Source organism: Amblyomma maculatum, chromosome 11, assembly GCF_055883805.1.
Source record: "Amblyomma maculatum isolate TAMU_Amacu chromosome 11, ASM5588380v1, whole genome shotgun sequence".
In the NCBI taxonomy this organism is placed as follows: Eukaryota; Metazoa; Arthropoda; class Arachnida; order Ixodida; family Ixodidae; genus Amblyomma; species Amblyomma maculatum.
Window position 1 is genome coordinate 57,424,202 of NC_139354.1, and position 71,616 is coordinate 57,495,817.

General features: G+C 45.8%; 1 protein-coding gene across 1 annotated transcript; it reads left to right on the forward strand.

The window, feature by feature from the left end:
* Positions 1 to 42,676: 42,676 nt before the first annotated feature.
* On the forward strand, positions 42,677 to 51,100 carry LOC146173847 (uncharacterized). Its single transcript, XM_084583805.1, has 6 exons — positions 42,677 to 42,806; positions 44,495 to 44,743; positions 46,139 to 46,982; positions 47,401 to 47,469; positions 48,163 to 48,252; positions 50,945 to 51,100. Exons 1-6 carry the CDS (start codon positions 42,802 to 42,804, stop codon positions 51,071 to 51,073), a joined length of 1,386 nt encoding a protein of 461 aa, XP_084439931.1. The 5' UTR covers positions 42,677 to 42,801; the 3' UTR covers positions 51,074 to 51,100.
* Positions 51,101 to 71,616: the final 20,516 nt, after the last annotated feature.

The window sequence follows — 71,616 nt, forward strand, 5'->3', positions numbered from 1 at the left end:
CAAGGGATTTACAAAGGCAGCCAAAGTAGCCTCATTCGCTTCGCTGCTCCTGCTGGTGCTGTTGTTGTTGTTGTTCAGAGTCGTTCACTTTCGGCTTCGAACAAGGAAGGGCACGCGCGAAAAATGGTTTCCGAAGAGAAAGGGGCTGGCGGCGAGATCTCCCGCGCCATCTCGGCCGCAAATCACACCGAAGTTACATAACAGGTCACTTCCTCGTATGTGCGTGCGCAGTGCCAGCAGACACCTCCATCACTTCCGGTCTCGAGAACTTGAAAACGCCCCCCCCCCCCCCCCCCCCCACCCCGGTGGGGCCGGCAGGTTTGCTCCGGCTGAGGAACCGTATAGACGAGGTGTAAAGGGTGGGTGCTTGCGCGAGGCTTCGAAGGGCTGCATCGAGGAAGTGCTTTGGCCGTCGCCGACACAGCGGCGGCACTAACGAATCAATGTTTTCTTCCGCGTCTGATACGAGAGGCCCTCGACACAGCTGCCGCCCCTCCAGCTGGCTATAAGCCAGCAAACGTGCATGTTTATGAACTACAACAAAACAAGCCTGCGAATGTGGCTGAACGAAAGAGGCCAACGTCTCCCACTGACGTTATTATAATAGATAGTGTTATAAAGGAGGCTATGATAGTGTTTGTCGCGTTGAACTTCGTATGCAGAGTGGTTTGACCAAACAACAACAGTAACTATCGATGCAGCCATCAACGGAACATGTGCGTGGGAAAACAAGTTCCACCACGCTCGCACTTTTGTTCCCAGTCGGTAAAAACTACAGAAAATTTTCTGTTGTTACGACAGAATTTCTGTGCGGTTCTTGACGGCAAACCTGTTGTGACAATATAACGTTCTGTAGTAATGTCAGAAATTTCTGTACTTTCAAAAGGAAAGTGATACAGAACTACAGGCAATAGAAATATACTACAGAAAAACTACAGAAGAGTACTACAGAACTACAGAATTTTTGTCGTATTTTAGACAAGTTTCTGTAGTTTTTTTTTCGACTGGGCTAACGTTTCGCTCTAGCAAATAACTTGTTTGATGTGGAGTACGGTTTAGCCCTCATGTTTTCTAAATAGCCATTCGCGTGTTCAATAATTATACACGGTTCCGAGTAGCTCTTGAGTTGATCAAAACTTGATACGCTGTCTGCAGCTCGAGGAAACGACGACCGCTATAGCCACATAGTGCAGTTATGTACGTACTCGGGTGGTCAAAGGTTAAACGCCAAGTGCCCATCCCGAAACAGGCTGAAGAAATGGCCAGACGTGCACATTGGGCCATTCAAAAAGTTATGCTCAGCTACGATGTACCAGTATACCTAGAAACAAGCGGCTAAGAATGGATAAGTGAGGGTGCATTCAGCGTAACCTTACGTCACCTGATGGCACGCTTATCACTATGACATCTAACATTTCCCGTAGAATTCACCACGACGCAGTTTTCAAATGAAAACAAGAAATAATCGAGCGACACATTTGTTCCTTTTTACGCGCCACGGCGGCAAGAAATGCGTGTTATTCGCGGCATCGCAGCGCTCCAATGCTTTATTTTATTGTCGTCGTGCTTTCGCCTTGCCGGCAATCAAAACACGTCGTATTATAACGTGATTCAATTAAGCATCACCCCGGAATGTCTTTATTATTGCTACCTAGAGCAATGACAAGAAATTCGAACAGCGACGCGCGGGCCCGAAGCCTTGTTAACGTTTTTCTTTTTCCCTTTATCGCTCCTGTACAGTGGTGCCAAGACACTAATGAGAGGACTGATTATCCACAAAATAAATTTTCCTCCAGAGCCCGTGCCTCGCTGCTGTGAATCTCACCGCATTCGAGCGTTGCTACTAGGCTATTTAATGACGCCATCTTGTCACCTCCAGATGGGGAGGTAGACGGTGGAGAAGAATCGGTAGTTATTATTGATAGTAATCGGTGCGAAATAAATTCCCACGAATCAAAACGGTGCCTTCCGGAAAAAAAAAAAAAGAGGAGTGCGTGTACATTCATAAGGGGGAGGAAGGGAAGAAGTATAGAAACAGAAATTATTGCATGAAGTATATATGACCTTGATATGAAGTATATATATGACCTTGATGTCATTTGGAACGTTGGCATCATCCAAAAGCAGACCCCTTGGCCTGATCAATTTGAACAAAAGGTCTAGCTTAAAAAATCGTATAACATTTTTAACGACGGTGTCATGGGCTCGAAATGTTCGCAGGCAGTATCAATTGTGGTCCCTCAAACTCCAGCAAGTATCAGGAAACCCCCGTATGTCACAGGCTTCTAATTCTTGGAACCAGGTTTTCTTTCCATATCCGCAATCTACGTACGTTGGTACCGCGAGTAGTGAGTCTCGGCCTAATCAGAATATACCCATTGCTTTGCGGCATAATGAAGGGGCAGGCAAAGTAGCAGTTTGCCTTGTATACCAAGGAATGATTGTGCCTTGGTACGAATTATATGGACGCATAACTGTGGGGGCAGATATATTTGAAGAAAAAGGCACACAATAATGCCTAACAATCCTTTCTAAAGAAGGCTTAAAAGGTAAGTGCAGCTTAGCACTTAGCGCGTCTTTTTGTACATATTTTTGCGACATGTGGTCATGATGAGCTGAAAGCTGACATGCAATGTTACAACCTAGTCCACAAAGCAGACTCTTCAACCGCATACTTGCTCACGATTTATGAAATTCCTTAAAATTATTTGCACAAATATCTAAACGAAGAATATAATTGGCCTGCGTACTACATCATTGTAGAAAACTTATTTCGCAGATTATATTTGCACAATTAGAACTTCTTTTACCTCAGAGGCATAAAATACGAGTCATGCCGAATGTAATGTTCCCATTTCACTCTTGTCAGAAATATTTTTTTTAAATGGCGTACTATTGTAATATTTACTTAATAGTAACATTGGTCGTTATCACGTTAACAATTGGGCATAATACTTCATAATATTATATTTACTTCACTATGAAAAATTCAAGAAATATCAGTCATCACGCCACGAGGCACAAAGCAATTTGCCAAGAGAGCGCATGAATTGACGCTTACTATAATTACTGAGTGACACTAATTTTTTTTATTCTTGTGGAACAAATTAAATCTCTCAGCTTCTGATGTAGCCTATATATCAAAAAACCTAATTTAAGCTTACCCATAAATTGAGCACATACATTTTTCAACAGGGAGTAGTTTATTGATGCAATTTTCTCGCATACCTTAAAACTCTACTACAGCAACCAATACCTGCATGGCTGCCCTCGTTAAGCTGGTAGTATTTCTAAATTACCGTTTTTCCTATCAGAAACAGTTCCGATTGTTTTTCTATGGCAGTCAACTACTCGACACAAATGAAAAATAACTTTAAAAGAAAAAATCTCCCTTTGAATCGAAATAATTATTGATCATTCCCCTCGATATTTCCCTGACCGTGTATTATAATACTCTTCAGTTGCCTTAGAATTGAAATTGATGCGCAAGAAATCAGTATTTGCTCATACTGGCAGGAAATGCTGCAAAATAAGTTCAACTTTCTTGCCTTTACTCTGTCAATTTCTTTTCTCACTTCCCTTGACCTGCACTTCCTGTTGTACACAAATTGAACCTGCTGTTGTTTCCGTGCTTTATTTGAAGCCACTGTGATAAAGACCAAAACTTATTTAGTTTATTATTTGAACTAAAAACAGAAAAAAAAAAGTTTGTCTGCAAAAGACGCCGCTGGTCTTCATCTGCACGGTCGAAGTGTATATAGGGTATAGACCTTCTGTCAACTCCTTGTCGATACTTTTAGCCCGGGCTCCTCCTTTTGCAAGAAATGAAACCAACTTCAACTTGAGAAAAATATGAAAGTAAACAACAATTGAAGGAGCAATTGAATTATAAATTAAGAACGCAAAAACCACAGGCAGCAAAGTAGCCAGACCGGCCTGGCAAAGCTTTCCTTGACTCAGTATCACCGTGATAACGATTATAAACGCCTTTTAACGGCTGTTGTAAACCAGCAGGCCTAATAAGCGCGAAATCAGGCAAATGAAGATATTTACTCACCGTTGGGTTTAATTTCCGAAGCTGATGGGCACACCAGTTAAGTGACAACACTACGATGTCTACTGCATCCAAATCCTGTGTCATGGCAGGTCGAACTCACGAAGAACGCGCACCTCACAGTCGGTCACCAACACTCGCTCCCTCGGCACCACCTGCGGCACATACAGACCTGTGAGAGTCCAGAAAAGATGAACCGAAGAGACGTAGTGCTGAATAGAAGTTAGGCTCGCTTAGATGCCACCAGATATGTAGCCAGAGTCCTTCCTCGGAGCACTAGTTTAACGCCGCAGCTTATCTGTGTGAAAACCACGGTATCCAAGAACGATGTAAAATGAACTCCTCGAAGCTGCTGAAACTCGCGTACTCTAGACAAGAATGCTGAGATATCTGCGAGATCGAATTGCTCTTTGAGAGGTCCTAACAACGGCTTCGTTTGTACGATATTCTGGGGTGGGGAAGAACACCGTGATCTACGGGATGCGGAAGAAGTCAGGAAACACTGGGTTGATCTTTCACTGCCATGCGGTAACCTTCACCTTCGCAGGTTCTTTCATTTAAAAAAAGTAAAAAGAAGAGCTTAACTCTCTTTTTCTCCCAATTCTTCACCGACGCGGAAGAGTCGCTGCCAAAGACGTCACACGCGTTGGCGGGCTCAGCGACTGAATGAAAAATGGGGCCCACAGCTCTCAGTCATTGCTCCGGTGGACGAGCAGGTTCCTCCTCGCCCCCGCAGCTACCGGGTCTCGACGGCCGCAGCATCAAGCTCGTCTCACCCAAGATCCACGTCGTCGCTCATGCCTCACGCTAGAAGCGATGCGCACGACTGTCTAGACGCAGCGTCGCCACATCAAGGCGACAAACGCTGGAGACACAGGGCGCGTACGTTCATGAGGCGGCCATTGTCCTCACAGACTCCACGAGCGTCGAGACATCCGGAAGCTAAGCAGCACGGCCGCGTCGTTGTCCCTGGTTGTCTCTGTTGTTGTAGTGTCCCAGAAGTGCGCAGGCCTGGGCCACGTCATGCACGGCCTGGACCTCGTCACGCTACGGTCGTGCACATGAGTCGGTCTTCAAAGCATTCCTCGCTCATACGTATCTCCTACAAAGCGTAGCACCTCGCCACACTGTTGCTGGAAGTGACCGTACTTACGACCAGGGAAAGAAGCGCCGCTGCAGAACATCTTCGAACGCAAGAAAGAGGCACAGAATTTAACGAGCTCCACGCCGAAGTTCTTCTTAATCGTAGTCGACGAGGTAAATCTCAAATCAACATAATAAGCAAAGGGAAGCGTGAGACAAACGCTGTACTTAATGTAAGATGTCCGCCATTATAACTAATCCTAAGCAAAAAAAAAAGCATCAGTGCGATGAAGAAAATTTGGAATAGAGTAATGGATAACTGTACAGAAAGTGATCGCTGCTAATATTCATCTTTTGTAGCAATCTCGCTGGCGCTTCAGATGTCGACTTACATGAAAGCGTTTCTGTCCTGGACATTCAGTCCCAATAACGACAAAACTGTTCCTGTGGGAACGAAGAAACACTTCCGTCTCCTCTACAGCGCCGGGACCACAGGACAGCAGTGATCGAACGTTAGCAAATATTTACCCCCTTCCTGCATGGACTCCCTTCCGTGGTATCAGCAAAGCCAGCATCTCACGCCATCAACACGCTCTCATCGAAACAGCCGCTGCGGTTAGACGCCTTGTGAAAGTACGTAGCAATAACTAAGAGACGCCAGCAGTACAAATGCATCACTTCGCGAGTTAAAATCACCGTAAAAATGGAAATAATTTTGATGGTTTCCAGAAAGTCTTAAACTGGCATACATCAATATTCAAAACACTCATGAGAATATCTTGCAACACTGAAATGCACTAGCGTAGCGCAAAACCCGGGCGCGGGTGAAAGTGAGGTATAACAACTTACTGCGGCTTTGACGACGTCGCGAGAGTGGACGTTGCTGCCGTTTCTGTCGCGATGCGTAAGTGCCGTTCAAGCGCAAGAATCGTTTAACTTTCCACGCTGAGAGAAAGAAAATAAGGATCGCTGGTGGGGACAGCTTATTTTTGTTTACCTCTTCGAGGCACAACTCGAACTCGTTTTCTCGCGGGCTGTTTCTCTCTGCGTGCGGGAAAGAATCGTTGTCGCTCTCTTGTCCCTCCAACGAAACTCGGAACGGAAGAGGAGGAGGGTGCCCAGAGAAGCCCCGCGGGTGCACCACAACATTGCGGCAGCCTGGGCTTAATAAAAGAACCGGGGCGTTTCCTGCCTTTTCCAACAGATGCGTACAGCGCGCTCAACGAGTGAGTGCCGCGTTTGGAATAGATGCGTGCGACCTCGCCATAACCCGGTTCGCATCCGCCAGAAGCTGCGCCCTCTCTTCCAAACAACCCAACAACGGAGGAGAGGAGAGGGCGTGTAATGTGGGCCTTGGAGAGGGTTCGCCTCGCTTACCTTTGTCTCGCGGTGTAGTCGGGTCACCTATTGGGCAAAGCGCCGGTCGAACTGAGCTGCCTGATGTAAAAGGCCGACCCCCCCCCCCCCGCCCCCCCCCCCCTTAATCCATTGTGACGACTGGCGTGCCCGTGCTCTTGAACATGTTGGTTCAATATTCGTGTTCAGAAATTTGAATCAATATTAACGCGATAATGTTAAAGTTCCAGTTTCTTTAATAAATCGGATGTGGAAGGGGTCCCCCATATATGAGCGAAAAATCACGAGCCTGCTTCGGGCCTGTGGCAATTGACAGGTGGCACGCCTGCACCCTGATTGGTCAGAGGGTTGTGTGACGTCACAAGCCCATGTGACATGTATAAGTCAGCAGAAGCAGCCAGCTCGGGTAGCCGCTCTGAGATGGGGGGGGGGGGGGGGGGGGGAGCTAAAAATCAAACCCTCCTGGACCCTATGAGACATGCTACTCCTAGGCAAGCAGGTGCACTCGTTTGACTCAAATTAACGAAGCTGTATATCTATCTCAGGGAGTCTTTTATATAATGTTTTATGTTACGATTGTATGGTAATGAGTGCGTGTAAGATATTAGTAGCACAAATCAAGGGATTATAGTGATTATATGAGTAGCAATGTGTATGTACACGCTAAAAAGGTTAAGCAAAAGGAAGCCGAAGACACGACCATTAACGTTCTCCCGTCATACCTTTAAAGGTGGATATTAAGTGTCGCACGAATGGGTTGCATGACTAGCAGCTAGATTCCTAAAGCAGACAGTTGCATAGTTAGCTGCATTCCATTACATCAGGGTGGTTAAACACGTACCCCGTTGTTAACTTATAGCATGTCGGTGCAGATCCGATTAGTGAATAATTACTTTCCTCTCTGCCTAAATTACTCTCCTGTTTCTCCACTACTCCACTAACTTCATCCTACTTGAATGCTCCGTTTGGGAGCTGATCATGCTATGACAGTTCAAAAGTTTCGCAGCAACTCCGATCTCTTTTCAGACTTCCTGTACTGGGGCCGGAAGGCCTTAAACGAAGCAAGAATACTCTACTTTGTTTAGGAACATTTGCCTTTAGCAACAGCTAAAATCGCATGTGGCACCACATTTTTGATGTCAATATTTTCATCTGATACATTCATAATCACTTTATTCGGCGTTTCTTCCAGCAGGTGAGCATATGGAGATGCAGCCTTATCAGCAGCCCACTTTGCTACAAGCGTCCACCTCAAACTTTGCTTCCCCTAAACCATAAGCGAGTTTACAGTAGCGCTGAAAGGCTTTTTTGAAAGTTCACTACTGACATGAAAGTAGCCTTACCGTCACCTTCTACACCTATGGCAGTGCTTGACTTGAACACATCGACCTTACCGCATTTTTTTCAACCGGTGCACTGGAAGAGGTGTGGTCGACACCACCGCCACTTTCGGGGCTATACTGCTCGGTCACGATATCAACCACTTGTCCGCCTTTCTTATATCGACTTTTTTTTATTGCGATAGCAATACTGCGCCAAGTTTCGAGCCGTCGCATAGCCCACGGCCGGTCGCCACGGTTGACCTTCAAGTGACCTTGACAAGTAAAGTGTGGGTGTCCACGATTACGTGGTGTCCACCCAAAGTATACTGCGCTTTCCTTTCCCCAAAAATTCGAAGAATAAGAACGATCGGTCACCCGCAGGTAATGCTTTCGCTCCACATTCGGTTCAAGCAGCATTGAACCCTTCTCATTTATATGTGGGCTGGTAGCTTACGCTCTCGCGCCATAATCTTAAAGGATGAGTATAAGTATAATTTGTTCCCAATAATGTAGCACCTTACACTGATAGGGCGTGATTGAGGAATAATATAATAGGCAAAAGATACGGTTAACCACAGTTAAACCACAACTAATTTTTCCCCAGAGCATGAAGCAATTATTCACGTGCGATAAGCTTCCACGTACGGTTATCCTGGAAAGTGGTTATCTTTCACTGTTCATTACGGTTGCTGCCGCTGCTCCAAGCTATCCTCCCCTGTAAGGTGCAAGGTAACAAAAGGAAAGTAATTGATTTCAATTGATTTCACTTCATGTTGTTTAGCGCTGAAGCACCACTGCTGATAGGGTTGAAAAAGAAAAACAAGATGGTAACAATGATGGTACCAGGCCAGCACACACCGCAAGAGCATTTTTCCGGAGTCTTCGTAAGAAGGTTTTCCTGTGGCGTGAATATAGAAGCAAGGAATCCTTCATGCAAGAAACTTTCTGCCAAAAAAGCGATATGGGAACGCCAGGACACATGGTAGCATGCACAGGATTCGACTGGTGAAGAAGCCTAACTGGAAGTCACCTTTGGGAAATCGGCTCAAGGAATGTGTTCACACAAGTGATTTCAGTCATTGTGAGTACGATGGCAGACCTGTGCCTATCCACACGGTGTGCTTGAAATTCGAGACGGTATAATTACGTGATGGACGCATTGGATAAGTACGATAGATGTTACACAAAAAAAAATGCCTGCACTTGAGACCCTTAGGCCGATATTTGCTTTTAGTGACGTGCGCTGTGCTTTGTGAATTTATGACTGTTACATTATCTCCCAGTAAACAATGCAGCCGGCACGAACTCATAGCGCACAACTTTCGGCTCCCTCTTTTGCCTTACCCGTACATAGAATACCACCACGCAGTTTCCAGAAAGAGGTGCGTAGTTTTCATTTTTAAATATATAAAGACAGTGTTACCATACACTTGCAACCACGTGAGCGAAGGACTTCAGCATTTATTCTTGGGAACGATAGGACCCAATAAAAACAAGACACAGGGCTCATTTTACTTTTCTTACCAAGTAAGAATGCCTCTTTTGGGCTAACAAAAATTCTCAAAGATGGTGTCTTTCTAATCTTGACCAGGATCCTGGCGCCAGATGGTAGGGCCCCTTTACCGCACCTGAAAAGACTACGTATAAACCAAAACTAATGCATATCTGAACACTATTATTCAACCAGCCAAGCAGTGACTACAACCAACTTTCCGAAAAGTATTTGTGAAGGCTCCTCTACTGGCGTACAACTAAATACAGTTTTCTGGGCATTTAAGAGATCTTACATGCAGTTAATGTGAAACAATTTTGTTTGTGCATTGCCCCTTTTGAGGATTGAAGTGGCATTGACACGTTATTAGTTTTAACTGGTGTTGATGAAATTAATGCCAATTATAGTATTGGTAAACTATGTTCACTGCCATAATGAATATTGGAGATTAGCTTTAGTTTCTGTTAATTAGTGATATTTTCAGTGCTACTTTTTATACCTGGAAAGTACGATTAGTGTTAACTGGAATTATAAATTGGCCTTATTAGCATTTTTATCGGGATTTCCTGTGCATTTATTTTGGTACCACCGATTTCATCTTTGCTGATCGTGTCTTCACAGCTGACGTCTTAGGACGCCACCCCGTTTTTAGCAACGCCGTATTTCTACGTCAATGAGTTACGTATCGAAAGCATTCACATAAAAAAAAATAATGCTCCTTGTTGAGGTTCCATAGCACTGGCTCGCATATGCGCTGTGCAGCGTAACACGACCGGCCGTCTCAATCAGTTAACGTCACCAAATATAACGGCTGCTAGTTTCGAAGTTTCAGCGCGTCACATATTCATGAAAAGTCAAAACACCGGAGGAAAAAAAAAAGCTCCTATTTATGAAATAAGAAATTGGCTCGGAAAGAGGACGTAATAACCCACATAAGCAATAGAAAATAACGCTGTTCCGGCTGACTGTCTAACTGGCTGAAGTGCACGTACTATAAAAAAAAAAAAAAAAAAAACGGTCGCTAGCCAATTGGCACGCCTCTTAGGACGAGATGTATGAATCCAAAGGGCACGAGGTAGCGCATTGACGGTGGACGAGTATGGGGAACTGTGTGTATAGGGTTGGCGCTGCTGACACAAGGCAGGGTTAATTTAGGAGGTCTAGGAGGGACATTCGCCCCAAAATAGGCATAATTATGATGATGATGATGATGATGATGATGATGATGATGATGACAACGATAACCACGACCACAATGAAGATGAAGGTGGTGGTGGTGATGATGATGATGATGATGACGACGACGACGACGACGACGATAGAGTTAGCGACGGAATATGCTGTCGACGACAACAATATATGTCTATAATAGTGTGCAGTATAGTTTCGTTGTAGCTTTTATGCCGCTGCTTCGTGTCCAGGCGGAGGTTGCCACCGAGACGGTCTACTGCGTACAATTATTAATCAGCATTGCACTTTCCGCACTGAGGTTCGCAATGACACCGTAGCCCCATTTCCGTGGCCTCTGAAGTCTGTACGATGCTGTTTAAGCAGAAGGAAGAAGCGGTCTGGCTGAATGGCAAGCGGTCCTGCGCAAGCGACACCATGACCGTGAGAATACGGATGCGGATGTGTACGTACATTTCCTACACGCATATAGGAAGTATAGCGTGATTAGAACGAGGATGTTCCTGCGCGTAACACGCCCTGTGTGTATCGGCGGGAAATTAATTACTTTTCCCGCTGAAGAACAATGCTCCGCTGAAGCGGCAGTGCGCGTCCGTGTCACGTCGGTCGGCTTCTATCGTCTCGCACCCTTGCCTTTACACGGGAGATCGAGCGGACTTCTATTGCAGCGAAGAAAAGCAGGAAGCTGCCTAAAGCGCATAACCGTATTGTTTACTGGGTCGGAATTAATACATATATCTTGTAGATAATGGCGGAATCGGCGTACATTTGAGACGGAACCGTAAAACAGAAAACCACAGCGAATGCTCAAGTGGAAGACCGAAGTCAGTCGGGGAAACCGAGGATAGATTCTTTTGTTTCATTTCGAGCGCAGTAACCCATTTCTTGCCTCGCTGAGACTTCCAACAAGTCATTTTTGGAAAGGTAAAGAACACGTCGGTTCAGTGAAGTCTCGTTAGCTCAGTGCAGGCTTCCTTCCTCTTATTGTTTTTATTTATGTCCCAATTTACTTTTCCTCACCACGTTTTAAAGGAGTATTCTCTGAAACCGGAGCTACTGTATCAAATTGTGTATCCCACACGCAGTGTGCAATCTGCATGCGATGCACCGTACTCGAATTATTTTAATCACTTCTTCCTGTTTCTTTTCTTAATAGAAATAGTCTTCTGGAGGCCAGCAGCGCCATATTGAGGCCATGCTGCAACTGGACATAAATATGAATGTTTCCTGTACGGGCCCACAATTTCCGTTGCTAGGTGATATTTCGGGGGTTTGGCGTCAGTGTAAAGTTGATCACTTGCAACTATTGTCAAACTTCCAGTTTGTTCCGAGCCGAACTTGCTCCAAAAATTATGGGGGACACTTAAGCTCCGCCTTTTAGAACATCACCCGACAGGGTAGGCTAGCAGCCCACATATAATGTCCCGCTTTAACCAAGCCACATGAACGTGTCTGTGTGGCCTAGGGGTAACATGAATGCAAGAGTCCTGGCAGGCTGATTCCGATATCACCCTCCATATGAAAGGAGAGACCCGAGTTGGTACCTCCTACCGAACTTAACGTCAGGCAACCCTACTTCCGGTTGGTGCACGGCCATGTCAGCTGCCAGCTACCGCCTGCCAGCGCCATGATCGTACTCACAACGTCAACGCCGGAGTTCGGTGAACGGGACATTTAACGCTATCGCGTTATAACTGTTAGAGTGACATTAACAGCTATTTATTTTTGAGGTCATTTTGTGTGTGTGTGGGGGGGGGGGGAGGGGGCGGGAGGGGGGGTTCTACTGTGGTGTAAATTTTGTTAGGTGTCTCTTGTTTATTCCATTTTCTGTTTTATTTGTCTGTATTTCCGTACATATACATCACTGCAGACGTTATTGTTAGTAAACTACATCAAGTGTATATCTTCTTCGCGGTGTTGTCAATAAACGCCACGAATTTATTTAGGAAGAAATTAAAATTCCTTAGACGCTCTAACCGCGCATCACAAAGAAGCAGCGGGATGGTTATCGCACTTCAAACAATAGTGCTCCATTTCCGGCCTGCATCATTCATGAGGTCAAAGCACCAATGGACAGATTTTAGCGACTAAAGTAGTGAAAGGCGAAAGCCTGAGTGCCGCATTCTGCTACCCAACCGACGCTAATTCGCAACTAATTAATTAGTCATTAGGTAATTAATTAGACATTAGGTCGTTAAATATTATTTATTTAATCGTAATTAGTTAATGAATGAATGACTTCATTTGTCATTCATTAGTAATTGATCGATTGATTATTAGTAATTGGTCATTGATTGACATATGGCCATATAAGGCGCGCATTAGCGCATACTGTGGTGGTGCTCTGTGATTGGTCGAGACCTCTATGACGTTATCCCGCCTCGGCTAATCAGAGCCGCTATAAAAGCGGGACACATTTTGTCCACGACAGCATGAGCCATTAAAGACTTTCGCCTTAATATTTTATTATATTAGCCTCGTAGGCAACGCCATTATGCCTAATGACGCTGACGGGGCTCACATTGATTCCACTAGAGTGTGCAAAATGGCTGCTTCATTCGATTCCAGAGAACTCAGCAGATCCGTCGCTCACGGCATTTATCATTATTCGCAAAGGAAACACTGCTGTGTTTCAGTCTCTCATGTTCCCCGTCTTCATCGGTTCTCCAAGTTCCTTGTTTGCCCATATAGTGTTCTTGATTGTTCTCTGAATTTCTACTCGCTGCGACTCTCCGTGAGTGGCAAAAGTGTCACCACATATTGCAATTTTCAACCCTGATCTACAAAGTGCCAGGAATTGCAAGGATTTGCCATGTGACCAGGATGGAAGAATTTAACTCTTGCGTGGTCCGGATAACAGCGAATTAAATGCTGATTAGTGTTGTTGTATACTGCAGTGTATTCTATTGCGGACCAAAAAACTAAACAAAAAGCAGGGTCAAGCCCAAAATACGACGTACAGTTCTGGTGCTTGCTTCACAAGTTTCTTATAATAATATTTCTGCATTTTCGTGTAGAATTGTCGCATTTCTCTGTGGTATGTTTCTATGCTTCTGTGACTACGAAATGGAAAGCAGAATAGTACAGAAAACCATTTTCTTACTACAGACTTTTCCCATGTTACTGAAAGTTTCTGGCAATAAAATACCAGAAACTTCTGATATGACAACCGCCATTTTTTTTTCAGTATTTTTCGACAGGCTGCACTGTACCGTATTGTTGTTTCTCGCACAATGTGTCTTCTCATAACGTGGCTCGGAAAATACGTGGAGGACTTAGGCTGGACAGGTATCCTTTTTGAACGCGTGCTTCATTTCGGCGGAATTGGGCATGAAAAATAACCTCTAGTGTTCGAAAATCAACTTAACACGCCTACTGGTTCCAGAACGCTGTGCCCACACCGTACTCTTACGCTAATAAAACACAGCCCGAAAGAGCCACCACTGCTGCTGCTGTTCAAGTTGTTCATTGCTGAACGCAGCCCCATCTTCGCCTATTGCGCCCTTGAGTTCAAAACAGCGTTGGAAATTTAGCGACAGAAGCTCGAGCTCTCCTTGAAAGAAAGAAAGAAAGAAAGAAAGAAAGAAAGAAGGAAAGAAAGAAAGAAAGAAAGAAAGAAAGAAAGAAAGAAAGAAAGAAAGAAAGAAAGAAAGAAAGAAAGAAAGAAAGAAAGAAAGAAAGAAAGAAAGAAAGAAAGAAAGAAAGAAAGAAAAAGTTCACCACATGTATCATGGTTGCCAGCTAAGAGCCCAAGCCAGTGCAAGCGCAGTACGACGCAAGTCAAGAGGACTCGCGCAACGCGCTCAATGTATGTGCCTCGGTGCAAATGGCGCGTCATTTCACAGAGCAAGCCGGAAAATAAAAAAAGTCAAATAATGTAACTACTATTTTCATTACAGCAAGTAAAGTATTTATTTATTTACAATACCTTACATGCCTCCAGAGGCATTGTGTAAGTGGGGTGCAGAACATGAAATACGTACGTATAACAGTGACTAAAAAAAAAGCGAAATCCGTAACAACGAACAGCGTTAAATAGAAAAATATATTAAGTAATCATTACAAACATAACGACCAAGCAAACAAAACAAGGCGAGATAAAACAAAATAATTAAAATAGGAAAACATACCGAAAAATTGTCCCGGCAGAAAATCACGTGTATACTTACAGATACCTATTGAAATAGTAACAAATAGCAACCGCATATGATACGGGAAGGAGAAGCAGAAGTACTGTCATGTCGGCTTCAACCCTGAACATTTCATTACTCTCTGTAGTTGCAGCTAGTACATCGCTGCCTCGTTTTTATTATCAAGCGTCTTCGTGTGTCAGCGACCGCGATTGAAGTGGGGTATCAAAAAAGCGTGCTGCTCGCTTCCGCGCCGGCTATTCAGTGAGGCGGCCGCCGCTTTTAGCTCTCACGCCAGCCGACGAGGGAGAGGGGGAGGGGGGGGGGGGGGGGGGTGCTTGCCCGAGACTGCGGCGACCTTCCCAACCGACCAGCTTGTTACGCAACAGTCAGCGCGCTTGTGGCGAAGAGAGAATGGAGGGAGATCGAGGGAAGACGGGGACCGTGATAGGATCGCCGAGACGCCGTGCTCTTCCGACTAAGAAATGTACTACTTGCTTGCTGGCTGGGACATTAAGCGGGAACCGGGACAACGAGTGCACGCGGCAGTGAAAGATGTAGAGAAATTGACGTTAGCCATTAGCAGTCTCCCATGCATCGCCTAGGTGACCTCGAAATTGTTTGCAGTTGCGGTTCTTTTTGTAAGTTAAAAGACCCTTTGAAACGTTGATAGTGCAGTGATAGAGCACCCGCCGACTTTTCTAGTTCAATTTTAAAGCAAAAGACAACGCTTAAGGCAGAGAATGCAAACCTATATGGTGCTGTCACGCTCGTCTGAACCCTCGAGGTCTCCCGAGGTGCATTCATTGTTGGACGCTGAATGAAGCCAGCTTGTGCGTGCCTTGAGTAGAGCTTAGCTCTGCATTCTTTATGAAAAAGTAACTGTTCGACCTCTTCTTCTTTTACTTCCGACCAGCAAGAATGCAGACTTGCAATGATGAAGCCGGGCCAAGACACCATCATCTGCGGCTGAGTAATGTGCTGCGATTAAACTCTTTTTACTGTGTCTTCTGCACATATTAGCAAAATTTATTTTCAGATTTAATCTTTCTATTCATTTTCTTTTCTTCCTTTTATTCATTTCTTTAGTAGTACTAAGAACCTAGTGGCAATCAAATCATTAAAAGCTGAGAAGCATTCTAAATTTTCCCCGGTTAGGCAGCTCTGAGGCACTCAATCAGCCAGAGGACACATAGAACTTCTTTCTCCTATGGCTTCATTTGTATTCAGGTGTTCCGTCCATGCGCAAGCGTGACCGGTTAGCGGCGACCCGAGTCTATTTTCTACATGCGTCGCGAGACGTCTTCCCCTTCCTAGTGTGTACTTGCACGCGCGTGCCCTGTCTGTCGGCGTCTCGTTTCGTGAATGCCCAAACTGCGGCCCCAAGGTTTATTTCGGGAACAGGGTTACAGTCTCCCTGGAGTGAGTGCTGCGCCCTAATAAATACGGCCGAGGCTATAGCGGATACGTCGATGTGCGCGACCCGATTACGCAACAGCTCCAATTTTGTCCCCTCTATCTTAGTTCTCCCTCTTTCTCTTTGTAATTTTTTTTTGTATGTTTTTCCAGTCACTTCGGATTGTGTGAACTCGTTTTACGCCGCAATCTAGCTCTGAGTTTGACTCGCTCTTTGCAGACATGAGAGAGATTGTGAGAATAATTTTTCTTTTTTTGCCGTGGATAAAGCGCCGACAGGAGCTAAAACTCCATCTGCGCCACCATCGTAATTACTTCTATATATGCCTTCACGAAACAACGTACAAAAAGAAAACGAACCGTTGCTTCAGTAGGGTTCCAATCAATTTAAATATAAAATCTTGGCATTTCTAACCACAGTCATCCTAAAAACGTTGCGGAAAAGCTGTATTGTGGCCATGTTCAGTTTCACGGCAGAACAAAAATGCCAATATACCGGTAAATATCAGTTAATCTGGACAAATAGCTGCGCATTCTGTCGATAATGTAAAGTGTTATTGTGAACATGGCGTCAGTGTTGTGGCTGCCAGTATGGTCAGCAAATGGCACTGACGAGGTATGCATGCGAGTGTGTTCCGTAGCGTTCACATATAAATATTACAGTAAGTTACGCGCGTCGGAACACAATGCGACATAAACAGGAGTGCTGCGCGCGTACTAAATTGCTTCTTCCGGCTGCTAGTAATTTATCACTCAATTAAGCAAACGAGGTAGCGGAAATCAGAAGCACGCTTCCGGCGAAATGCGCGCGCGTTTCATTTCCGCCCGTTTCCCACGCGACACTGCAGCTGAGTTTTGTTCCGGATAACAGAGGAAGCGTACTTCCGGGAGCCGGGATGATAGCAGTGCTGCTCGCACCGGAAGCACCCGGAGGGTAGGTGCGCCACTTAGAGACCGGGAAGGACACACAGTCGGCCGGCATTTATGTAACAGTGGTTGACCCAGCACTTGGCGGCGACGAGGAAGTGAACGCGCTTGGCACGTAAACGCTCACATCCGGAAACAGTTTGCCCTTGAGAAACAAAGGCGTGCCCGGGGGTACGCTTTCGATTAAAGAGGGAGCACGTGCCTATTTGTCGAGGCACCATTCCTATCCAGCGTCGTTTGGCAAATTGTATAGATCGTGTGGCGTGAGGGCTGCCATTTTCTGGGCACTCGGAAGCGAAGATTTGCGAGTGAAAACAAATTATTGCAGACTTAGCAAGGCCTGGATACTTTTACACGGCGGAAAAAGAGTTTAGTATGGTTTGGTGCACAGGTCTTGACGTCACAAAGCAACTCGGGCCATTGAAGACAACGTAGTAGAGAGAGGTCTTCGCAAAGAAATTGACAGTGCACCCGATATGCCGATGCATTACACAAAATACAGACGCATAGGATATAATGCTGCAAAGAGGGCTAGTTGTTGTTCCTGCTTATGTGATGGTGCGCTGTATTAAACAAAATGGCTTACACCAAAGGACAGGAAGACGATAAACCCCGTTTTTTGGGGGGACATGCCTTTGTTTCTCAAGAGCAAATCGTTTCCTGATGCCAGCGTCCACGTTCCCTGCATCGTCTTATCGTCCTTTGTGTAAGTCATTGTGCTTAATACAGCGCTCCAGCGCAAAGGACGTTGGATTTAAAACGAAAAAGGAAATAACTAAGGTAATGTTCTAATTCAGCATGGTTGTACCTCATATAAACACAAATTTACTTATTTTTATTTCGTTGTTTTATTCACAGTACCCCTAAGGGCCCTCGTGCGAGGGTATTACATAGAAGGGTGATATAAGCAGATGAATGAAAAATACGGCACAATCTCTCTCGAAAAAAAAGTGAAATGTCATGAAATATCACTATTGTTGCACACAAATTAAAGGACAAGGAATGCAAATGAAATACACAAAACAATTTGCAACAGGCCTGACAGATGAAAAAAAAATAGTAAAATGCGAATTACACAAGAAATACAAAAGCTGTTTGTGTTTTCTTTTAACAATTCTTGAAAAGACTGTAAGTTAGTCTCAGTAGCAATGCGTGACGGTAGGTCATTCCAATCTACTATTGTGCAAGGGATGAATGATTTTGCATAAAGAGATGACCGGCACGCTATACGCTTTACTGTGTTATCGGGGTCACGGCGAGGGAAGACTACAGGGGGTGGCAAAAAGAAATCATCATAAAGGATGGAACGATGATACAGTTTGGGAAATAAGGTTAAGCGAGCGAAATAACGTCAACGTGATAGTGGTTACAATTCGGCTCAATTTTTAAATGCTGCGGCACTGGTGAAGCGTGAATAATCTGAAAAGATGAAGCGAACAGCATGGTTTTGTAGGTATTCAATGTTGTTCATGACGTAACTTTCCTGAGGATCCCATATCGCAGTAGCGTATTCAATTTCAGGGCGGATTAGTGTGATATAAGCAAGTTTTTTTAGGTGAGAAGGTACATGCTTGAGGTTGCGCTTAAGAAGACCGAGAGCCTATATATATATATATATATAACCCAGTCCGTGTTTCTGGTTTTGAAGGTTTTGATCGGGCAAAGAGGTTTCGTGTTCATACCGCTGCTATCACAGGCGCAGAGAGACAGAATTTACAAATAGACGGCCAGGCGCCGACGGCTGCAGACGAGTCGGTTTAAAATTAGCTATGCGGGAAGCAGGAAGACCTGCCCCGCAGCCTATTCGAAGGGATGTTATTCGGAAAAGGCAAATAAAACCTCCTGCATTGCTGGCACGGCTCAGCGAAGGCGACACCACTTAGAAGGGTGCTGGCAGAGGTCGTGCAAATTTGCGGTCTCGGTCACTGAGACCGCGGCGCCTGCGTTTCAGAGAAGGTGGGGAGCAAACACGGGTGCGCATGCCGAGGGTTCAGTGTCCTGAGAAAACAGGAGAGGGGAGGGCAATACTAAACCAGGATTATGGTTTTGCGATGTGTCCTATAAACCAGGGTGTAGGCACCTGTACAAAAAAAAATGATGGCGGCTGAACTCCTCTGACCCTGGATATGCGTAGCGAAAGCTACCAAATGGATGGTTCAATAAGTCCGACTCGATGTTCTCGTCGTCGATGCGCTGACTGCAAACAGTACTCTGGGATCGACGACCCGGAGCGTCTTCTTGGCGTCTTTGGAATATTCTCCTTCTTTCTTGGTAAATGGTACATGCCCGCGAAGAGGGATTGGCCAAGGTTCAATGTGGACAGCCAAGTGTACTGCAGATGCTGGATTAGTGCAATCAATCAAATATCGACAAAATAAAATAAACCTAGGACTTAAGACCGTATAAATCAATGTAAGCAAAAAAAATATACTCAGCAAAATTTATGAAGTTTATAAACAATTGACCGGCTTCTCCTCCCTCTTCTCTCCCCATCTTCTTCTAGGCCTCTTCCAAATCTTCTTGCTCCATTTGGCCACCTTCTTCTCAATCTTTTCTTTTACGTTCTTCTTCTTCTTCCCTAATTTTGTAACTTGGAGCAACTAGTTGCCATGGTTACGGCGCATGCGCACTGGTGACCCGAAATGTGCCGCTGACTAGCCTGTATAGTGTAGCTTTCGCTACAATGAGCGCTCGCTGACCGTCGCTGTACTGCTCGTTTTTTCTGTTGTGCTCTGGTGGCGCTAGTAGGGTGGGAGTTCATGTCTGTTTTGCAACAGCCCAAAGAAGGGGTGTCGGTACATCTCAGAGAACGACGGAGGCAGTTTTACGCCCTTCCTCGAAAGATTGCGTCGACTTTCAGTTTCCGAGTGTGCTTCTGTCACGTGTTTCCTGTTCTTTTTAAGACACCTGCGAGAACTTAAGGACGAATTCAGCTCCGCTTTTAATGATGTGAGCGTTTCGCCTCTATTACGTCTCTTGCCTTTATTTACCACACGCAGCTATTGCATCGCTAGAAAGGCCACCCGACACCATGAGCCATGAAGCTCGGTGTTAGCAAAATGACAGCGAGGCCGTGGGGTAGCGTGTGTATTAATCTGGATCAAAGGGTCCAAGTTTCGATTTCTATCTCACCATTCGTACTTTCTTTTTTGAACGCACTTCATTTGCGTTTCAGTTCCACCAATCCACGTTCAACTGTAAACCTATATCGACTAATGTAAACTTTCTCTGCACGCTGCCGGATTCTGCTATGGCCACAGCCGATCCTCTGTGTGTTGTTGTTCTTCTTCTTCTTCTTCTTCTTCTTCTTCTTCTTCTTCTTCTTCTTCTTCTTCTTCTTCTTCTTCTTCTTCTTCTTCTTCTTCTTCTTCTTCTTCTTCTTCTTCTTCTTCTTCTTCTCCTTCTTCTTCCTCTTCTTCTTCTTCTTCTTCTTCTTCTTCTTCTTCTTCTTCTTCTTCTTCTTCTTCTTCTTCTCCTTCTTCTTCTTCTTCTTTGATAAATGGCACATACCCACAAAAAGGGATTGGCCACGGTTCAGTATGGACTGCAAAACGTACTGCAGATACTCTGCCTATTAAGCTGAAACACACTCTCACGCTGTGTAACGCACATCGTCCTTTTCATCAACTTTCATCACTGGCGCGAACAGATGAGATCCGCTTAACCTCAATCAGAGAGCGTAATCTGACACTAATATCGTCGCCAGATGCTCCAACGACCCAGCAGGTCATAACCATGAGCCAACTAAGTTAAACAATGCATTCGCACCTATATTCAGTTTCTCTGCGTTAGGAGCCTGACGCGCTTTTTTTTTCTTAAAACTGACTTCTGAGCCATTCTTTAATCTAGGTTGCTAGGCAAATGCTGTACTGCTGCCTGTATTAAAGCTTCAGCCATTTTACAACGGGTGTGACGTCCCATTTTTTCCACCACATGTTGCAGTTTTAGCATAGAAATGAGGTAACTGTTTGCTTCTCTTGCAGCATCTCAATAAAGCCAATAAGGTCGAACATTGTAAATGCTTGTGGAGTTCGGCAAGGCAAAAAGTTAACGCCCGCTATGCAAAGCTTGCAGAGAAAAGGTTGAGAGCCTCTCGAAGCAATGCTCGCGGGCGCAAGCTTTTGCAACGTTTAGAATTCCTGTGCAAAAATGTGAGACACTTTAACGGTATGACGCAACAGCGTTGGTGTGAATGAACGGAAAACAAATATTCAGGGGTACTTTGGCTCACTAAAGTGCTTCAAGGAAGCCTTCTCCGCGGCGCTGCTTGAGGATTGACTGCGAGACCGTTTGTGATTGACTAGTATTGTGACTGGTACGGCACCGTTTTTTTTTTTTTTTTGCTGCCAGCCAATTGTAAACGCGCTGATGCCTGCTGTACTGCGGCTATTGCTATATATGCTCTATGGTCCTGTGGTGCGGCGTTCGAGGAAGCACCAAATTAAAGGCGCCGCACTGGCGCCTAGATCGAACACCCGGCGGGGTCAGTTTCGTACATGCGTGAATCTTCTGGTGACGTCCTCACCAGTCATGACGTCATAACCGGATGTGAAGTCATTATCACTTCCGGTTATTAGGCATGGCCAGATGTGACGTCGTAATGTGACGTCATAAGTAATGGTTAGACGTCTCGAAACGTCTAACCATCACTATTGGTTAGTGATAGTTAACCATCAGTTGCACTTTCTGAGTACTAGTTAATGTCTGGATAGTATTAGTCAAACACCCCTTAACTAGTAAGAGATGGTTAGTGATAGTTACGATGACCTCCAAATGAATGGGTTCCTATGGGCATCTGCTTAACCATTTATTATTAGTAGTAAATTGCAATCTTGAAAATGCCTTAAATTTTGTTCCAATATCATCCAATTGCTATTGATTAAGTATCGATTCAATGGTGATTGACATATGCCCATATAAGGCATGCACCCAAAACGCGGACACATTTGCTAACGACAGTATGAGGCATTAAACACTTTCGCCTTAATACTAGAGCATCCTCTTTGAGAACGCGTGGTGGCAGTTGCCACCATGCAGCCTTGGCGGATCGCCATTATTCTCCATGCGTCTTGCCACTCGATTTATCATTAACCCCTTAATTTAGAATATCGTTGTCTCACACATGCTTATTACCACAAAATATTAACGACCTCATTATGTAAAAGGGCACCTGACGCAAATCAAAGCCCTTCTTTAAGTGACCTATAAGAGCGTGCCATCTGCATAGCCTACAGAGGTAGCGCCTTTTGCTCGAGATCAAAGGGTGCTGGAAGGGTTCGATTGCCATCTCGAAGCCTGCACTCGAGTTGGCATTTAACTACAACGTGTCCAGGTCACGGAGTTTCGTGGTATTACATAAACCACCCTCAACTCAGTTCCACCTGCACCACCTGTCAGGCGCATGCTCGGGATTATAACAATGACAGTTCCGATGCCATATTCTCTGAAGAACAGGCGGATCGCCATTTTTAACGGTGTCTCGTTAAAATTGCGGTGTCCCACATCTGGACACAGCATGTGAATTAAGGAGTTAGCTGTCTCCACTTCATTCGCGCTGCTAGTGGGTAGAAGTAATGCGGCCCTCCTTCTCGTACTAGCCTTGCTGACGCCAGGTACTCCCCCGGTGGCTTAGTGGTTTGGGTACCGGAGTAAGAATACGGGGGATCCGGGTGCGCTTCAGACACGGTGGCCACATTTTTAAAACAAGGAGGCGAAACGCAAGACGCCCAAGTACTGTGCGATCCGTGCAAGTTAAAGAATACCAGGAGGTCAAAATTGGACAGGGCCCTCCCCTACGGACGTCCCTCATATTCGGAGTCGTTTGGGACCATAAACCTATATAGACCATAAACCAAACCTTGTTGTCGCGAGTGAGGTTCATGTGCTAGTATTGTTTTGCAGTGTAAGCATGCGGTTCAAGCCCGCCCCCTGAGTTTTTAGATCACTAACTACATTGCAGGCAGACTTAGGTAGGTCTTTAACTTTTTTCTTCGATATTTAATTTGCTACTTGACGTTTTATGTTTTCACTTCCCTGTTTATATGTTTGTTCGCAGGTTTGCTCTTTCGCTTGCTTGCTTGCTTGCTTGCTTGCTTGCTTGCTTGCTTGCTTGCTTGCTTGCTTGCTTTTGCTTGCTTGCTTTTGCTTGCTTGCTTGCTTTTGCTTGCTTGCTTGCTTTTGCTTGCTTGCTTTTGCTTGCTTGCTTTTGCTTGCTTGCTTTTGCTTGCTTGCTTTTGCTTGCTTGCTTTTGCTTGCTTGCTTTTGCTTGCTTGCTTGCTTTTGCTTGCTTGCTTTTGCTTGCTTGCTTTTGCTTGCTTTTGCTTGCTTGCTTTTGCTTGCTTGCTTTTGCTTGCTTGCTTTTGCTTGCTTGCTTGCTTGCTTGCTTGCTTGCTTGCTTGCTTGCTTGCTTGCTTGCTTGCTTGCTTGCTTGCTTGCTTGCTTGCTTTTGCTTGCTTGCTCGCTTGCTCGCTTGCTCGCTTGCTCGCTTGCTCGCTTGCTCGCTTGCTCGCTTGCTCGCTTGCTCGCTTGTTTATTCATGCATTTGTTTGTTCTCCTGCTCGCTTAAGTCTGTTTACTTCCTCCATTGATTGATTGATTCATTCATTCATTCATTCAATAATTAATTTATTCAATGTCTAGTTGCATATTTGTGTTTTTGGATCTGCAGCTGCAGCACCATGAAGCGGAGTAGGCTAGAGAGTGACTAGAATGAACAAGCTGCCAAACAAGTAGATGTGCGCAACCACATCTTGTTTTGGCCAGTTTTGTATGATAACGTTCTCTGGCAGTGCATGCGAGGAAAGTTCTACAGCACTTTTTGAGAGGTAATTAATGGCTGGCCGACTTGGAAAGGTGCACAGGGAAGGAATAGCTAATATCGCGTTGAAAAGCAACATTGTATGGAATTTCGCCAATGTAGGTTCTGCTGTCAACTTATAGAAATTTCGGGTATAAAATAAAATAGGGAAGGTACTTTCTCTGAAATGATGGCTTGCCCTGGCGAAACCTCTAACGTGTCAATCTCTGTAAAGAATATGTCAAAGATTGGCCCGAAATAAATATTTCCACCTACTCAATTCTAACAAGAACGAAAGAAGCAATCCTTATATATATCCATTAGAGTTTCCAGCTTTCCATTTTGAATATTGTCTGCTCTATTACTTTTGACTTTCTCTTATATCTTCCTCTCCTTTCCAAAGATGTGTCTGATGACACGTTATTGGAATGATGGGAATGATGCGTTAAAGTTTCATCAGTGTCATTATTTCCTTGCAGGGGGCCGATGGTCTGGTAAGAGTGTTTGATGCGCGATTAAATAATTGCGAATCGAACCGTGCTTCTTACTTTAAATGCGATAGAAATGAAAATGCGCAATTGAGAGGCAATTGAGAGGTTAGGCGTAGCTTGTTGGCTAACCTGCCGTGTAATTTCGGGTCTTGTCATGATATAGCCTCATTTCCAGTAACAAGGCGACCTGAAATCTTATTCCAACATTCATTGCAAAACCAAGCGTAGCATCGAATGCGGCAGTTATGATTCTTTCAAATGCACAACTTACGCAGGAAACACGCAAGCTAGAAAGTAGCTGAGGCACCAGAACTACAAAACTCTATGTAAAGAGCTGAATTATTCCGAAGATATAGGCGCACGTCGTAAATATCTGAATGAATGAAAGAAAAGTGATTGCCGATATGAACCCGCCACTCAAAAGTAGTATCATGTGAAAGCGTCCAAATCTCGAATGGTCACTCTTACTTAGGACTTTCCGACATAATTTTGGGGTTGGGTTATTGAAATTTCTGGTGTGTCGGAGCCAGCTCTGTTTGGGTGGCAGTCCAAGTCGGCTTTGAATGTGTCAACTGAAGTTTCAAATTTCCATTCTTCAATTTTAGAATTGTAAAAAAAAAAAAATTTAGGGTGGCCCACATATTCTTTTGGGGCGGACGGTGGGAGGGGCAGTTTAGTGGTCAAAACGACTCTCACCTTTAATGCAACTTAAAAGGGCAATGTGATAGTGGTGTGTTTGGATCCGCTCTCATGGATGGAAGTTAATGATGACAGCAATACACAATGCACATGGCGATAGTGGCAATAATAATAACAGTGTACAAGGAAGCGTTCTTAATGCGAACTTAAGGCGCTGGTAGAGTGGGAGGCTGTCGAGCCTGGGAAATCCAAATATAGCATTTACTTCGTGAAACAAATCTCGATGTGCTAAAGTGATAAAACGACTGAGACGCACTTACACGAGCCAGAGCGGCAAAGTTGCAGCTGTGTAGGCATCGAATAAGCGCGCTATAGGCCTTGAAAGGAGAAATATGCAGCTATATATGACCTGTAGAATAGAGCGTAATTAATAAGTAACGAGCGATGTCATTGCCATTGAAAGTGCATAACATGAGCACTACAGTGGGCACTTTGCCCATCAACCTGTAAACGATGGCCTCTTTAAGAAGGCATACTTTAAGGCACAATAGGGGATTATTACATGATAGAAATGTTGGAACAACCATTTTTCTTTGCCGAGACCTCCTATGCTGCATACATCCCTACTCATTGAAAGCTCACCAGGACTAGACGGATTATATATAGGATGCGTTTTATTAAAGCCCAAAATAATCAACCAGCTTAGTTGTACACGGACAAAGGAACTGGACAAACGCTGAGGTTAAGCGCAACTAAGCAGCGCAGCATTTATGATAAGATGTTCCAACTAGCCCCATCCCAAGCAAATCAACCAGCCCCCGTTTCAATGGTTATTTCTAACGAACCTTGTGATGTGGAGCTCCTTTAATCTTTATCTTCCCCTACCCTATCAATGCCTAAAACTGGTGATCCAATCAAGCTGTGACAAATTAAACATGTCGTCCAATTTCCATTACGCTAATTATCAAAGTTTTACGAAGCTATCACCGAGAAGACTTCAAAGTTGGATGAGAGATATTACGAGCAGCCATCATATATGCGGCATCTGGAGGCATGTGATGCTTCCCAGGAACTAGCTTACTGCAACGCTGCAAGTCAACTCAAAGGCAGCGCTTGACTGTGTGCTTCACAATGTTCTTATTTCCTTGCTAGAGCTTGCAAACGTTGGAAAAAGCATCCATAATACAGTAAATTGCTTACAGCGACTGCGCAAAACGCCTTATTGTGAGAAAAAAGATTGAGAATCAGATTCCAGTCAACGGCCCGTGAGCCAATGGTGCCCGCGCTCCCCATTGTTGTTTCGCATCTATAATGAACCATTCTGCTTAGGTACCCTTACAGGATTTCGACTTCTTAGAAAAGAGGTTCATGTACTGGTATATGCCGATGATTTTGCTGTTCTTACCCTAATTACGAAAGTATTTCTACAGCTAGAAATGTTTCTTGAAAACCAAGTGGTAGGGTGGTCAGTTGGGGAACGTGTTTGATATTTTGACATGGTGAACAGCCCCAGATCCCGAGTGTTTTCGCCCAAGTATCGTCGCAAATCCACATACATACTTAAATTTCTTGTTGACTTTGTGAGCCTTGTGAAATAGTGAGCCTTATTGGCGAAGCATGGCTTCAATTGCGAGAAAAGAAAAATGCATAAAGATTAGACGTGCTTAAGCTCTCAATGTTTGGACGTTCTGTAGTTTGCAATCTTGGTCACTAGCTGTGGTAGGTGATGCAAAATGCTACACTTTTCCATTCTAAATGTGCAAAAGTTGGATGGGATGTTTGCAGTGTTTCTGTGGGGTTCCTCTTGGGAAAGAACAAGTTGAACAAACCTGTTTCAGAGCGTACATGCTGAAGATTTTTGTTTATGACATTCATTCTTTACGACATTAGTTAACTGCTTCATTGTTTTTAGAGATGCTAAGGGCCCCCTTTCACGAGTTGTCGTTCAGTTGAGACTGAGCAGAGTTTTGCCCGGATTTTTCATTCCATCACATTGTATTCAAGGAGCTATTCGTAGGTAAAGAAGTTGTAAAATGTTGCAATTTTTTTATACACAGTTTTCTCCTGATTTCCTTAGTCATATGCGATGAAAACCCCTTCATGGATCACTGCCTTGTCGTGGCGGAGGGGCTTGCGAAACTCGATGAAGTCGTGAGCTCTGCTGTGTAGGGCCACCCAAGATAGACAGGTCACGGCAGAGAGTTCTGACAAAATGTGATTCACTGGAGAAGGTAATGGCAACCCACTCCAGTATTTCCTGCCAAGAAAACCCTATGGCCAGTCAAAGGTCATCTGATGAGAAGAGAGGAGTCGCTGGAGAAAGATTTGATGTTGGGAAAGGTTGAGGGTCACCGGAGAAGGGGTAGGTTGGGAAAGGTTGAGGGTCACCGGAGAAGGGGTAGGCAGCGAACGCGATGGTTAGATGGCATCCTCGAGGCACTGCAGATGAAGTTATGTGATGTTAGGAAGGTAGTGAGAGACCGGAAAGCGTGGCGTGACATGGTCCATAGGGTCTCGAAGAGTCGGATACGACTGAACGACTGAACTGAACTGATGCGATGAAAAAGCTTTGCTGCGATATATGTGACCCACATTTTCTCTGTCAAGGCTTGAAAAGGGAGCATAAAAAAATGAAGGTTGCTCCTGCAGCCGGAACATTCTTTTTTCGACTACACATCCGGACTTTTCCGGTTAAAACGTGATTGGAGATGAAAAGGGGTTTTATACCCTGGTGAATCCACTGTTTCCAGCGCAAAAACGATGAAACCGCTGAGCATGTTCTCACGGGAATTCTTGGGCACGGCATCAGGTGCCTTCCGAATGAAAATAAAAGCGGTATTCCCTATGCAATAGCATTTGGCCTGCATAGTATATGGAGAAGCAGGATGGCGGTGCGTCACACAGATCTTGACGCACTGTCAGTCACAGAACAGTTTAAGGAAGCCACCCCTACTGAAAAAATTGTATGAGATAATAACCTCACATTTTCTCGCACAATCTCAATCAATTCACATAAGAAATCACATACATGTCGCATATAATTGCATAAGGTTTCATAATATTTTTAACATTATCATAAATTATTTACGATATTGTATGGTAATGATGTGCACCGTATGAGAGTCTATACGATTAGATGACATTTATGAGGTTATTGCCACATAGAACTTTTGGTTTTTCAGTAGGGATTGTACGATATATTGAACTTGTAAGATTTGCGAATCCAGCACCTGCCTGGCTCCTCCGCACTGAAATGTTAAATCAATGAAAGAATGTTAGCCATATTACGTCGTTCAAATATGGCTGACGATGGTTGCGTAGATATTGTATATTTTGAGTGCAATAAGAAAGAGCTGCAATACCTACTAGGTTCCCCACTGGCTTCCCAGGAGGATCTGCCCCGATCCCACAGCTTTTTTTCCCTCTGAGCTCGAAAAAGATTTCATAAAATATTTATGCTCCGATTTGAGCTTGTTAAGCAGATTTTTTTTTTTCGCCCTAAAACAGAAACATCCCTACCTTTCCCGAGAATTTCCACCTAGCGCCCTCTGGTAGGCTGGCAGTGGAGAACGCTGAATGGGGATTAACTTACGTCTATTTAAGGATGCACTAAATATTGAAACTAAGTGCTGCGCGGAGTCATGGACACTAACGGACAGTGATGTTCCAGCGAGCTGCATAACCTGCATAAAAAAATCTCGCTTGGTCGGCATGTATGAGTGAATGCGATGCAAAACAAGATGTTTAGAGTAATTATGCAGGCAGGCAAACAGTGCTAAATGCGCGGGTGTTTATTACGTTTTCCTAATTATGACTACTGCATTGCGAAGAAACGGGAATTTATCAGGGTGTAAATGCCAAATTCAAGCAAAGCAGGCACGAAACAAGGCAAGATAAAAAAAAGCTGTCTCAACAAAGGGTGTCAGCAATTTTTTAGTATGCGTTTAGGATAAGGACAGCGCCTTCTTTAGCGTAGCATTGACAGCAGTGTTTTGCACTGCATGACATTATACGGCATGTCTTGCAAGGCATGTCTAGCATAGCATACCACTGACATCGCTGACAATACAATGCCGTAGAAGGCACTCTCCTAGCCCTTAAAGCACATACTGACACCCTTCATTGAGGCAATCTTATTTACTATTCGTCGATGTAAATAGCACAAATTAACAAACGATCTATTATTTAAACACTCTTTAGAACTGAAAAAAAAAAAACAGACTTATTCCCAAGAACGTTAGGTGACACGCCAATATTATTTAATTTAAAGGCTATCATGTGCAGTTTCACAGTCATATTGGTCGAACCATCACGGGTCGAGCAATGATGACTCCAACGCTTACGGAAGAGCTATATAAGCACGCAAAATTCCTCAAAACACGTGAAATGTCCGACGCCAAATAAAACGGCAAACAAACTTAGTCGCACCAAATTTTCATACGGGCAGCAAAGCCGCCGAAGTGTGAACACAGGTAAAAATAAAATTTAAAGAACCCGCTCTTGCAGCCCTTTACAAAGCACATCGAGCACCGCGGTAACGATCACATGGAATCAATATTCAATACATAGATTTCTTGCTACTCTGCATGCGTATGGTGTCCTTTGGATTATTCATGACCCTTCTTCTCATTCAACGTCTTTCAAGTATAAGCTAATCTACTGCTATTCTTCGATCAATGAGTGCCTCATCGAGACAAACCCTATCAAAATAGGATTCAGTCACAAGAACAAGCGTAAGCAAGCGGAAATTGCAGCCTTCGAACCCTTCGCGGTCGATATTTTTCGCTTGCGCAAGGTTTGATGTGCATCAAAAAGTTACTGTTTTTCTGATGTCAATAGCGCGTCGAACGCGTGTAAGGTTTGCAGTTTCTCGCCAGATCTAGAGCAGAGTGGACCCAGCGTTCGTGAGTGCACCTCATTACGGCAAGCTACTGCTACGCTTTGACGGGCTTGAGAGATCGTACCATGCACTTAAAGTACTGTGCACGTCTGCATCACGTCATAACTGGAGCCGGGTGACCACAGTAATGTTTGATATTACCACTAACACAACAATAATCCACACACGTGTCCTGAGGCTTGCTTCATATACAGCAGCCCGAATCTTTACCTGGCGTGCGTGACTGCCGCATTGTCTAACGTTACCAAAGAACTAACCTGCGGCAAGTCAAAGTGTAAGCATAGGTTCACCAAACCCTTGCTTGTATGTAGCTTTCCGGCAATCTGTATCAGCCTTAAGGCGCAGGAGCAGAACAAGGCGGCTATCACGCTCTCCAGTTAAAACTTTCCACAGTTGTACATATGGCAGCGAAGCAAACAACCGACTGACCCAGAAATTTTGGGCAAGTGCATTTTTTTTCATCAAGAAGTTGCTTAAGATTGGAATATTTTTGTAGATCGTAAGACTCTGTCATAATAATCAATACATCAGCAAATCCTTCCTTGATGCACGCGTATAATTTTTCCAATGTATTGCACCCCTTTGGTTTCCCATGGGAAATTAAGATACTCGCTGCGAGTGCAGGACAAGATTTAAACGCAGGATTTTACTACACGTATCAGAAGATCATGCCATATATCATCAATATGTTCATAACAATATCTTGCTATGTATTTCACAGCTGCCTCACAATGTCGAAAACGCATTTGTTGGTTTTTCTCCGGCGTTGTGTACTATACTCATGGTGAGGGCTGGAAAAACGCTAAAAGCATGTCTTTGATATTCCCTCTATTATATGTTGCTGACTGGATTTTACAATATTTCTCCCCCTCAAAAATAAAAGTGGTTTACAAAAAATCTGGGCAGAAAAAACTGCATTCGCTCGTAATTTCAGTTCACGCGTAGACTAAAGCTGTGCACTCTGTTCTATGTTAGCCAAAGCTTGAAATAAGCTTAGTATATGAAAATACAACTCGAAAGGCAGTGTTAGTTGTCACGCTAAAAAAAAAGCAAAGTAGTTCTTGACTTGCGTGCAGCTAGTCCTGTCATGCAGCGTCATTATTATCCCCAGGAAATTGAAACGCTGAACTCTTGGACAGCTGGAGCACCACCAGAAAATGGCACTGCGATTCTTCTTAAGCTACTCAAGGTTAAACACTACAGTGGAAACACCACGGCCAAAAGAATCTCCTCCCGACAAAAGTATGCTAACTTCGCATCGCTCATGACCCTAAGCTTCAAGTTTCATGCTAGGCTCTGTGTTCTTTGCGGCTGCTTCTTCATCCAGGATCTGTTCGAAAAAAACAGCCCAGTCCAGGCTCGTGTGATGGAGCTGGTGCACGCTGTGCGGTGCTATACACCGTGGTTTAGAAACATCTCTGGTAGAGAGAATGAATCTGCGGTGTATGTTAACAAAACGCGATTCGAAGACTGCTGGCTGAAAAATAGAAAGAGAACATAAGGTTATAAGGGCAGAAATAAAATAAAAATAAAATAAAATGACGAAATAGATCATGGATTTATAACAACTTTCGCCATATACAGTTAAAGAGGAGCATGGGGGAAACTGCCACCACCCCATTTAAAGGGGGACGCTCTTATATTCCATCCACCCATCCATTCGTCCGTCCGTCCGTCCATCCGTCCATCCATCCATCCGTCCGTCCGTCCGTCCGTCCGTCCATCCATCCATCCCTCCATCCGTTCGTCCATCCATCGATCCATCCATCTGTCCATCCGTCCGTCCGTACGTCCATACATCCATCCATCCGTGCGTCCGTCCTTCCGTCCATCCATCCATCCATCCGTCCATCCATCCATTCGTCCATCCATCCATCCATCCATCCGTGCGTCCGTCCTTCCGTCCGTCCGTCCGTCCATCCATCCATCCATCCATCCATCCGTATATCTATCCATCCGTGCGTCCGTCCTTCCGTCCGTCCGTCCATCCATCCGTTCGTCCGTCCATCCATCCATCCATCTGTCCATCCGTCCGTCCGTACGTCCATACATCCATCCATCCGTGCGTCCGTCCGTACGTACATCCATCCATCCATCCGTGCGTCCGTCCGTCCATCCATCCATCCATCCATCCGTCCATCCGTCCATCCGTCCGTCCGTCCGTCCGTCCATCCATCCATCCATCCGTCCGTCCGTCCGTCCATCCATCCATCCATCCATTCGTACATCCATCCATCCGTGCGTCCGTCCCTCCGTCCATCCATCCATCCATCCATCCGTCCCTCCGTCCGTCCGTCCGTCCGTCCGTCCATCCATCCATCCATCAGTGCGTCCGTCCTTCCGTCCGTCCGTCCATCCATCCATCCATCCATCCATCCGTCCATCCATCCATCCATCCATCCGTCCATCCATCCATCCACCCATCCATCCATCCGTCCATCCATCCATCCATCCATCCGTCCATCCATCCATCCATCCATCCGTCCGTCCGTCCGTCCGTCCATCCATCCATCCATCCATCCATCCGTCCATCCGTCCGTCCGTCCATCCGTCCATCCATCCATCCGTGCGTCCGTCCTTCCGTCCGTCCGTCCATCCATCCATCCATCCATCCGTCCGTTTGTCCGTTCATCCATCCATCCGTGCGTCCGTCCGTCCATCCATCCATCCATCCATCCGTCCATCCGTCCGTCCGTCCATCCATCCATCCATCCATCCATCCATCCATCCGTCCATCCATCCGTCCATCCATCCTTCCAAACAAAACAAATAACAGCAGTGTATGTGCGTTGCAGTGTTGGTAAATGTGTTCCAATGAGTGCACGGCTTGCATTTGCACCTAAGCGCAAAAAATAAAGCTTGTAAATATTGTCACGAAGACAGGGATTTAGGGGTATCGGCAACAGGGGCAGATACACACAGTCGAGAGAGAGGTTCCCGAGAAACGGTAGCACGAAGACACAAGCTCAAGAGTCCACAAGGGTTAACTAGCCGAAGCGCGCGAGAGTCTCCAACTTCTTTGTCGTTTTAGCGCTACCTCGAACCGTCAGGTGGCATTATTCCCCCCCCCTCGAAAAAAAAACCGCAAGTTCACAGAAAAAAAAAACTGCTCCGGATGGCAAATATGACTTTCAGCGGGTAAAATACGGCTTCATGCGAAGCACATGCACCAGGTCAGACGAGCACTGACGACTAGAACTCGGTAAAGTTCCGTCTGGAATAACCTCGTACGTAACTTCTGAGAGGCGACGCAACACTCTGTAAGGTCCGAAGTAACGATTGAGAAGTTTTTCTGACAGGCCTGGGCGCCGGACAGGTGTCCACACCCAGACTTTGTCACCAGACTGGAACACGACATAGCGATGGCGGTCGTTATATCGGCGTGCATCTGTTGCTTGCGGTTTTGTAATGTGATTACGGGCGAGTTGGCGAGCTTCCTCAGCGTAGGTGGTGAATTCTTCTGCGTCAGCGGTAAGCAGCTGGTCGTCAGCCGCACATGGCAGCATAGCGTCGAGCATGGTCTGTACATCGCGTCCGTATACTAGGCGAAACGGAGTGAATCGAGTTGTTTCTTGGACGGCCGTGTTATATGCAAATGTGACATAAGGCAATATCTCGTCCCATGTTTTATGCCGGACATCGACATACATGACGAGCATGTCCGCTATTGTTTTGTTTAGTCGCTCAGTAAGGCCATTAGACTGAGGATGGTAAGCAGTAGTCTTTCGGTGATGTGTCTGGCTTAGTTGGAAAACTTCTTCAAGAAGACGCGCTGTAAACGCCTTGCCACGATCAGTAATGACGTATGAAGGGGCGCCATGGCGGAGGACAATCTGCGTCATGAAAAATTGTGCCACTTCGGAGGATGTTGCACGTGGCACCGCCATAGTTTCCGCGTAACGTGTCAGATAGTCTGTAGCCACGATAATCCACTTATTGCCAGCTGACGATAGAGGAAAAGGGCCAAGAAAGTTCATACCAATTTGGTCGAATGGTACTAGCGGTGGGGGAATAGGCTGCAGGAAACCCGCTGGCTTCAATGGCGGTGTCTTGCGTCGCTGGCACTCGCGGCAACCTCTAACATATCGATGAACGGTGGCGGTGAGTTTGGGCCAGTAGTAGGCCTGGCGCACTCTCGTTAGAGTGCGTGCAAAGCCCAAGTGTCCAGCGGTGGGTTCATCATGGCAAGCATGAAGGATTTCATCGCGGAGATCTTCAGGGATGACTAGAAGATAGGCTCGGTCACTGTTGCCGGCGCTTTTCTTGTAGAGGATTCCGTCGCGCGTACAGAAGGATGACAAGTTCTTAGCAAGCAGTCGAGATACTGTAGAATCGAAACCCTCCAGATGATCGATCACAGTTTTGAGGTCTGGGTCAGCCCGTTGCCGGGCCTTTAAATCAGAGGAACTGATAATGCCAAGAAAATGGGCGTCTTCATCCGTACTGTCATGGGCCAACTCCACGGGTGATCGAGACAGCGTGTCAGCATCTTCATGTTTGCGTCCGGATTTATAAACGATAGAGTAATCAAACTCCTGCATACGAAGGCTCCACCGTGCAAGACGTCCTGATGGATCTCGAAGACTAGCTAGCCAACACAAAGCATGATGGTCTGTCACAACTTTAAATTTACGGCCGTAGAGGTAAGGTCGGAATTTCATTGTGGCCCAAACGACGGCGAGACACTCCTTTTCAGAAGTTGAATAGTTTGATTCTGCCCGAGAAAGGGTGCGGCTGGCATAAGCGATCACTTTTTCCTCGCCATGCTGGTGCTGGACCAGAACAGCACCCAGACCGACATTGCTGGCGTCGGTGTGAATTTCGGTGGCAGCGTCCTCATCGAAGTGTGCAAGAACGGGATGGTTGTGCAGCCGTTGGCGCAGCTCGGTGAATGCCTCCTGCTGCTCGGAAGACCAGACATACGGGACGTCATCACGTGTCAGGCGCGTCAAAGGTTCTGCAATCTTGGCAAAATCGGCAATGAAACGGCGATAGTACGCACACAGGCCCAAGAAACGTCGGACTGCTTTCTTCGTGGTAGGGATGGGAAAATTGGCTACAGCGGCTGTTTTATCAGGGTCAGGCCGGACACCGTCAGCGCTAACCACATGACCGAGAAATTTTAGCTGCTGATATCCAAAGTGACATTTTTTCGGTTTGAGTGTCAAATCGGCCGAGCGAAGAGCGTCCAATACCGTTCGCAGCCGCTTAAGATGTTGGTCAAACGTTTCTGAAAACACGATGACGTCGTCCAAATAAACCAAACAGGTTTGCCATTTAAGACCAGCAAGTACGGTGTCCATCATTCTCTGGAACGTCGCTGGCGCTGAACACAGACCGAAAGGCAATACTTTAAATTCATATAAGCCATCGGGTGTCACAAAGGCAGTCTTTTCCCGATCGCGCTCATCCCCTTCTATCTGCCAATAACCACTTTTTAAATCAATTGAGGAAAAGAACTTGGCGTTGCGAAGTCGATCGAGTGAATCGTCGATACGGGGCAACGGATATACATCTTTTTTTGTGATGTCATTCAGTTTCCTGTAATCAACGCAAAAACGCAGCGTGCCATCCTTTTTCTTAACCAACACGACGGGCGACGACCACGGACTTTTAGACGGCTGAATAACATCATCATTAAGCATTTCCTGGACTTGTGTCCGAATTGCCTCACGTTCTTTGGCCGAAATACGGTACGGCTGCTGTCGAATAGGTCGGGCATCGTCAGACGTTATGATGCGATGCTTGGCGATAGAAGTTTGCCGGACTTTCGATGATGAGGCAAAGCACGGGGCGTACTCCAGCAGTAAGGCACGCAGGGCGCGTTGTTGACAGAAAGAAAGGTCACTGCTAACATCGATGCGGTCTAGAACACTGGGAGTATCGATAACGTCAAACGCAAAACATTCAGAAACTTCATTTAACAGTTCGCCGAAAGCGATGGCAGTAGAGCGATAGAGGTGGCGAGATTCATTCGTGAAGTTCGTGACGAGAAGCTCAGAGTGACCATTGCTGAGAATAATTAAGCTTCGAGCTGCACAGATGCCATGAGAAAATAAAAGAGAACGGTTGCTTTCAGCTATTATCGGCCAGTCACGAAGCCCGTCGCACACAACACTCACAAACACGCTGGAGCGGGGAGGCACTGAAACACACTCGGCTGAAACCCGTAGGGCGCACGTACGTTAGCCATCGGTGGGGCTGGCAGCCGCTTTCTCCGTTGAGAACGAGACCGTTCGCTGTCGGAGATCGATGATGGCGCCATATTCCCGCAGGAAATCCACACCGAGTATCAAATCACGAGAACATTCCCGGAGAACGACGCAGCTGACAACGAACGTTGAAGTACGAATCTGGATTCTAACCGTGCACTGTCCAATAGGAGTAATTACATGCCCCCCAGCCGTGCGTATTTGTGTGCTACACCATGGTGTCATAACCTTCCTAAGGGTCGCTGCCAGTTTCCCACTCAAAATCGAAAAGTCTGCTCCGGTATCCACTAAAGCGCTGACATTATGACCATCGATGCACACAGGGATGTCCAGCGATAGCCGGTCTCGTGAACCAAATGCTGTCGTTTCTGCTCCAAAATCCATATCTGTTCTCATTGGGGGGACTTCTTTGTGCTGACATTTAGCGGCCCCGCCCCCGGAGGTCGCTCTACTCAGTTTTCCCGGTGGGGGCTTGGCGAGCGACCAGGCGGTGCTCGCGGGAAGTTGCCAGTTGTTGAAGCGGTTTGCCGACGTGGGGATGGAGACCTGGATTGTCGGCGCGCCATCCGGAGGCTCTCTTGTGCGAGGTTGTCTCCAATGTCACGAGGTAGTTGTCCGAACGTGCGTCTAGGTGCGTTGGTGTAAAAACCCTCCTGTCCGAGTTCCCGATAAGGGCACCACCGGAAAATGTGACCAGGTTCCCCACAGTGGTAGCAAAGGCGGCGGCTCCGAGGTGCCTGCCAGACGTCCGTTCGTCGAAAGTTTGATCGCGGTGGCCGCACGTACCGCGTAGGCTGCTGTACAGGAATGTATTGCATTGGCTCCTGGACGGGCATGCACTGGGTTGGTGGTAACGTAGACAACGGAGCTTGGACGGGAACTGGGCGTCGGAGAACGTCAGCGTAAGTCGGACGAGAATAATCAGGAACAGGGGTACTTGGAGCTTCAGCAACATGCAGAGATGGCTGCGTGACTTGCTGAATCTCTTCACGGATCATATGTGCGAGAGAATCACCCCTGGGTTGGAACGTGCCACAAACCTTCTGCAGTTCCTCGCGTACAATCGCACGAATAAGATCTCGGAGCTGTTCAGTATTTCTTACAGCAGCTGTAAGAGGCTCGGCAGCAGTCGTAGCGAGGATTGGGCTGTCGTAGACCGCCGAGCGGCGCTGGTGTAGGATCTTTTCCATGGTGACCGCCTCTGTTAAAAATGAGGTAACTGTAGTTGGTGGGCTACGTACAAGACCAGCAAAAAGCTGTTCTTTAACCCCATGCATGAGGTGGCGCAGCTTTCTCTCTTCAGACATGTTGGGATCCGCACGTCGAAATAGTTTCCTCATGTCCTCAACATACATCATGACGGACTCGTTTGGCATCTGTTTTCGAGATTGTAGAGCACGTTCTGCTCGTTCGCGCTTATCAAGGCTGATATACGCCTCTACGATAAGACGGCGGAACTGAGGCCATGATGTTATCGTGCCTTCTCGGTTCTCATACCATGTCAAAGCATGGTCTTCCAGGCAGAAAATGGCGTTCCGTAGCTTTAAGCTGTCGTCCCACTGATTAAAGGATGCGACTCGTTCGAACTGAGTTAGCCAATCCTCAACGTCTTCATGCGCAGTGCCATGGAACGATTTCGGCACTCGGGGGTTTTGAACGTAAACAGGAGTACCTTGCATGACTGTCGTAGTGCTTTGCGTGGCTGGCCGGAGGCTCGTTGTTGAAGTGGACTCCAAGGGCCCGTGTTCGGGAGGAAAGCCCAGGTTCCTCCGGCTGACGCGATGAACTGGCGTGTCCACAGGCAAAAGCTCGGTGTCATTGGTTCGCGGAGGGGTGTGCGACATTGAGAGGACAATTACCCAGCGGCTCCACCAAAACTGTCACGAAGACAGGGATTTAGGGGTATCGGCAACAGGGGCAGATACACACAGTCGAGAGAGAGGTTCCCGAGAAACGGTAGCACGAAGACACAAGCTCAAGAGTCCACAAGGGTTAACTAGCCGAAGCGCGCGAGAGTCTCCAACTTCTTTGTCGTTTTAGCGCTACCTCGAACCGTCAGGTGGCAATATAAAGCCTAATCAACAATTTTCTAATCAATAATCTAATCAATCATCAAATTTAAACAATAGTTTTAGGGAATATTTCTAGAAAGTTTCTAATTTTGTCTTCTTCCAGTTAGAATTGCCAAGTAAAATAGGCCGATATCTTGCTATGTAACTTTGCAAGTATCGGATGTCTCTGGTGTTTATAATTATTTTAACTTTAAGTAGCGCTTGGGATGACAGCGGCACAAATTATAGGTTCCACGTCCCTGCTGTAGCAGGCCGTCATTACATTTATTTTTGTTCTACCATATGCAGTCTGCTGAGAATATTCACTGTGAGGTGTCACACACAGGGGTGAGACGTGTCCTTCCTACAACACTGTCAAAACCTTCATTCCTCTTTCAAGCGCTGGGTATTTCACCACTTAAGAGAAGCTCTGCAGTGGACGCCACGCAACCTCAAAAGACCAGTAACATGCGATGCTAATCTATAAGCTTGTACTTCAGGTCCGGAGAGTATCCGTGAAGAACATAGCCCAGATATGTACGTCACATGGGAGCCTCCTGGTTTCATTGTTGCAATATTCTAGACATGCACAAGTTTTCGGAGGAGTGAACATAGAAATGATTTTTAACAATGAGCGGAAGAAGGCACGAGCTGAGGTATCCAGGGCGCTTGTTTTTTGCTCATTTCGACGCTACAAATGTCGTTTGGAGCAGCTAGCGACCGAATATGAAACGTGAATGCGCATTTAGGATCCTGAAGCCAAATAAACGTTTAAAAAATGTCACCACGCGTGGTCAATGTGATCGAAGATGCCCGTACGCTGAAATTCCCCAAAACGTATTGACGTTCATTTTCTGGAATAAACAAGGTGTTCTTTTGGGGGATTACTTATACCTCAAGGCTGTCGTATAATCGGAGGTCATTATGCTGGCCTCGTCAACCAAATAAAGTAAACAGTTAAGACGAAACACTTGGAAGAGCTCGCCAAAAGGAATCCTTTTGTTTCAGAATAGTTCACCTTCATCATCATCATCATCATCATCACCATCAGCCTGACTATACCCACTGCAGGGCGAAGGCCTCTCCCATATTTCTCCACTTAACCCGGTTCTGTGCTAGCTGCATCCACTTGACCCCTGCGAACTTCTTAATCTCATCCACCCACCTAACTTTCTGGAGCCCCCTGCTACGCTTTCCTTCCCTTGGAATCCAGTTTGTTACCCGCGACCATCGCGGTTATCCTCTCTTCGCACATGTCCTGCCCATGCCCATTTCTTCTTCTTAATTTTCACTAGAATGTCGGTAACTTGAGTTATTTCTCTGACCCACTCTGCACGCTTCCTATCTCTTAACGTTACCCCTACCATTTTTCGTTCCATAGCCCTCTGGGTTGTCCTCAACTTAAGTAGAACTCTCTTGGTTAGCCTCCATGTTTCAGCGCCATAGGTGAGTGCAGGTAAGATGCAACTGTTATATACTTTCCTCTTTAGCGATACCGGTAAGCTGCTAGACATAATCTGCGAGTGCTTGCCAAATGCGCTCCATCCCAATCTTATTCTTCTTGTTATTTCCTTTTCATGGTCCGGATCTGCGGGCATTACCTGTCCTAAGTAGACATATTCGCCTACTACTTCCAGTACTTCGCTACCTAATGTAAACTGCTGTTCCTTCCCGAGGCTGTTGAACATTACCTTAGTCTTCTGCATATTGATTTTCAAGCCTACCTTTCTACTTTTCCTGTCTAGGTCATCAATCATTATTTGTAGTTCATCTCCCGAGTTGCTTAGCAAGGCAATGTTCACCTTCGCACGCGTCCAAATTTCTGGCAGGCATAATGAGGATCCCGAGTTTCAAACTGGTCCACATTAACCCTTATTCGTTTAATCTGGCCCCTTGTGACTACCTTCTGTTTTTTTTTTTTTTTTTACTTGGATAAACACAAGAAGGGTCATCTTTTTCACAAAACTGCAGACGTCAAACATGCTGCTTACAGTCCGTATGATGACCTATCACGTGTGATTTTTAAAATACAGGCTATCAAAGTTGCCTTTCGGGATTTTTAAAGCAAAGGCAAACAGCACCACACAAAACTTGTTTTCTAGTTAGATATGCTTCCGAGAGGACGCAAACTGTGAAGGTAATTGTCATCACAACGTCAGTGATTAACTAAATGCAATAAGTAATTGTTTCTTCAATGCAGTCAACAATCACGAATACAACATAGACTCTGCATCATAAATTGTTTTGTTTGTACTTTTCTGCAAATTTTCGCCTATGCATATAGTCGGTAATTAAAGGTCTTCCTATGTACGAGCAAGACAAATGATCGCTGTAGTGGGCGCCACTGACGACAGCCCCCCAAGCGGCAAGCTAACCAGGCGGACCGCCGGGAGACCCCGGCATGGGCGGCCGTGCACTGTCTCGGTAACATTTTATCTAGCATCCATGAATTCACTCCCCCCTTTTTTTTACTGAGGTGTTTATACCAGCGTTCTATAAGTAGCGACAAGTTCGTCTACAAACAGTCCCCTCTTCTGCGCTTCTCACCTCGTCCGCCATGCCCCTATCAGATTATCTGGATAAGAGTGTTCTTAACTGATGCAATTATTTAGCCCAAAAAGCGGTGGGCCCGGATCAACTACTTACAACTTGGTGCAAAAATGAAACAGAAATGTTGTTGAGCTCTTGGCATAAGAAAGGAGCTACTCACAGTTCAGTACATACACCATCAGTCTTAGGATCAAAAGACCGAGGGTTCGAATCCCTCCGTTACCATCGACAAATAGCCAAATGATGTTGGAGTGAGCAACAAGCCGCTCAGCAATTTGCGATCAAACTCTACCCGAGAGATTATGCAGCTGGCAAGTAAAACACTGGGGAGACACTTGATACGATAGCGTGCCTGTCTTTTAGGCACGTTTAGCGACCATTGGCGCGATACCAGGTCACGACAACGTAACGCTGTGGGCGGAACCATGTGTACATGCTATTTAAAAAGTTAGTCGGAATTTAACTCCGCTCAAGCCGGTTAAGATGAGCGAAAGCACAGTTTGGCATGGTTAGGCATAGTTTGTCATGGATTTTCTTGGCAGTTTGGCACTGATAAACTGGCACAGAGTTTGACAAAGCTTAGCCTTTCACCCAAAAAGCAATCGGGTTTAGTTAGTTTAGTTTTTGAAGAAGGCTGAGCTGCTGTCTCACTTCTCGGTGGACATCTGCGCTTACATTTAGCGGCATATAATTGGAAGTAGTGCATATGTCGTCGGTTTCAATAGCAGATAGAAGCTGAACGGGAAGTGACATTGTATGACACCACTCTGAAAGCTGCCCAAATAGTGGCTGCGCCACGATGATGCGAGATCAAGCGAGTATTTTTTTCTAACAAATTTGAAATGATGCAAAGTTTCTTTCCAGGTAAGGCGACATCGTCTCGAAAGTAAGGGCGGTATATGATATTGGACATAATACAATAAAGTGAATCCGTGCAGTGCATCTTGACAGTGTCGAAAGCACAACATTAGAAACCCCGACGGAGCTATTAAATTTTCTCATGATGTACAAGAGAAACACGATAACAAACCTGGATCATCGACTTTCTAAATCGACAGGTTTTTAACGAGGTCCATTCGGCCGCTATGTCGCAAAACCAAAATTACGCTTTCAATTCAAAGTTCCGTTTGGATTTCTTGCTTCATAATTCCCTTGCTGTAATGCGGCGGCTTTATACGAGGGCCCTAGGCAAGCAAGAAAAAGCACTTAGGATGATTATAGATATGGGCCATTTTTTACCGCTCGTTTACCAAAAGCTTACGGCATGCTCTAGCTGCCTTTGATCTATTGCAAAAGAGCTGTGGTCGCGGGGACGATCGGGAGAATCTCTCGACTCCGACATGCCCATCGCTCATCCTCGTGCTGATATGGTCCCTGCTCCAAATGTTCCAGCACTTCAACGATTGCGACTAACGAGCCGAAGCTCGTACCTCGCGACAGCAGAACAAACTGCGACCCAACTTTTCGCGGTCGATGAGAGTGCTCGAGTCAGCATACATGCCGCTGTTATGGCAATTGCGGCGATCGTATAGCAAGGGCGGATGTGAGGGGGCACTTGCGGCTGCATAAATCAAACACGCGACCCCGCCCCAACGTCGTGCCACAGGTCCGGCGACACGTCGCACCATGGCAACGGCGACTCCTGTCCTCGGCTCTAGGGTCAACAACGCGATAGGCGCGAGATCGCCATTAAACCATCGTTAATATTAAACCTGGACGCCTGTACGCGTCGAGTCATTCGGTCGGCGATCACACTAGGGATAGAGGGAGCACGAGATATGACCGGCATTAAACGCCGACGGAAGCCTTCCGCGAAATCGGCAGCTTCCATCGGCTACAGAGCGATGATGTGGTGTGTGGAAAGAAGCTTTGCATCGTACCCCGCTCCTGTCGTCCTTGGGCTTTGAATTCGCTGACGAGAAAGGAACACTGTCACGCTACGTGATTCTGTTGAGTAACAAAAGGGCAGGCGGTGATCACATCTGAGTGCGCCTTGCGCAGCTCTTGCCTTTTCCGACTTGGTCGATGAGAGAAGAAAGACCTGCGTCCGTCTCTGGTTGAACGTCGGGTTCCTGCCGCCGGACTTGGTGGAAACTGCTGCTCGGAACGAGTGGACGCAGCTACATCAAGTTCTGGAGTTAGCAAGTTGCCCAAGAAGAAAGGCAACTTTTTTCCCCTCGGATACTGGGACGAAATGAGGTGACGTATGCATGGCATTTTACATCCTCATTATTCAACAAACTTCGCAATTATATCTAGTATATACTCGCGTAGTATGACAGTCTTTTGGTGACTAGGAAGTATTTTTGAAAAACACTAATTACTTGTTTAGCATCAGCGTTCGGGAGTTCTTTGTTGTAAACTCAAATGGACACTTTACAGTTGGTAGAACAAACTTGGTATCTGCAAAAACATTAAATCTGGCGACAGTTATCGCTAACAATGAATTATTTGTCACCATGTATCTTTAATGCGTACTGCAAAGGTACGGCGAGACCCACTGAAATCATTCTTAGCTGCCCGGGGTCCTAATTACCTTATCTTTGAACTGCCCGATAAGCTTTCAAAGCTCGACCAATTCTAGCTCTGTGTTTGCGTGCGTGTGTGTGCGTGCGTGCGTGTGTGTGTGTGTGCGTGTGTGTGTGTGTGTGTGTGTGTGTGTGTGTGTGTGTGTGTGTGTGTGTGTGTGTGTGTGTGTGTGTGTGTGTGTGTGCGCACGTGTGTGTGTGTGTGTGTGTGTGTGTGTGTGTGTGTGTGTGTGTGTGTGTGTGTGTGTGTGTGTGTGTGTGTGTGTGTGTGTGTGTGTGTGTGTGTGTGTGTGTGTGTGTGCGTGTGCGTGTGTGTGTGTGTGTGTGTGTGTGTGCGTGTGTGTGTGTGTGTGTGTGTGTGTGTGTGTGTGTGTGTGTGTGTGTGTGTGTGTGTGTGTGTGTGTGTGTGTGTGTGTGTGTGTGTGTGTGTGTGTGTGTGTGTGTGTGTGTGTGTGTGTGTGTGTGTGTGTGTGTGTGTGTGTGTGTGTGTGTCGCGTTTAATTTAGCACAGGCTATTTTGAAAGATGCATGCAAAATCGACGTTTTTCTCTCTAAATTCCGTCAATAAGAGGCACGTACTAAGGACCGGAAATAACATTACGGCCACTTCAGAGTAGTTGAGTGCTCTCTGCTGGTAGCACTCTGAGCGTCGACCGCTATGAGCTGTTCTAAAACATTACAGGCTTTCACACTAGTTTTTTCCTGGCTCACTGAATATTAGTTGTTCTATGCCTTAATGATTTTCACTCTAAGTTAGAGTTATTTAACCACTATGCGCAAGAAAAGTGCGCATTGGAGATTTATTCACTATTTAGCGAGCACATTTTCGCGGACCTGTAAATCAAAATTTTTAATTGGTTCTGTTCTGGTAAGTATCCAGAGTTACAAGGTTTGAGCCCCCAGTTGCAGGGGACAGATACCATCATGTAATACCGCAATACCATGGCACGAATATGTGCATAATTTTTTCTTGCACGCATATTTTTAAACCAATTTGTATATTTTATATCAATTTCAGCTAGCACACCTGCCCTGCAAAATGGTATTGCTATAATATTCACTTCACATCGATCCTGTCAATCTTGAAAACAATCTAGTTGGCAACCTGCAGTTGGTAATCCAACCTCTCACATAAGCTAAATAGCTTCGGTTAAGTAGCTCGAGGTTTTGCATTAATCAGCGCTTTGTTTATGTTTCTCTTTCTCACTTTGATACACCACCGCAGCTTAACAGTTGAGACAATTTTTTGGTACTTGTTAACTATCTGATTCTGTTCGAGCCGTCTGCGATAGAGTTTACTATGCATTCGAGATTTTCGATGAGAGACGCCATTAACGATTAAAACTGGAAATGTTCCAGTGAGCCGGACAAAGCGAACGAAACAACGAAGTGCGCGCCCACCAACGGCACATCGACGAAAGGATCCCTGATGAAAAGTACCACAGTGGACATCGTGCCTGCCTGTGACAACCTTCAAAATGACTGCAGAGAACGAAAACACAAGCCCAGTCAACACAGCAATATGCTGCGGAGCTTCGCCTTTCAGGCTCGGCTCTGTCGGCTCTGTGGCTGCCTCTTCATCAAGGACATGTTTGCCAAACCACCAAAGTAAGTAAGCGAAATTCCTCGGAGCCTAAAATGCTTTCTCAATTCATCGGAGCACCATCTGCGAATATAATAGATACTAAAGACCGCCCAGTGTGATAGCTCTGAAAGTCGCTTCGGGTCGCCCATTTTTTAAACAAAAACTACAGGCGGCTTTGCGAAGGTAAGCTGATGAGCCGCCGTACGTTTGGCTGAAGAATCACGCAAGAAGAATGAGATGAAAGACATCATTGCGTTTGACAAGGTGATCGCATGAGGAGAGCTTAAAGATATCCACTCGCTTTCCCCAACTCTGCACCAATGCTTGCCCTGTGCATTCATGCAGATGCTGAGCACCTTGAAAAAAGCTAGCACCCCTTATTTCTAGAGCTATGAAATAATAATTATTGTCCTTGTCGTTTATCAGTGAGGTGATGCGAATTTCAGTGACAAATGAGATGGTGGGACAGGCCGCTGCCAACCGGAGTTTTTGATGACTCTCAGTGTAAAATTTACATTGCGTTTACGCTCCTCCACTCTAACTGGCTGTGAGAGTATTGTAGAAGCTTAGGGTAGTACGCGCGTCACCAGCATGTCATGTACGCTATGTGATGAGGAGTAAGTTTTAAGGGTATACGGGAGTAGCAGAAACAACGTAAAAGTAGCCGGGCCCACTAAATAGTCATGGGATGAGGGTAAGAGGGTTAGCGCGCGGCGCGGCATGACAGTGTGGGGGCAGGTGTGTGCCGTGCTCTAGGTTTAAGGGATGAGAGTGCGACGTGTACAAACAACAAAATATAAAACGAGTGCACCCACATAAGTTGTAGCAGTGGGCATCTTATTAATTTTAGTGTAAGGCACGAATATGCGGTTTTGTGTGTGTGAAAAACCAAAAGTTATACCTCATAAAATCTCATTTATACGCATAGAGTCTCATACGGTGCACATCATTATCATAAAATATCGTACATAATTTATGATAATGTACAAGAAACTATGAGAACCTATGCAATTATATGTGACCTGTACGTGATTTCTTATGTGAATTGAGTGAGATTGTGTGAGAAAATGCGAAATTATTGCCCCTTACAGTTTTTTTCAGTAGGCAAGTTCATTCGCGTGCCCTTTCTTTTTTGTTTGAGTATGGTATTGATTCCTGCAACCTAACAGGGTGAGGGGCGTGGATGAGGAGGTTGAAATGACTGCTTAGGGGCCTCTGAGAAGATGGTTCGACAGGTTGGGTGGGAGTAGAGCTGTAGTTTTCACTTGAAGGGAGGTTAGTTGTTTTGCAGTGCTAAACCCTAATCTAAGTAACTCCGGGGACTGCAGCTATCCTCACTGCGAGTAAACATATGTCAATTACCTTGCCTTCTAAGGCACCACTTCCTTACCAGATCAATGCACGTTAATGCCTTCCAGGTCACCAAAGGTCGTATGGGTTCACTGGTACACCCTGTACTCTGCGGCATGCTTCGCCTTTTTCCTCTGGTTCGAGATGGACGTCGTGACACGCCACGCCATTGAGCTTAGTGACACCAAGCGATTCTTCACCAAGTCCTTGCTCGTCCTCCTCCACGTCGTGGTCATCGTCAAGGCGAGCGGTAACTTTCTTACTATGTTAGCCAACAGCCACAAAATTCTCAAGTTCCTACAAAAGGCCGACGCATTCGAGAAGGACCTCGGAGTAACTTCCTGCCTCTGTTGCGGCCAGAAGCACTTCCTCTGGACCGACATCGGGGCAATAGCTACGTTCGCCCTCTACTTCGTCAGCTACACCGCGGCACTGTTTCATCAGGAGCAGAAGGTCGACACCGATGACAATCTCACCGTGCGTGAGATAGTTGACAGGGTGTGCGGCTTCTTCGCCGCCGGTCTGTTCTTCACATACGACAGCGTCAACTTCGTGGCCCTCCGGCACTCGGCCGAAGTCCTGGGGCGTTACGTCCTGTTTCTGAAGCGAAGCATTGACGGGTGCGTGGGTTGCAAGGTGACCGACTGTGAGCTAGAAGCCGCGAAGAAGGTACAGGCAGTCAGGCTACATCTCTGCACCGTCCTCGAGCTGAAGAACGACATCAACGGCATCTGGCAGAGATCGGTGGTGGTGTCCAGCGTGGGACTCTTACTGGTGACATGCATTTCATTATACACCATCATTACCGAAGGTTTGAGGCGGACGGAGCTTTGGATTGCCATCGGCTACTCGGCGTTCACGTCATATGAATTCCTTGAGCTGGCGAGAGTGAGCCAATCCCTGTCCAATACTGTGAGTACAGCCACAAGGTGAAAGCGGTTAGTTAGTACGCCTGCATACTCAAGGAAGTAATGCATTAGTCATAGATGTCATGGCAAGAAAATCGCTGAACAGCTTTAAGTACTGCTATAAAAGCTTAAAACAATGCACAATGCAAATAGCTGGCGGGGCTTCATTAAGTAAGCTTGTATTGTCCACTTTTTGTTGCTGTTTTCGCCCTCGTTTCTAATCTAAGGTATAAAGATAGTCCCCTTAACTTCGTGCACTAAACTTATCCGTACGGCATCCATGTGTCTTGCTCTTGTTTAGCTTCAGTTGGTTAGACAGTGCTAGATGCACGGCACTAATCACACGCTTCTCTCCCCATCACTTTTTTTTTCGCTGTGATTTATCTAGTGAGTGAGTAAGTGATACTGCTCTTGTTTCGCAGTTCCAAGCCATCAAGGATTCATGCCGAAAAACGCCGACTATGGACAGCACAACTGCTTACAGCCACCAGGTACAGAAGCATTTGAGATCAGGCGCGAAATTCCAGCAGATGCTTGCCTAAGCGCTGCTAAATATTGGCGGATCTGTTAGCCTGTAAATTTAGTTTATTATATTCGTTATTTCACAAATAAAGATGTTGGAATAGATCCAAAAAAAGTTTATTAAGGTACGTTAATAAGAGTAAATCAAACAGCAAATAGCAGCATACAAATTTATGATTTCGCACTTGCTAACCCAGGACATACCACCCAGGGCATCGCTCGTCTGGGACATTCCACCTAAGTTATTGCGGTGTGCTTTTAGTGATTTTCTGTTTTTCAGCTTTCACGTACGGCATTAGTCAAGAGCTAAACTGGCACAAAAGCAACCAATCGTGCCGATAACTTCAACAGTTGGTACTGTTCAAGTGAAACTGGCCAAAAATACCCGCGCATAAATATAGCTCACACATTTCGCTTTGCCTCAAAATTAACACCTACGTAATTTCTATTGCATTGACCTGGAATTAAATTGTAATATGCCAGCCGCATTTTCTTTTTTAACAAAGCTTCTTGAAACGACTAATAATTTAGAAATGAGCCCAGCCAGAAGTAATTTATTACATCACTGGTTACTGCAGAAAGAACAGTTGCTGCAGCTATCGTGTTACAAATTTACATATTGTTGATAAACCTACCAAGTCACTGCATTTATATCGTGCCAGGTCCAATACTTGCACAGCACAATCAACCCGGACGATATAAGCCTGAATGGAAGTGACTTCTTCAAGATCAACTTGGCTCTTCTCGTCTCGGTAAGTCTGTTAAAGAAACATTGTAACTTTGCTCACAGTTGTCCCCGCTAATGTTTAATTTAATTGCTCTCGAGGCCGGTCAGGCGTAGCAGAGAGGAGTGAGAACGGCGAAAATAAAGATGAACTAAAACGGAACAGCAAATATAGCACATGAAGATAAGCGGCATCAGTGAATTTGTGAGGATGCTGGACTATGACGACAGAGGAGGGCAAGTGGTGGTTCTGGTCCGATTCAGTTTTGGGCGCGAAAAAAATTATATACTGGCTAGTTTTGCACTCTGAAGCATAAACATTTAGGTTGTAATCTTGACAGAACGGTCATTACGTTCCGTCATGTGTACTTAAATCTAACCCCTTGATTTGCCTCATCTTTAGTTTTTTCATTTCTTCAAAATTATCATCATCATCAGCCTGACTATACCCACTGCAGGACGAACACCTCTCTCATTTTCCTCCAATTAACCCGGTCCTGTGATAACTGCATCCACTTTACCCGTGCGAATTTCTTAACCTCATCCACCTACCTAACTTTCTGCCGCCCCCTGCTACGCTACCCTTTAGGCTATATGAAAACAAGCAATTGTGCAAAACATTGAAGCGCCAGCAACGGCCGCGCAGTACGGTGCTATATATAACTTATCATAACTATATGGTTCAGGGCTACACAGTATAAAAGTGAGACTGAACAAGGGTTCATGGAGAGCTTTTTTTCGCAAGCTGAGCTAACATTTCGACAAGGGGACGAAGACAAGTCTCCATGTTGGAACGTTGGCTCGGCTTGCGAACTGTGGCTCCCCATCAATCCTGGTTCAGTGCTCTTTCGTAAATATGGTTATTGTAAAACGCAGTAATCGTCATCCAAGGGGTCACAACACGACGTACGTATGTTTTAACTCTAGGACCGTCAAGTTATAGTTGAGGAAAATTAGACTTTTCTCTTAATCAAGACCGAGGATAAACTTAGCCACACCGTAACATTAAGAGACAAAAAGAATACAAAGTAAGTCGGGGGACAAACACGATTCGATGACACTCGAGTAGCAGTCAAGAAGAAGAAGTGGGCATGGGCAGGCCACGTAATGCAAAGGCAAGATAAACTATGGTCTGTAAGGGCAAACAGGGAAGGAAAGCGTAGCAGGGCGCGGCAGAAAGTTAGGTAGCAGGATGAGCTCAAGAAGTGGGTCAAGTGGATACAGCTAGCACGGGAATAGGCTAATTAGAGTAATATGGAAGAGGCATTCGCCCTGCAGTGGGTACTGTCAGACTGGTGATTATTATGGTGATGACACTTCAATATCAGGGCATATGAGAAGTTTACAGATAAATATAAGGCATGGTCTCCGAGATCAGGAATAAAAACTTGCCTGAGCCCTGCCAAGCACTGAAATTTCGAAGGCGATGTATGCGTACTATATAAACGCCGGCACACGAATTGAACGCATCGAGGCGTTGGACCCGCCCTCCCAGGTGTACAGATCAAGGCAGGATGACACGCAGTCTCACTGAAAGCACGGTTTTTAGACAAGTTGTCCTACAAAAAAAAATGAAGTCAACCTCATTCAAAACTCACGCCAATTATTCGTAAACAAAAACTAAAAATGTTGGATGCACATTATTGGATTATTTCGAATAATGAAATAGGAGGATACTTGATTCGTTATTCGATATTTTGAGTATTCGCACAGCACTACCACCTGCGCTGCGCTGCACGTGGTAGTACAATTGCTCCGCACTGGTGAACATCCGGAACTGATAACACCTCTTCAACATCCAGATCCCCCCCCCCCGCCCTCCCCCGGCCGTTGTTTTTTTTTTTGTTTTTTTTTTTTTTTTTTTTGTTTTGTTTTTTTACTGCCTTGGTTTTGGTTCATTCGCCCTCCTGCTATAGGAAAATTTGGTAGCATTTCGGGTCGCCAACAAATTTTGCTATAATAGGATACAACTTTAAAACAAAAAGAGCAGTTGCCAACTATGGGCCATGGTACGCGACTTGTGTATTGCTCTATCGGACAACAAACGAAATCAGTTTCTTTTTTTATATATATTTTACTCCACAAAACAAGCCAGGGGCGTGGCAATTTCTTAGCTTATAATTTGGTCTAATGGTTTTTCTTATAGGTAACAAGAAAATCATCAACAGCGAATACTTTTTGGCGCGGAAGAATTCTGCGTAGAGGTTACTGCAGACTTGAGTATACTGTCCGACTGTACATATCACAGCGGCTCCGGGCAACACAGAGAGCCGGCAGAGTCACTCTCACACAGTTAGGCAGATGAGACAAGGTACAAAGTGAGACTTGGATCTACTACTGAAAAACCGGAAGTTCACTCAAGAAAGGATCTTTTCGTTCATATACGCGATGGTCGAGCAAAGCCTCAAACACATGCATGTCCGTGATCGTTGCCGGAGTGGAGCACAGGGCAGCGCAGGAAATAAAAGTGTGCCGTTTGTGATGGGCTCACCAACCCTGCTGTGCGCTGCGAAAGAGATCTAAATATTCGAATGTTCGCACCGACATAAACATACGGAGAGAGAGAGAGAGAAAGAGAGGGGGAGGGGGGCTGTTATAATTTGTGTTACTTTGTCGCGGAGATGGTGCTGGAACGTGTTCTTCTTTTCTCCACTTGAAGTTTTGCGTGTGCCGACTGCACTACGTGAGACCCATCCTGTCACGTTCACGCTCCTCTGCAGATGGCGGGTTCCATAATCACGTACACAGTCATATTGGTCCAGACAAGCCCGGAGTACGAGGCAGCTGCTGCAGCGTCGACGTTCCGGCCCGAGACCTCGATTGCGACCACGCCTACGATCACAATCTGAACTGAGAAGCGAATAAAACGAAACGCAAGGAGGAACTTTCTGGCAGTTATTTATTTATTTATTTGCGAATTTGCGCGCAATACATACATCTTCACCTGCTGTTTTCTTTTACTTTCCGCTTTTGCAACGGGCCTTCTATTGCTTTTTTGTCATTTTCACAGCCTGTCCGTCAGCAAGATGGCGTCCAAAAGTGGGTATCCGAATGCCAACACCGCAACTATCAAGATTCTGCTGTCGCTTTGCAAGGCCGCGAGAGACAGTTCTCATTCACATTCACTTTATTCCGCATTCCTCCCGGTACAGAAAAAAATGCGAGGACGAGGACTAAAAGCTGCTATCTAAGCAGCTTGACGAAGGCCCTTGCCCCCTTTGATGGCAGCGTACAGCGGCAGCAACCACACAGAAGTTAAACGTTGTGAAGGAACATAGCTGAAATATGGAGAACTGTGAAATGTAATCAGTGTTCTTACTAGTAATATGACAAATTATACAACAAGCTCTATTTACAGATCATAAAATGTTCATTTTCATGCCTGCTAGCCCGTGAAGCTCTTATCACGACTTGATCTCTCTACACGATCATAGCACGTATACTACTCCTTGCATTCGCAGCAAAGGCAATTTCCAAATTAGCTCAGTCCCTCAATTACCTTCATTCGTCCCACGTACTGCATCATGGATGGCATTTAAGATACAGCTTTAAAAAGCCGCACAATAAGCCATATCATTGCGATGACTTAATGCGCACTACCTTATACAATCGCAAGAAGTCTCGTAGTGCTACAACAGACACGTTCTCTTGACTTCAAAAAAAAAAAACTAGAACACCATGGTATGAGTCCCGACAGGTTCTGTTTTGAGCCCCACCTCAAGAGATGTCGTCATTAGAGCTCTGGCGTACGGCTAAGCTTTTCGCCAGAGTGGTCACACAGTCCACATACTGTTACATGCAGAACTAATTCTGAAACTAGATCTGAATGCGTTTGGCATATAGCATGTATCTAATCGATTATACAAGAGGGACAATGCCGAAGCGAAAGCGTTGTCTTGCATGAGCACGTGTCTCTAATCTCGCTGCATATGAATTGTTAAACATACAGCTCCACACCGATATCCAGTAATGCATATGGATATGCCCGTTACTTCCGCTTAGCCTGGCTGCAGAAATATTGGCGGGCTGGACCGCCACAGCAACCGCGCTGAAGGCGCCGACAGTAAAAGTATAAACCTTCCCAAAAAAAGTGGTCGTGGGCGCTGCCATATTGGATATCGAGCTGTGCTCGTAGCACAAGGAAAGCTGCGGATTATCTCCCCAAAATACACCCCACATGTCAGTCAACCGCTTTAGCCGAGGCTCGTGAAACGCCCAATAAGCGTACTTGGAATCAATAAATCGTTATTTCCGCTACAGCGCATTTTTACAACGCGGCGGACGCGTTTGTGTCGGTGTGAATAGCGCATTACGAAACTAAAACATGCTTCAACAAGTTCGTTGTGCACAGTTAGGAAACTTTTTCAACGTTTCTTTCGCCTTATGTTGTTGTTCAAGCACTAGCTGTTTAACACTGTTTACGTTACCGAATCATGAGAATTCAACTACCATAGAACTTGCTGGCGTAAGCTGATAAATGGCTTCCCATAGGCAGTTGTACATTTTCGGCTCACCCCTTTCACTCTGTTATTGCAAAAGAGTGCGTTCAGAACGGCCGTTATCAACTCTTAAAGCACACCACGCTGGGTCGTTTTCATGACACCATATTCTGCCCTGACTTGCACTGTGAAATGCTATCGCTGACACAGAATTATGACTGACCAGAAAAATCGGTTTGAGTAATGCCTCTGTTCTGTAGAATTTACTGCAAACTTTGTCTAATAAACTGACTTTTGTTCCCCTGAGCAGTTGCGTACTGCTACGTCTACTTTAATAATAAATGGCACCATGCACTCTGCATGTGTTTGTTTTCTTCTGTAGTACATTTCTGCCCTGTGCAAAGAGAAACAAATTTGAGTTGAATTTATTAAGAAACAATTTTAAAACAGGTACTCATAAGACTTCTCTTGTCATTTACACCACTTTCGGTGGTTTACAATTTTCCACGAAGAACCCGCTGAACATCCCTAGTAACTTTTCCTTGCAGAATTTATTCTTCTACACACCTGTAGCTATACATGTACGAAAACGCTCAAGTGCAAGCAGTGAAGTTCCAGCTACCAAAGTCAAAATCACATTGTGAGGTGGATAGAAAAGCATGTGTAATGGACGGTGGTGGAAAGACAACCATTTGGATCCGAGAACTTCTAAAGATGAAGTCGATTCAATAATGCACGTATACAGTCACGCCGCATGACCTCCTCCCGGAGCGTCAGCCCGGTTAAGCCCGTGAAGTTTTCTGCACACGGGCTACAGTCGTGATTGGTCCACCGTCTGCACCAGGATAACGGTGTAGGTGATTATGGCTCCGGCCATCTGGGAAAAGACGAAAGAAGCCATAGCCTTAATCACACCAGAAAAGAAACTTTCTTAAATGTCTAATGAGTTTATTTTCAGTGTATTTATCAATGTAGTAAGCTTGTGTAAAGCTGCGGAGCTTTCTCGGAATCTTGTTTTAAGAACCTTCTCTGGAAAATTAACTCTCCTAAACGGACCATATAAGTGTTCCCCTAACAAACAGTGGAATGCTATTTATGTATCCAAACCAGCAGAATACACTCAGAATTTAGGCGCAGTCAACGGCAGTTTTTGCGAGGATTTGTTCTTTTCGCAGGGGTCCTGAGAATATAAGGAAGGGAAGAAATCTGAAAGCAAGAGGGTGAGACTGAAGGGTCTGACTTTTAAGAACAATAATTTTTTTTTTTTTTTCATTCAACTGTATATTTCAAGTAGGTGTATGTATACTCGTGGTGTAAAGCATTTACGCCTAGATGCAAGCTTATGGGGCTGAAACGTGGAGGCTAACAAAGACGGTTCTGCTTAAGTTGAGGACAACGCAGAGAGCTATGGAACGAAAAATGGTACGGATAACGTTAAGAGATAGGAAGCGTGCAGAGTGGGTCAGAAAAATAGCTAAAATTACTGACATTCTAGTGGAAATCAAGAAGAAATGGGCTTGGGCTGGGCATGTAGTTCAAAGAGAGGTTAACCGATGGTCGCTTAGGGTAACAAACTGGATTCCAAGGGAAGGAAAGCGTAGCGAGGGGCGGCAGAAAGTTAGGTTGGCGGATGAGGTTAAGAAGTTCGTAGGGGTCAAGTGGATGCAGCTAGCACAGGACCGCGTTAATTGGAAGAATATGGGAGAGGCCTTTGCCCTGCAGTGGGTATAGTCAGTCTTATTATGATGATGATGTAAGCTTGGCTTACAATAATGCTAAGGTACAGTTGGTCAGATGTCTAGTGAAAATGGCAGGTGTGCCCCTGAGACACTTCGAAAAAGCAGCAAACATTTCTAGCGGCATTTGTATTTATAACGTGCAACAAGTAAAAGAGCGAGTTGTGTCTTTTACTCTGACACTACTCTGACTAATTTCAATAGGCATTTCCTCACCGCTTATATGTTTGACTACAGCCGCTGTGAAAAAGTTGCATATGCTTTACACGTCCTGCCCTATAAGCCATGTCTAGGCGGTGACATCAAGGTTGTTGGTGCTCCCAGCGAATACCTTTATTACCTTTTATTTTACAAAGGCCACTTCTAGAGGATCATTTTTGCTGCCCATTTCTCACATTAACATTTGTTTTCACAAGCAGAGTGACACCATTCGTAATGAGACGTGCCTTACAGTGAAGCAGAGGCTGCTCCAATGTAAGATACGTCTACGTAGTTTAGACCATTCCTGAAGCATTAGTGTTGCGAAGGTTGATGCGGCCAGATTTATTGTGCGTCGTATAGAGGCAAGAAAAGACAACTGCTTGAATACTTTAAGTTCCCCCTTACCGTCACTATGAGTGGTGTGTCAAGGTTGAAGAATTTGCCGCAATTCAGTCTCATGTCGTTCGGTTGGACGGCGTCGTAGAGAAACTGAACCTGAAGGACAAGATTCAAGGTAAGCGTATTTTAGATCAAAAATACTTTTGGTAACATCTCCACTGCTGTTTACATGGTAAAATTGGTTGCAAAAAGAAATATGCATCGCATATCACTAACTGAATTACTGTTGCTATCTTCCGAACACTCACCTCATTAACGTAACACTCAGGAGCGCCTCCAACTTCCATCGTCTTGAGGATCCCTTTCAACCGGCTTGTCTGATATGGGAAATCGAAGAAGAAGCAGTTAAGCGAATTTCAGTACATCGGAATTGAAAATTATTCATCCTCAAATCAAAAAGAAAAGTTTTTATTGGGGGATCGACTACTTCTCTCACGGGAGGGCAATCAACCCGAGGACAGCATTAATTTGAATCCAGTAGAGAAGCCTGTTTCTAGCTATTGGCACTGTTAGGCTGATGATGATGACGATGATAATGATTACGCAACTCTTCTGTACGTTCTAGGTATGTGCACGCGAGGAAGAACATTTGTATTATTTCAAATAGCTTTCCTATTCCCGTCTTCGTGCTGTCCAAGAGGAAGTACTGACTGAATCTGCTCATATGTCCTGCTAAACTTTTCTCGACATGACTATACAATGGACGTAACGCTTTAACCCTTCTAAATATTACAGTTAGATTCCTTTTCCACATTTCTCACATTAGTTTAGAACCAACACTTTTGTAGCGCTTGAATATGACCATCGAATCCTTTCAGAATCCCTTAACCGTGTCTTAATGGTAATGCAAGCGGGCAGTACAATAGCTCTCCTAAAAAACATGTTCTTTGGAAAAAAATGTGTTCAATTAGTGCAGCAGGGCTTTTATTCCTGCATCCTATCAGCGAACAACAGCGAATCTACCATTTTTGGTCGACCAGCCAATTACAGCGTATGTTATATTGGTAATATAACCCATATATCCCATAGTCAAGGGAATGGGCTATAGGACTTATTACCGCGACAACGTTAAAGGCCCCGTCCAATGGAAAATCCGGCGTCTTCGATGACGTCACTGTCGACGTCGAAGTTTTGAGCGAAAACTCGTGATCATGGCGCTGGCAGATGGCGGCCGACATGGTCGCGCAATGATCGGAAGTAGGACTGCCTGACATTTTATTTGGCAGCAGGTGTCAACCAAGGCCTCTCCTTTCATACCAGAGGATTAAACCAGAATCAACGTGCCAAATTCCTTACATCCCGAGTCACGCACATTAACCCTATACGCCACGCAGACATGCTCATACGGCTCGGTTACTGCGGGTCCTTATATGTCGAGTGGTAGCCAACGCTATCCCGTCACAGCCTTAAAGGCGAAGCTTAAGAGTTCCCGATCATTTTAAGGCGAAAACCTTTATTGCCCATCGTTGTCGTCAGCAAATGTGTCACGCTTTTGAGGTGGCTCTGATTGGTCGAAGCGGGATGACGTCATGGAGGTCTCGACCAATCATACAGCATTAACACAGTATTCGCGAATACGCGCCTTATTTATGGCAATCAATGAACAATTAATAATTAATTACTAAGTACTAATCATTTACCGGTTAGCAATTTGTAATTAATTCTAATTACCAATAAACATCTAATTTGTTAATACTTATTAATTAATTAATTAATTAATTAATTAATAATTATATTTACTGCCACGCACCCGGTAAAATCAATCACACAACAGTAAACGTAGAACTGCGAATATACAAGGAGCGCGATCTCGTCCAGAATGTAAAAGAGTAGTCGCTCGCTTTACTCGATCATAGCAGCATTCATCGCTACATGGGCAACAGTCGCCTAGCAGAATGCAGCACTCAGGCTTTCGCCTTTCATCACTTTAGCCGCCAAAGTGTCCTCGAATTTTTCAGCTTGATTTGCCTTCACAGTATGTGGAAATCTAGGATGGCTTTGAGATACGCTGACGTGGATGCTCCCTCAGCAAGGGAGTATTTCATTAAAAGTGTTACTTAGCTGAGAGCAAGCTATAATGTAAAAAGTGAGAAACCTGAATAGATGCCAGCTTAGATTAAGCTCGCTAATCTAAAATGTTATCGAAACACAGTGCAACCTTACGTTTCGCTGGCGCTTTCAGTGGTATTACACTTCAATTTGAATTCCTCCCACTTCAATTTCAATTTTCCGCCCTCATATTTTTCATTGTGAATAAAGAAAAAGCGACGAGAGCTAGGACATTCAGCACTGCAAATGTTTTCATTTTTACTTTTCCTGGGTGCCATCCCCGCACGCCAAGGAAACACTGTTGCTACGTTAACTATCGTTGATATTTTTCTTGCTCGGGGCACAACGGCTGGATGAGGGCTTTCACACTGCGTGAGCTGCCAAATTGTTGGCAGGGCTTCAATTAAACCAAAAAGCGAGCCTCAGTCCTGTATCGCAATGCCAAAAAAGCTTTCTTTTTTTCTTTTGTCTGAATGAAATCCGTGCACCAGATGCCTCAATTACCACTTTTGTTTGGGCGAGTTGGTTCATTTCTAATAAGGTATGTATAGTATGTGCTTGAGCAATGGAAACAAGAGACAACGAAGAAACGCAGTCGACATGTACAGTACAGTGCACTCTTCAAGGGAACGTGCGATCGCGGGGCCTAAACACTTTGAAAAGCGCTGCTGACGACGATTGGTTAGAATAGGTGGCTCCATGCACACGCATAGGAACCGCAACCAGCCGTGCTTACTGGGCATGCCCCTTGTGAGTTCGTTTGTCACCGGCTCTCTCGGTACTGCTTTGTAAAGCGCAGCAGACATGCGATCGCATGTTCCCTTTAACAGTGGAGTGTACTGTACAGGGCGATCTGTATATGTACTATGTGTTTCTTCGTTGTATTCGGTCCTCTTTGTGCAAGTATGTACCGTATACCTTAGCAGATATCTGCCGGTAGTGGTGAGAGGTCCCCTCTTTCCACAAAACAGAATTGCGTCACTGGCACGGACGTGCGGGATACAGTTGCGAGTATAGAAGATTACCATTAGTGATGTGTTTTCGGAGAGGCTGATTACACATACGGCACTGCGGTTACAAATACGCCGATAACAAAAGTGTCAGGCGTGATCACAAAAATGAAGCCGCGCCAGCCGTGCGGTTTTCGTTGCTGCGATGACGCCGTTGTACTAATCTTTTTACTCGCGACTGCATATTAATGGAGGTCCCGATTACTGAATAGAAACAGCAAATTCAAAAGAAAAAACTCTCGACCTGAATTTCGCAAATATCATGCGAATATCAGTATTATTTTTTCATCCTAAAAATGCGAGAAAGCGTAGAGTATTTCGTTTTCATATTTGGTAAACTTTCGATGCCACGTTCCTTCACTAGCCCGCTCAAAGCGTTCAGTTTCACATTATTTATGTATACATATCAGCAGCAAAAAAGAGGTCGCACTTTTTCCGTTCACTTGGCTCTGAAGGAACGCAAAACTATGAACCGTGCTGCGGCAACTTGTCGACTCTAGACGGAAGACGAGTATACGGCGTATAACAAGGGACGTCTGCAACTTAACGACCATTGGCAGCACTTCCTATCGACAACACAGTCCATATATGCCGCAATATTACACCTTCAGCTGCGAAGTTTGGCGTTTATAAGAGATAAGACGGAAACACGGCGCAGTGAACTTACCTCATCGACCAACGCCTGGCTCAGCATGGCCAGGTCCGCAAAGTCCACAGCTTGGTACGCGCTAAACGCGGCCGATAGAAGCATGCCATCGCTGGACACCGCCCTTTCGAACGCTGCAGAAGCGTCTATCGACATCGTGAGAAGAACATTGCCGCCGGTAATCAGGAGAGGCCACTTCCAGATGCTTTCGAGTCGTACCTTCAGATTCCTGACGGCGCAAAAGTTAAGCCTAATGCGTTCCAGCCGACTGACGCTCTGCATTACAGACAGGGGATCGGTCCTTTTGGAAACGCTGACAAGTTCTTCGCAATGCGCCCGAATATAAGCGACCAGAACCTCGCAGTTTGGACGCAGGACTTTCGAATGCACGGTGTCGTGTACAGGGAACAGGAATGAATCCAGGACGACGACCATCTTGAGACAGACCTCTAGCGGGAACGAGGGCACGTCGTCGTAGTGGTCGATGACGTGCTCAATAGTCATGGCGACGATACTACAGTAGATGGCTACCATCGTGGTCCTCGTCACCAAAAACACCTTGGACATTGCGAACGAGTCTTTGAACTTCCGAAAACCAATGTCCTTTTCATACCGCTCCGCTGCTCGAAAGAAGTCTAACAGCTGGGGTGCTTTGAGGGCCGAAGTGGCTATATTCACGGCCACCTTAAACTGAGCTAATCCGTAGACGAATGCGTAAAAGACCTTTGTAGACAAACGGCTTTCTTTTAACTCACTCCTAGAACCCGTGACGATGTATGTGAATTCACCCATGTAAAGGATGATGATGCAAATCGACGCGTACAATGTGTACCAACTTTTTAGAGAAGTGGATGCGATCTTGATACCGCTTTGTAAGCCACGAACGTATAGACAACCCGTAATAAGGCATAGACGGCCGTACCACTTGAAGCGATCAGCCACGACACAACCCGTGCCTCGCATGGCGCGCAGGACAACTATAGTGACTTGGTCGCGAAACAGTGCCGGTCTGGAAAGAGAAGTTCGGAGTTTTTTGCTAGCTGAAGCTGTGTGCTTGTACATTCTGCTTTCAGGGTGATGAAATATCACGTCCCCGTTGAATGCAATGCCACGGGCGCCCAGGAAAAGATGAAGCGTGTTTTCTACCAAAAAAATACAAAGCTGGAAAATACAAAAAGCTATAGGGTGAAAGCGCTTCTCTGAAAGAGCTGACGATTGGTAATGTCCCAAATATAGAAAGTTTCGCATAAGGAAATATATTGCAATCATCTCGGCTCCATTACCATATCAGCACTTTTTTTTTTTCTGCCCCGCTGAGACGCGTCATCCCCCCTAAAGGAAAGTAAATTGCAACAACGGATGAAAGCGACCCATATGAATGCAGCTGATCTTGAGTCAGGATCAATATTGTCGACAAATCTGGTAGTACGAATAACAGGTTGAGGTCAATGGCAACGTTAATAAATTAACGTTGGTCAACAAAGTGTCGATCGACACGGTCTCTGAGAAGCGACAATCACTGATTGCGCCCGCTGATTGATCGGAGTCTGCCGCAGCCGGCGCTTATTCCTCACAACCGGCCACAATGCCAAACTCTGCCGCGAGCAGCGCAGAATGCTCGAATCTGGCTCAATTTTTATATGTCGCTGGTGAGAGCGCTAATACATCAGAGAATTCGGGTGCACGCACAACGCTGTCACGTGGTAGTTCTTTCTTTTTTCATCGCCTTTCATTTTTATAAAAAGAACTACGGTCAGGCTTTCTTGTCGGAAACAACTTGGACGTTTTCATGGCACTCTCTAGCTCTCCGGTCGGAACGAGAGTGTTTAGACTTTCGTTTAAAATGTTAATGAATGTAGGCTTATTATTAAAGTAGGAGGAACAAAAATATTGTTGGTACATTATATAGGGTGTTTCAAAGAATTCAATACAAATCTTTCTTTCGAAAGCTATGAAAGATACGCCGGTGTGATCACTTTAGATCGATTTCAAAGTAAGATAGACCTTATGCACAGCCTTTGTCAAAAGTCCTGAAGCCAAAGGAAGGTAACGCGTTACCGTTCTTACTGCAACTCCTAGTGGCAGCCACTGCTGCCTTCCGGTCGAAGTTACCGTAGTTAGCGTATTTAACATATTTACCTTACAGGGTATTCCAAAAATTGTCTCTGCTCGTCAGGAGCCTTCCAAGCCACTTGACGTTAACCTCAGCAACTACTACCACGCCGCAGCTTTAGCGTGCTTCTACGAAGACATTTTTTCGATGGGGATGCCACGATGATACAAAGTACATGGACTGTAATGTTCAGAGCCGAGCTGAACGAGCCAAGGCTAGTTTATATGTCGAACAAGGTGTGGCTCATTTGCATCTACACGTGATGCCGGTTTGCACTGTGTCGACTAAGTAAGTGCACATGTACTGAGGACCTCTCGAAGACCCCTCTTCCGTTACCCTAACTGAGATATGGGAAATTTGAAGCAAAACGTCCAGGACCCCAAAAGGGACCATCACCAATTATTTTGAAAAAAAAAATAATAATGGGTCTGCTGGAAATTGTGCGAAATAACTTTCACGAAAGTATTTTTCCAGAGAAAAAAAAACGTGCCGACGTGAGCGCTATTTAAATTTCCGCCAAGGAGCAAAAGTTAGTATAAGAAACAAATTTTGAAATCATGCGTGAAACAAGACGAAATATTTAAATATTTCCCTTGCATTGTTTTCTTTTTTTATATATATGACTTCGCGAATACAAGAATACAAGAATTTTTTGCATTTCTTTTGACTCACTGAAAATAAAAAAGTGTGGCGTTTTATAAAAATTATTTATATTTACCTCCTTAATTAGTTTCAACTGAAACAACCATTTAAAGCAGGCTGCAGTAATTGTTTTTGAACAATATACTTCAACCTTGTTGAACGAAGCGGTTTTTAAAACAATGTGTTCTATACTCTGCAAAAAGTTACTCTTTTTATATTCAGTGCCTCATTATACACATCAACGTCTTAGAGACTTCAAGAGCGCAAACTTTGTTTCAGGGGAAAGAAATCTTTTTCGAATTCCATAACCAGCTATACAGTGGCAGGCACTACCAAGCTGTGGTTTAACTGCAGAACACGTAAATGTACGCGCCTATGCACTCGCATATGCACTGGTGCCCTTTACGAACTGAACGTGTGGCTGCAAATGCGTCGCGAGCGACATATTTTCGTCAGCTTGCCACATCTCACATTGAGCGCTCAGTACGCTCAGTCACGTTAGCACAGCATCGATATGAGCGTTTTGCGATAGCTGTCAGTGGCCAGCATTCCTTAATTCTCATTGATGTGCAGGCAGAACAGTTTAGATCCGGTTCAACACAACAAAAATACCGTGCATCAAAGAGTTTACGCTTCCTCATAGCAGGCGATTATCGACTACAAACTTCATTGTTTATTTCGTTTCTCCTTGACTTTACATTTTCTCTTCAACACATGTTCAACCTTCCACTGCTTGAATCATTCGTGGCGTACAAATTAGGTGGATGAACTGTTATAACTATGGCTGCGAATGCCACAGCGAATTGTCGCTTTGCCGAAATGATTGATTGAATACCTATTGCTCTTGTGCATTTACTAGTTTTAGTAATTAGCTTTTCATGGGCCTTTTAACAATGATTACGCTAGAAAACTACGAAGTTTAACCGTCGGACAAATTTCCGGGTTTCTTTTTTCTTTTTTGTAGAAGGGAGTTCCCATAGGCTTCCTATATGCGGCACGGATGCGTGGTGTCTTCCTCGCACAGACACAAAACTAGCGCTGCTACTGCAAACTACAGCGATTCGCTCCGCTCCCATGAGCAGATCTACTAACCGCTACGCAACGAATCAATACTGTCGAAGTTGCGACACATCCGACGAACCATTTCTCCTTACCCGTGTGAGGAAAGCCACCTCTACCTGCCAGCACTGGGCCGCCTTAGAACACCGCGGAAAGAAAACCGAATAACTCACCCCAGACCCCTCCAAACCGCCACCAAAGGTCCTTGTCAAGATCACTGTCAACATCAGATACTCACTATATAATATCAGCACGCTGAGGTACGCATATATGCGGACGCCGTCATCTGCAATGACGACCGCACAGACCATGTTTGCCGCTAGTGCTTGCTGCTAGAAGTGCCCTCCACTGCACATCTGTAGTCATAATGGTCGCATGCCCTGACCCACAACCAAACTTCACTTGGCAACTAATGATGAGGCCCTCCACAGCACAAAATCCGGTACTTCAATCCACACCTACAACAACAGCCAATAGTCAATGAAGTCGTTCAGCTCCCGTGAGCAACAGCTTGACTGGCACACCGCATCAAACATTGCTATCATTATCCGCAAGAGAGCACGGCACACATTCTATAGAAGCATGCCCATCACACACAAGGGATCGGGGACCAGACTGTTCACGAGGCCGGCGGCGATGCATTCATGTGAGCCCGTCCAAATCATGCAACCCATACTGCTTTCCCATCCATACATTCCGAATCAAGCCCGACTTCGTCGTTAACCGTAGTATAAACATGGTTCTCCCTCAAAAGGCGCGCGCTGGTGTAGCGTGGACATCAGACATCGCGAAACGATGGCATTGAATCAGAATTGGCTGCTGCTGACTCTCCGCCACCTCACCTGGACCAGTGCCTCCATCTGGCATGGCGAGCTTCCTCGCCCTGACTTCCATGACCACGATTGTGAAGTGGATGGTCCCCACTGACGACGCCAATCGCACGCTCAATGTCTTGCTGGACTTCAATAAATATGTAATTAGCTAAATGGGAACAAAAATTGAGCTTTACGCTGTATCAAATCGTATATCTTTGGATATCTTACGTTGAATATAACTGCACTAGACTAACTGCAGTGCAGGTCTTAATTGTCATTAAATATACGAAGCACCCCTCCAGGCTCCATGGGCGCCTGCGCCACTTGCTTCGATGCGTGGCAATGGCTGAACCATTTTCGCGCATATTTTGGATGGCCCTATTCATAATTCTGCCTCGCAGCACAAAGGCGCCAACTGCTTCGTAGTTTAATGCGTAACCATTGTATAGGTATGTAGGAGGGTTTCACATGGACGTGACCTTGTCGGAGCTGTAAAAGAGTATAAGTAATTGGCATATCGGAAAAGGAATGGTACCAACGGATAGAGCGTCAAGCAAAGGTGTGCAAGAAAAAAAAATGGCTCATGTGGTTTAAGTAGGTAATAATTAGAGGCTAATTCTCGGTGGCGGGAAATTTGAAATGTTTGATTGTGAACGAGCGGGAAAGGGCGTTATTTGCGTGCACAGAAGGGTGGGAATGGTTTTAAAGTGTGTCAAGTGAGGTAATTAACCAACTGCACTCTAAAAAATTCTGAGAGTGGTACAAGGGAGAAGAAGCCAAGATCAATGCCCTCATCCGCAGGGTGTACAAGGTAGCACTGGGTCTGCCCGAGTCCACCAGCACGAACCGCTTGCTCCAGCTCGGGCTTCACAAATCGCTTAGCGAAATCGCCGAGGCACAGCGCATTTCACAACTAGAAAGATTAACGAGAACGACAGCAGGCCGCCAGATTATAGAAAGTCTCGGCATCCGTTACCACACACAACAAGGTCAGAAAGTCTCCATTTCGGACGCGATCAGGCAAACGCTAAGAGTCGACCCGATCCCACGGAACGTCCACCCAAAACACAATCGGGGAATAAGAGTGGCCAGGGCCAGAGCTCTCCTACACAGCCACGGAGACGAGGTGGGGACAAGGTTCGTTGACGCCGCGGAATACGCAGAACAAGACCGACTGAAATACAGACCTGCACAGAAAACAGGCACCTATGGGACCTCGTGCGCCAACTTTCGGTACCTTTCTCGCCGTTGAGGACGCTCAGTTGACCTGTTCGTCTGTCATTTTCATCATCAAATCACAAATTAATATAAACAAACTGTACCCAAATTTAAAAAAAAAAAGATCTTTGCCAGAGTTATACTTCGAAAATTTTGTCTTTTTGTATTTTAGCGGAGATTGTTTATTTTTATAATGTTTTTCTCTCGCCAGAAAATATACCGCGATTCCGCTTTGTGCGACACATGCGCAGAACAGGTGCCTGTGCCTTACAGCGTGGACAGATAATTAAACTATAACGACGAAGAAAAATGGCAGAACTAATAAACCCTTCTTTTTTAGAGGTTTACAGTAGCGCCAGGCTACCCGTAGTGTTCGTTCTCTAGCAGCGAAGGTTATGAACTAGAAGGTGCGCGCTGGAGCAGTGCAATCTGTGCAGGTCTATTTCAGTCGGTCTTGACGCAGAACACTCGCGAGTCGCGGTTGCGGTCGTCGATTCGTGTGGCAAAACGCGCATAACAGCAAGTGTAGCGTGTAAAAGAGGCGGAGGAAGCGGCGGTGGCACTCGCCCTCACGAATCCGACGTACACCACGGTTCTCTACGACTCGCGTCAAACGGTCGGAAACTTCGCCAAAGGATGGATCTCATAGAAAGCGGCCCGAGTCCTGAGTAATCGAAAAGTCCAGCGGGAGATAGAATTTCAAACTAGAATTCAGTGGTTCCCGGTGCACATGCGAGAAGTATCGAAGACGCATCGCAACCGAAACGAGACGGCACACGTCAAGGCGCGCCAGCTCATAAACCGCGCCGGCGACCGTCGTCCATGGTACAGCACCAAAAGCTGCTCGACCAGCTTCAAAGAAATTACCAAGGTCCTCTGCCTGGCCCGCCGAACCTTCCCTCCGCCCAGCGACAAGCTGGACAGTGCACACGCGGTTGCCCTCAGACAACTGCAGACGCTCACGCACCCCAACCCGGAATAATATCAAATATATATGCAAGGTCTGCCACGCTGATATCGCCACTTTAACCCACATGCTCTGGGACTGTAACAAAAAATTAAATATGGCTTAGTTCTGTTATGCCTGGATATACGTAGCGAAAAGCTGTGACTACCTCGGGTTCAAAAGAAGTTAATTTCTCCAGTCTTCTGCGCCGTTCGTCAGCAGTTAAACTCTCCTTGGCTTCCATATCGAGCGCGTCTAAGTCCCCCAACGTTCTAAAATTCGTTTACAGGAAAGGAAAGGTGCAGCATCTGTCACTCGCAGAAGGTAAGAAGCGCCACCTGGCGACGTTGGAGCGCACTCGTTTCCGCTTGGTCCTCATAGCTGACAACAGATGGGTGACGTTACATCCTTGACGTAAGGTACCCTACCTTGACGTCACTCTAATTGAGTGACTTATGGTGTCTTCGGCTGAGGCGCACTGCCGTCGTGGCAATGCACAGGAAGTGACGTCAAACACGACACGAGTTGCTGATCCACACGGTGCCAGACGAAAATGCGAACCTCTGCGGCAGCGCGCGCTCACCGCTAGCGCCCTCTGCGAAGAAGCGCGAAATTTGAGCTTCGCAGACGACAGTCTCCTGGGAAGTCGTCACCTGGACAAGGTGTTGTTCGTGCTGCAGCAAAATGAATTCAGTGGAACTGTACTTTGACGGCAAATGTTACAAGTGTAGGCTAACGAATGAGGAGCTGGAAAGGCTTCAAGCAGGTAAGAAAAATGTATTTACTGTAAAACCGATACAAGTTGAAGGTTATATTAACCTCAACTTCTGCCATCTCTTGTGTTGCTAATAATCGCGCATGGTTTTCTTTTATTCAATACCAGACCCATCTAGAGTGCCAAGATTTGTTGCATCACTGCAAGAGAGTCAAGAAGAATCCGAAGGAAACGACTTAGCTGGTAAGACGTTACAATAATAATTAGAAACTGGCTCGTATTGTACTTGCACTTTGTTTTGTATTCTTGCACGTCTATGATCATTATTTTTTCTTTCAATCCTTTATCCTCTGTGGCTGAACCTGAGAGTAATATTTGTATTTGGAGCGGCCACTAGCCTACTGAGCTATCGGTCCAAACAGCGTTTGTACATATTATTTGGTTTTATCAATAAAGTTTCTTAAAAAAAGATAGTGAGTTCAGTACTGTTGTGAGCGCCACTGACGACAGCGCCCCAAGCGGCAAGCTAACGAGGCGGACCGCCGGGAGACCCCGGCATGGGCGACCGCGCCAAGCTACAGTATTCTAGCCACTGTAGCCAAGCAGAGCAAAAACGGGCGCCATTACCTTATGTATAAATAAACAGTTTTGCTTGTTATACCGGCTACGTCTACCACATGGTGGCAGCGGCGGGATAACCAACGCAGCGTGACACCCAGAAGGACAGCGTGTCCAACGTAAGCGGCCGCAGCGTCATGCCAGACACTCGCAGCGCGAACGAAGAGCGCGCGAGCGGCACTCCGAGAATAACGTAAGCGGAGGACGTGCTCGCTGCTTTTAAACTGACAGACGAACAGATGGCATCATACTCCACCGTGGTGAGTGCGTTTGAAAAGCATTTCCTACCTCTAAAGAATGTCATCTATGAGAGAACGCGATTTAACTCTCGGAAACAAGAGCAGCATGAAAACGTCGACGCATTTGCGACTGAACTGTTCAAGATGGCCGAAAGATGCGATTACGCAACTCTCAAAGACGAACTGATTCGGGACAGGCTCGTGGTCGGCTTGCGAGACGTAAAACTCGGTGAGAGCCTGCAGCTTGACGCAGAACTCACTCTCGAGAAAGCAATCACAGCTGCCCGCAATTCAGACAGCGTGAAACTTCAACACAAGGAAATTCGCTCCATCGAACAGCCAGCTCTCGACATTGGAGAAGTTCGCGGCCAGACAAACGTCAAAACTCGCTGGAACCACCATAGCTGGAACGAAGCGAAGGTGCCTTTCAAGTCGCGCCCTCAACGTACACACAAGATAGGAGACGAACGCTGCAAGTGGCGTGGTGGTGTGCGTGACCACACGAAGACACAGTGTCCCGCGGTCGACAAGACGTGCAACCAGTGTGGGAAAAAAGGCCACTACGCCCGCGTCTGCATGTCTAAGCCGAAGGACGAAACCTCGAGTATCCGACAATGACCAAAAGATCTCGGAGAGCTATATCTAGGCGAAATCAAAGTGGGAGTGAACACGCCGTGGAGGATTACTGCTACCGTGAACAACTTGCATTTTACCTTCAAGGTCGACACCGGCGCGGATGTGACTGCAATCGCACACGACCAGCACGATAGACCTGTCACGGGACCCATCAAGTCAACGCAACCGCTCTTGATAGGCCCAGGCCAGACAGCGATAGCCACTGTTGGCTGCATCGATGTAAGAGTCACCTGGCGCAACAATGAAGTCCAAGAAGCAGTCTTCATCATCAAAGGATTAAAAGAACCGCTGCTCAGTCGACCAGCTGTAGAATCACTTGGGATTCTACAGCGCCCTCTTGAGCTAGACTAAACCCTCGCACAATCAACTGATATCCCCAACTTCTTGGCGTCATACCCAAAGCTAACGTCTGGGCTTGGAGTCATGAAGACTGAGTACCGCATCAAAGTCGAAAAGGATGCTGAGCCCTACGCAGTCAGTTATCCTAGGCGCGTGCCTCTTCCACTGCTTCCACTTGTGAAGAAAGAACTAGAAAGGATGGAAGACTTGGGAGTCATCCAGAAGATCGAGCGAGCAACCGAGTGGTGTTTTCCAATGGTTGTCGCACAAAAAAAGAACAATGAGCTGCGCATCTGCGTGGACTATGGTCTACTCAACCAACAAATAATACACGAACGTGTGGTGGACGAGTGTCTTGCAAAATTAGTAGGTGCAACAGTTTTCAGCCACCTAGATGCACGAGCAGGGTACTGGCAGGTGCCACTGTCCAAGGACTCTCGCGAATACACAACCTTCATCACACCAGTTGGCAGGTTCCAGTTCCTGAGGCTTCCCTTCGGAATCTCCACAGCGCCAGAGTTCTACCAACGAGAAATGCTCCGTGTGCTCGAAGGACTAGATGGTGTGAGTTGTCTGCAAGATGACATCATTGTCTCAGGGAAGACAACTGAGGATCGCGACACCAACCTACTGCTGGTGCTGAGGAAGCTGGAAGATGCAGGTGTTACCCTCAACATCGACAAGTGCTACTTTCGACAAACAGAAGTAACATTCTTAGGACACGTCGTAAACTCAACAGGAGTCAGCGCCGATCCGGAAAAGGTCAGGGCCATAGTCCAGCTTGACCCACCATGTGATGTGTCAGAAGTCAGGTCTTTGTTGGGCTCTGCAAACCATCTAGCGAAATTTCCTCCAGAGCTAGCAGACTTTACGAAGCCTCTCAGAGACTTGCTCCACCAAGACGCCGACTGGCACTGGGGCCCAGCTCAGCAGCAGAGTTTTGACAAACTCAAGCAAGCTTTAAGCAGGACGCCGATTCTCACTCACTACGAAGCTCAGTCGCCTCACACAGTGACTGTGGATGCTTCCTCATACGGTCTTTGGGCTGTACTTCTACAGCAGTCGCACGAAAAGCTCCTACCTGTGGCATATGCATCACGCTCCCTTACGGATACAGAACAAAGATATGCCCAAATCGAAAAGGAGGGACTGGCAATCACATGGGCTTGCGAACATTTCCGCAAATACCTGCTGGGATCAACCTTTCACGTGGAAACGGACCACAAGCCGTTAATACCGCTGCTAACGACTAAACGACTTGACGAGCTGAGTCCCCGCCTTCAACGTTTCAGGATGCGCCTTTTGGAGTACGACTACACCATGTCCCACACTCCCGGCAAAAAGCTGTACACAGCTGACCTTCTGTCACGGAAGCCATCTGGGAAACCAGCAGACAAAGAAAGAACTCTCGAGAGTGCAGTGCGCGAGTTTGAAGAATTAGCACTTGAACAGCTCCCTGCTTCAAACAGAATCAGGGCAAGCATCCAGTCAGACGAAACACTTTCCAGGGTGGCTACCTTCTGCACTACATCATGGCCAACTGTGCATGGGCTGTCACCTGACCTGAAAAGGTACGTCGAGGTGGCTAGTGAGATTTCGCTCGTTGATGGTCTGCAATTCAAAGGCGACAGGATAATCATCCCGCCAGACATTAGAGTAAAGGTCTTGAAAAACTCCATGCAGGCCACTTGGGCACAACGAGGTGCCGAGCGAAGGCAAGATAATGCATATGGTGGCCAGGCATAGGCAAGCACATTGAAAACTACGCGGAAAAGTGTTCAAATTACAGAGAGCACAGAAAGCCAGAAACAGAACCCCTGCTTCAAACCCCATTGCCAGCACACCCTAGGGACACAGTCGGCATGGATACCTTCACGCTAGAGGGGAAAGAGTATGTTGTAGTAGTAGACTACTACTCCCGATTTTTAGAGCTAGAACAGCTACCGAGGACAGCTACAAAAAACATAGCCCTAGTCTTGGAGCCAATGTTTGCACGGTACGGTGTTCCACGGACAATACGCACAGACAACGGGGCCGCAGTTCACATCCACAGAGTTCAAAGAACTAGTGCATCCCTGGGAAGCCTCACACACAACCTCAAGCCCTTACTACCCGCAGAGCAACGGTATGGCTGAGAGGGCTGTGCAGACAGCAAAGCAGCTTTTGAGGAAGTCTTCCAACATACACGAAGCGCTGCTTGCCTACAGTGCCACACCCAGCGTGGAAGGGTTTTCACCAGGAGAACTCTTAATGGGTCGTCGTCTGAACACCACAGTACCAACCACTTCGAAGCTGCTAGCCCCGAAGTGGGACGACAGCGAATTCAGACAAAATAATGAAGCCTACAGAGCTCGTGCAAACGATCATACGACACCCGGCACAAGGTGCGGAGCCGAGAGCGCTTACCACCAGGCACAGCGGTGCGCACCCTCGCTGGAGCTGCATCACACGGTGTGGTAACACAGCCAACATCAGATCCAAGGTCCTACGTTGTACAAACCGATAGAGGAAAAGCAAGACGTACAGCAAGACACCTGCAACCGTTGCAGGACACGAGCACCACAAGAAGTGGACGTGTTTGTAAACGACCAGAACGCCTGGACCTGTGAGATCAAACCTTTCAATAAAGGGGGGTGTTGTGGGATGGATGGACGGACGGACGGACGGACGGACGGACGGACGGACGGACGGACGGACGGACGGACGGACGGACGGACGGACGGACGGACGGACGGACGGACGGACGGACGGATGGATGGATGGATGGATGGATGGATGGATGGATGGATGGATGGATGGATGGATGGATGGATGGATGGATGGATGGATGGATGGATGGATGGATGGATGGATGGATGGATGGATGGATGGATGGATGGATGGATGGATGGATGGATGGATGGATGGATGGATGGATGGATGGATGGATGGATGGATGGATGGATGGATGGATGGATGGATGGATGGATGGATGGATGGATGGATGGATGGATGGATGGATGGAATATAGGAGCGTCCCCTTTGAAACGGGGTGGTAGCAGCAGCTGTCATGCTCATTTTTCTCTCTATATCTTAATTATTGATTTAGATTGGTTAACTAAACCATCATTCTATTTACTCAATTTTTGTTTCTACACTACTAACATTATGTCACTTCTCTGCTTTTAAGCCACCAATCTTCCAGTCGTTTTTTTCTAGTTTCCACCACCGGTTTATTCACCCGGCCACTGGTATCTCTAAACCCCAGAGCTTCAGGAACAGTTACTGCGCCTGCATCAACTTCCGGGTGGATACCATTACATTCGAGTATAACATGGTCAGTTGTTTCACTGGAGTTAGCACATACAGCAGATGCGTCATCTTCATTGTTAAATTTCTTTTTGTAGCTGCGTGTTCTAAGGCACCCTGATCTAGCTTCAAAAAGTAGGGCACTGCCTCTTGAGTTATCAAAGAAAGCTTCTTTCCTGATCTGCATTTTCCACTTTCGGTATAATTCCACACTCTGTTTCTTCTCCATCGAATTTATCCAATTTTTACCTTCTGTGTTTTTCACCACTTGCTTAACGCTCTTT

Excerpts from the sequence above, each read along its gene's own strand:
- LOC146173847 (XM_084583805.1), top strand. Across the intron at positions 46,983-47,400 it reads GCCAATCCCTGTCCAATACT|TTCCAAGCCATCAAGGATTC; the intron begins GTGAGTACAGCC and ends CTTGTTTCGCAG. Across the intron at positions 48,253-50,944 it reads ACTTGGCTCTTCTCGTCTCG|ATGGCGGGTTCCATAATCAC; the intron begins GTAAGTCTGTTA and ends GCTCCTCTGCAG.